The 72089-nt window shown below is 34.0% G+C and overlaps 3 protein-coding genes and 1 pseudogene across 5 annotated transcripts; 1 reads left to right on the top strand and 3 right to left on the bottom strand.

Moving 5' to 3' along the window:
• LOC110643160 (formin-like protein 2) overlaps window positions 1-2299 on the top strand; it is a 6093-nt pseudogene extending 3794 nt beyond the window's left edge.
• A 717-nt stretch (window positions 2300-3016) lies between these two features.
• On the bottom strand, window positions 3017-8465 carry LOC110643138 (acyl-coenzyme A thioesterase 4, mitochondrial). 3 transcript variants are annotated; one of them, XM_021795397.2, is made up of 5 exons: window positions 7417-8465; window positions 6789-6966; window positions 4288-4763; window positions 3801-3929; window positions 3017-3377 (listed from the first exon to the last, which is right to left on the bottom strand). In XM_021795397.2, exons 1-5 carry the CDS (start codon window positions 8059-8061, stop codon window positions 3225-3227), a joined length of 1581 nt encoding a protein of 526 aa, XP_021651089.2. In that variant the 5' UTR covers window positions 8062-8465; the 3' UTR covers window positions 3017-3224. The 3 variants fall into 3 exon arrangements, with proteins under 3 accessions (XP_021651089.2, XP_021651099.2, XP_021651110.2); XM_021795407.2 differs by having other exon boundaries at window positions 6789-6985; window positions 7417-7628; XM_021795418.2 differs by having other exon boundaries at window positions 6789-6982; window positions 7417-7628.
• A 27262-nt stretch (window positions 8466-35727) lies between these two features.
• On the bottom strand, window positions 35728-36900 carry LOC131182923 (G-type lectin S-receptor-like serine/threonine-protein kinase SD2-5). The gene has a single exon (XM_058152393.1). The coding sequence runs from the start codon at window positions 36898-36900 to the stop codon at window positions 35728-35730; it is 1173 nt and encodes a 390-aa protein (XP_058008376.1).
• Window positions 36901-37480: 580 nt separating this feature from the next.
• On the bottom strand, window positions 37481-65189 carry LOC110643276 (pathogenesis-related protein PR-4-like). The gene is made up of 2 exons (XM_021795610.1): window positions 64935-65189; window positions 37481-37651 (listed from the first exon to the last, which is right to left on the bottom strand). The coding sequence occupies exons 1-2, from the start codon at window positions 65187-65189 to the stop codon at window positions 37481-37483; spliced, it is 426 nt and encodes a 141-aa protein (XP_021651302.1).
• Window positions 65190-72089: the final 6900 nt, after the last annotated feature.

Raw genomic sequence — 72089 nt, 5'->3', positions numbered from 1 at the left:
AAATGTTAATTTGCTTTGACATTTGTTTATGTGTGCTTGATGCTTGCTGGCGGTGTCAAAGTTCAAATCCTTTCCTTTTCTAATAGAACACTATGCTGTGCTAACAAAGCATGTATATAAATAACCATGTACCTGCTAAACAGTTCTGTTTCATCACGGCTGAAACTCATTTATTACTAAAATCAATGTGACATTCATTTTCTGATGGTGATTGAAAGGGCTCTTGCTAATGCAAAAAAGCTCAAAAACAAGTTAATATTTTAACTGTGAGAAGAGCATTTGATTAGAACCTATGCTTTTAATTTTTTTATTTGTTTTTTTATTATTTTTGTGTGTGTGTGTGTGTGTGTGGCATTTTTCCACCACTAAGATTTAACCCTATCAGTTTTGATGCTATGGAAGCTTATGACGAATTTGGCCTAGTTACTCCAATGCTGTGTCATTTCTTTGTCCCTTTTCTGCCATTGATTGATATGTCAAATTCTCGCATTAGGAAAGTTAGGTGCAACCCACCTAATCCATGATTTTGATCTCTATGTTAAATACGATACATGTGGACATTCCACTAGAAATGTTTGCCTGAGTTTCAGTTGTGGTAGATTATAACCTGCTTCCTCTAAACCCCTTTATTCCTATTTTATCTAATTGCAATTGCATTTCCAAGTGTCTGACTTTCTTCATGTTCTTATTCTCAAAATTTCATCCTGAGCTGCAAGTAGCCCAAGGAAATGAGATTTGCCTGTATTGCATTTCCAAGTGTGCGATTCTCTTTATGTTCTTATTCTCAAAATTTCATCCTGAGCTGCAAGTAGCACAAGGAATAAGATTTGCCTGTTATTTATTAAACACAATGCTAACAAAACTTCAGCATCATTAACTCTGAAGAAATGGGCTATGAGGTCTGCTTGTGCTCCATTTGTCTAAAAGCTTGTATACTGGTATCATTCGGTCACTAGCAAATTAGGGTACATGTTTGGCTGGCTTCCACATATAGACTGGCTGGAATTGAGTTCATTATTTTCATACTATTTACTTTTGCTGTTGATAATTCTTCATCTGGATACAAGTTAAGATCATAGACTGCATCATCTCGTTCTCCTGGCTAATATATCTTTCTTCGCAGATTAATATCTCATCTGCTTGAGATATTTTTGCAAAGTAATGATAATCTTTGAGCTGCGGCTCACATTTGTTCCTTTTTCCACAGTCAGCTTGCGAAGAATTGAGAAACAGCAAAATGTTCCTGAAGCTTTTAGAAGCAGTGCTGAAGACTGGGAACCGCATGAATGTTGGCACCAATCGTGGCGATGCCCGTGCCTTCAAGCTTGACACACTCCTTAAGCTGGTTGATGTTAAGGGGACTGATGGGAAAACTACTCTCTTGCATTTTGTTGTACAGGAAATCATCAGATCTGAAGGTTCTCGTCTTTCCGGTATAAATAAGAATCTAACAGCTGAGAAGACTCAACAATCCACATTCCAGGACGATGTTGAATTTAGGAAGCTTGGCCTGCATGTTGTTTCAGGTTTGAGTGGAGAGCTCACAAGTGTAAAGAAAGCTGCAGCAATGGATTCAGATGTGCTTAGCAGTGAAGTTGCAAAACTGGCCATGGGAATTACAGAAGTCTGGGAAGTTATTAAATTAAATGAGGAAATTGCATTGAAGGAGAGCAGCAGGAAGTTCTCAGATTCAATGAATGGATTCTTGAAGATGGCTGAGAATGAAATTGTCAGGATTCAAGCACAAGAGAAACTTGCTCTCTCATTGGTGAAGGAAATAACTGAGTATTTCCATGGGAACTCAGCTAAAGAAGAAGCTCATCCGTTCCGTATATTTATGGTGGTAAGGGATTTTCTTTCCATTCTTGATCAGGTATGCAAAGAAGTTGGAAAGATCAACGAGAGAACTATATACAGTTCTGTCCGTTCAATGCCGATAAACTCAAACCTTCCACCAGTTTTTCCTGGATTCAATGGAAGACAACATGATGGAAGACAATGATGAAAATTCACTTAGTATTGATCTCCACCGCAGGTGAGAATGCACTTCTGCTGAAGCTCTCACTGAGATGCCTATCAGAAAATCAGTGGCACACTGAGATGCCTATCAGAAATCTTACAAGATTTTGGATTTTGTTTATTTTGTGTAATATACCAAAGGAATTATGTCAGGACATAATAAAGTAGTAATGCCAGAATAGGTAGAATCTGTCTTTGTAAATCTGTTGGAAGCTGAATTCAGGCCTTAATTGTTCCTGTAAATCTTTTAGAAGCTGAATTGAAGTCACATCTTGTTCAATTTCATTAGAATTAAATAGGGCCGTTGTTTTGTTTCTAGTCTCATCATCTCTGCTTGGAACAATCATTTTACTATTTGATCTGTAGATTTTAATTGATATTATAACTTGGTTCTTTTAGTTTGAAAATTGAAAAAATTGAATAATTTAATCGCTTATATTTTTGTTAAAATTAAATGTCATCCTTTTTAATGTTGAAGTTAGTTTAAGTGAAAAGATAAATATAAAGTAAAATTTAATATTTGGTAAACTCCTGATATTATAATTTGGTCTTTATGCAAATAGTAAATCTTTAAAACTTAAGAATCAAATAGTAAATCTTTTAATGATTGATATATTTGAATTTTCACTAAAAATAATGTCAACATTGAATAAATGATATCTGATTTTAACATAAGTATAAGCAAAGGATTAAATCGTTAATTTTGAAAATATAAGGATTAAATTATAATGTTAATCAAAATTCAAGGACCAAATAGTAAATTATCCAATTTTTTAAAATGAAATTATAGGCGAGTACACATTAGCTTGAAAGCATCCCAAGAGCATGCAACTTGACTATTTCCCCATAAGTTACCATAGGTGGTTTCCTGAAGTATGGGCATTTTCAAGTGCCAGAGCATTTAGATGGCTGTGGAATGGCACTGTTCCTACAAGAAAATGTATGCAATCAAATTAGTTTTTTTTGGTGCATCCCAGTTCTGAGGGAGAAAATTCACTTGACTGGAACTTGAGAGCTTACTATTCTGGAGATGACCCTATTAGCATTGAGTTAAAACTCATTGATGGAGAGATTCACTTTGGTGAAGTGAAGAAAAAATTTACAAGAGAAACATGATTGAGAAGTTTCTGTTAATTTAACCAAAGTGCTAAGCAATTCAATTGCACTTCTCAATTGTTGAAGCAACTGAGTGAGTGAATCTATTTTCATGATTTTGCAATCTGGGAGTTCTCAGCATCCATACGTTCAAGCACTCGACGTGCTTCTTCTTCTGTAGCTGGAACAACATTCCGGATCCTTAATCCATCTCTCATGGCCTCAGGACGGACAGTAAATGTTAAATAGAACTTGTTAGATACCTGTTCAAATTGCAATGGAACAAAATGGTGGTATGTAAGTAACCAAACTGACAATGGAAAGATGAAAGCAATTGGAGTTACAAATGACCTAGAAAACGAGATAAGTGAGAAAACCATTCCATTTTCGCTTAATTTTGAATTTTGCAAGAACTGAATTACTATGTTAATGGAATGAGAAAGCAGTTGACAGGTGAACTTTTCTGGATATTTATTTTCTGGAATCAATTGTACATTAAACTTTTGGTGTTCTATATCACATCTGTGAATTCACATGTTTTAACAGGTAAGCGGAATAGTTCAATTTTATTTTCATGCAATTTTATTTTCATGCAAAAACTACATAGATTACAAAGTACTGAACATTTAAAAGATGGTTCCTTTTGCAGTTCATTAGTTTCTGCCTATTTGAATTCATTTACTTACCTCACTGGACCTTAGTTCAGGCCTTGTAACATGAGCTACAACTTCCACATTGATCAAAGGTTTAGCTGGGTCCTCAAGCTCTGTGTACAAAATGCAAGACTTCAAACGAAGAAAATTTCCAACATCCACCTGCATCAGTGAAAAATATTGCGATCCTATCAGTATGCATTGTGAATATGAATATTGTAGCCAGCCCCAGAAATTACAAAATTTGAACCTACAATGACATTTGTATGCATCATTATGTAAAATAGTAGAACATCTAACTTCATTCTGCATAATTTATGCGATCGCTATTAACACAACTAAATTTATTCATACATTTGCAACTCCCTGACCATAAGAAAAGAACTATAATAAACTTACTAAGAAGCGCTCTGAAGGATATATGGGGTACTGAGTTCTAAGTCTTTTGAGGTTCATGCTTATTTGAAGTTAGGTCTTAAAATTTGAATGAAAATTAGTTAGTAGAAGGGTTTTGACTTACTGGTTTAAAGAAATCAACATGATCAACTTCAACAAAGCGTGGTGCTGCACCAGCAAATGCATAAGCATTAGAAAATGCCAGCTCAAATGCTTTGCGCATCAAAAATCCTCCAAAGATGCGACCATGAATATTCCTTTGCTGTGGTTGACAGATCAAAGAGTTCTGATGGCAAGTATCCTGTATAAGAATGCTATCTCTGTCTGCCAATGCTGGCATGTCACAGAAGACCCGTCCTTCAGCTAGCAATGCATCGAGTCTTTCCATGTATCTATTCTCAGACTCGGTATCTTTTTTATTTTCTGTTCTCTTCTTTTTCCTTGTTTTGTTTCTTTCTTCTGCTTCTTCCCAAAGCAATTTTTCTTGTAAAGTTTCAGGTGAGATTTGGTTAACAGGAGCTGATTTTCCTGTATTTGAGTCACGAGCCACAAATGTGAAATTTGCCATAAGAGCAAGAGAGTCTGAAGGATCGGAGGTCCCTGCAAAACAAATTTCCTCACTAAAAACATTGCTAAAGAGAAAAAAAAACGAGCTTGAAATTTTTAGGAAATGCAAGAGAAGAAAATACTAGGTTGATTAAAGATGTTTTATTGAGGCATAAACAGCAAACATGGCAAGAAATCACAACAGAACAAAACTTCTAGGAGGCTTAACCATCTGTTTTCATTATAACTAGCTCACAGGAAATTACTCTACACTAGAGCAGAATAGCAATGGAGAGATTGTTGCGGGAGTGCTGAAGTAATTTCAAAGATTAAATCAATTGCAAGTGTTTCCAAGACTCTGCTTTCTTGCAAGGTAGCAATTTCTAAGAATATATTAGGATCAATAAGCCACATAAACTAATGCTTTTATTAGAGAATTGAGATTTCTCTTGAAATATTGATAAGGTAATTAAATCTTAGTTTTCAAATATACTTCTAGCTTTTCAAGTTGCTCTTTAGTTTTTCTGAAAATAAATTATACTAGAACATCAATTATTTAGAAAATCTCAGAGTCTTTTAGTAATTTGAGAATGCATTTAGTACGAAAATTGTACTTAGTTGCATTTCCTCTCTTATATAAGGAGACTTATTTTCACCGAAATGATATTGGGATATTGAAGAAGAAAGTTCTATTCTAAGGGAGATTGAAGAAGAAAGTTCTATTCTAAGTTCTCTCAATTGTCTCTCTATTTCACATTTTCATTTCAAAATTTACAAGCCCAGATTTCACATTTCACATTTCAAAAGTGGCATCAAAGCAAAACATCAACAGTAGTATCAGAACTTAATTCTTGAGGAATAATGAGATTTTTTCCAAAGAGTTTAAGTGAGAATTTGGCAAGACTAGAGTGTTCTTTCTTCTCAAATTTAAGATGTTGATGTAGAACCACAAAGAACACTCAAAGGTGAGGAGAAACAATTCTCAAACTTTTACTCATTCAAAAAGTCAATTTCTAATAAAATACCAAGGTGACATAGGTATTTATTGTATTGTATAATATTAATTCTATTACTACTAGGATTAGGAATTCCAAAATAAGAACATACTAAACCAATCTAACTAGGAGTATAAAACCAACACTAACTTGGAAAATACTAAACCTAATAGAAATCTTTAAATATTCCTAAATAACAGAAATATAAACTTCTTAATTTTACAATGAAAAATTAAATCAAAATAATCCTTCAATCTCCTTGACTGCATCAGATGTCTAGAGCAATGTTTCAATTCCACCACCTCCTGTTTTTTCAGAAGAAAACTATGATTTTGCAGTCACTAGTGTGCAAACATTCTTGAATGCATATGATTAGTTGGATTCTGTAGAAAATGGTTATGTTCCGAACCACTTCCTGAGAATTCAACTTAGCAGAGTCAACTAAGAATTATAAAGCTCTCTCTTTCTTGCATTTAGCTGTTTCTGAAGCCATTTTTTCAAGGTTTATTGGTGCATAGACAACAAAAAAGGCTTGAAACAGGCTCAAAGACAAATTTGAAGAAAGTGAAGGAGTAAGGAGGTGTTAGATTGAGACATAAGACTGAGACAATCAAGGATTATTTTGCCGGGCTAAACGATGTGTAAAACATCTGTAGGATGGGATCCATTTCTGGATATCCTACATACTACAACAAAATATTACAGTTCTAATTGAATTTTTGTTTTATTTTTGTCTTACAGCAGCAACAACATACAACTTGGCCTCAATGACACGACTTCAATAAGAACAGAAATGAATGCTAATTATTTCCACTGTTAACCAGTCATCAGTCAAATGGACATCCTCAGTTTTTATGAAACTTTCTCCAAAACTCATTATTATTCAAACATGCACCCTTCTGTTAAAAAAAGAAGAAAAAAAAAACCTATACCCTTAATTTAGGTGCGGAACACATAACTACTATTTATAATAAACCAGATAACTAAACATTAAAAGATGGCTATGAAAAATCTGACCCAATCACAGTCTAGCTTGCAAGAGAGGGAGAGAGAAGAAAAAAAAGATCCATTGTTCATCAAGTACCTTCTGTTGACTGAATCACCTCCAACTGAATCTCCATGGATGACCGCCCAACCCATGTAACAGCACCAACTATTTTCAGATCGGCATCAACACGTATTGGTTTTTTCAGAACCATCCTGTCAACAGAAGCAGTGACCAACAAAAGAGGCCTTGTTGTGCCATCCTCATTGCAGCAGTGCTGGTCAACAAGTGAACTACTGATCAAAATAATGAGCATATAAGCACTCAATATTATGGTAATTTAGTGCAATAACCTAAGACAGAGAGTTCCATTACTAAATATTTGACATGTAATTATCTCATAGGAAGACTTTAATAGAACATACAAATAATGCCATTTCATTTGTATACCATTTAGCTTTAGCTGCCTGGTGGATACTCTCACAAGACTTTAGCATCTAAATCCTTCACCTTTTGAAGATATGCATAATGAAGCTTGGATATATCAGCCAACCAAATCAAGAGGAAAATTTATTATCATTTCAAAGTTCAAACAAATAATTAAATTCACAGTCGGTACTAATTAGAACCCAATTCACAGGAAGACCATGGTAATGACGCAACATACAACTTCAAAAGCCTTAACAAATATATATATATATATATATATATATATATACACACACACCTTGTAGGAAATGGTTCCAGCAAGAGCATCGAGATCTTCAACCAACTTCCCCATCCTGACCTCATTCCAAGGGTTCCTATACTGCTCCCTGAGTATATAATCAGAAGAAAAGTTATAGAGAATACTAGTCCTGCTCTTTGATGGAGTTTTTGTTATTAATTCACTGTGTGAAGTGCCATCAAGTGAATCAGCAGGCTTCTCAAATATGCTTGATCTTGCTTCCCATAAAGCGTTTGTTACTGGAGAATGGTACATTCCAGGCCATAAACTGATAGGTTTTCGAATCGAAGATCCTGCATCGATTGGATTTGAGGTCTCAAGGGGTGAACTAATGGGTATTCCATTTTGTGCGTTCGGATTTTCACTTGAAAAATATCTCGTTTGTGTGAAATAGCATGGGATTCGATCACGGAACGAGATTTTAAATGGAGGTTTTGGTTGTGTTGATAGCTTAGACAAGTGAAAACTGATGATGGGTTCATTGAGAAAGCGAGGCATTGTCGTTGAAACTGAAGTTGAATTTAAACAATACCCAGTTTGAGAATTAGAAAACAAAGAACATAAAGTGGGTTTCAATTTTTTCCATGAATTGGCACAGAGGGTATCATTGGATTCATAGCATACAGAAAATAATTTGGTCCCCATGACTCTGGACGAATTGAGATCAAGAAATGCTAAATTGGATTTGGGATTTTGATGCTTGAATGAATTGAAAAACAAGGAATCGACAGGCTCATTAATGTAGGGATGAAAACTGAGAGTCTTAGAGTGTGAAGAAAAGGGTTGGAGAGATGATAAGCTTATGTTGGATTTAAGGAGATGGGGGTGGGGGAAGTGATTTTCTGAGTCGCTTCATGATTCAGTCAAATGAAGATTCAGTTGCTCTCAACTCTCCAACTCTGAGGTTAGGTGTCCATGGATATGGAGATGAGATGGAGATTGGAGTGAGCGCGTCTTTCTCCTTTCTGGTTATGAAAAGGGAAGATCCTAAAGCTCTTCGCTTGATTTGTTGCTAAATATTAGGGTCCATCCTTTCTCTAATGGACTGTTATACACTAACCCTATTTTGAATGAGGGAAATGAAGGGAGATTAATGAAATGAAGGAAAAAAAAAATATTTACGGCATTTGAATAGATTATTAAAATATTAAAAAAAATAAAAAAAATAAAACTGTTGACGTGATGAGATTTATTACACGCATAAAAAGGAGTTCAAATTTAATTATTAAAAAATATTATTAAAAGAACAATCATAAATTTTAAAAAAATTTATTTTTTATTAATTATAAAAAAATATTAAGAGATCTAATAAATAAAAAAGAAAAAAAATATCTATTGCATCACATTGTATTTATATATTATTACATGTTATCAGTTGATATTGTAAAAATTACTTAACGCATAAGAATAAAATTGATAAAAGAAAATTAATAAAACACCATTTATTATATTTTAATTAAATGTATCATATTGTAATACAATTAATTTGTACGAGCTCGTTTATTATCTCTGCTTACAAGTTCAAATAAATTAAATTATTTTATGAATTAAAACGAATTACAAGTTCATTAAATTGGTATATCATATTGAAATTCATCATCTCTACTTGAAAGATATTCAACGATGTCACTCCACTTGAAGGTTAATAAACCTTTAAACATAAGAAATCTCCAATTATTGAACTAAACTTAGCTGCCTCATTTATAGTTGCCTCGTGTATTTGGAGGAACTTATTTTTGATACTTCATCGTAGACTCAATATACAAATTAACATGTAGGTCCTACCTATTTTAATTATGGACTCCACCATACATAATGTGTTTTGGATTCATGATAAATCAGGTTTAGATAAAAGTTTTCCATGTCATATAACTCATAAGCCTTATCTATAGTCATCCTTAATCCAAACAGACTATTCATGTCATAAGCTTATTAGGACTCCTAGTATTGACTGCACTAATGTGCATCATTTTGTGCTAAATATAATTTGAGTAAATCTTATTAGTAGATTTACCTCCCATATAATCTTAAAAAATCTACATAGACATGGATCTGTGAGAAAATGAAACAAAATTCTCATCAATTCGCCAAACATAGATGGTCTCTTCAAATAAGAATACATTATTTTTTTTATAAGCAATAAATTTATTGAAAGAACAAAAGCAAAAAGTATAACAGAGAAAACTTATACAAAACCAAGATTAAGCAACAAACCAAACAAAACAACAAATAATCCAAAAGAAAGCAAAGAAAATAGGGATGTAAAGAGCTAGCAAACAAAACTAATCAAGCCCAACTTCAGATGAAAACCAAAGGCTAGAACAGTGTCACGACTCGATTTCTAGGTCAGACCGACATTATAACTTGGGTCAGCATAAGGCCCTCGAAGCCTGTAATAAGCCTAACTATGTCTAACTCTACCATAAAGCCTAATAAGGTAACCTAATTTCAAGAAAATAAATGGACAGAGTTCAGCTATAAATTGAACTATCCAACGGGGAGCAATAACTTACTTGACCTGTAAATAAATAAAATCAATAATATGGGAAGCATAACTCACTTTCATAATCCTCAAACTACAAATATCGACATTTGGGAGCTTAGCTCCCTCTATCATCAATAATAATATATCATGCATCCAAGCAATTCCACATAATTAATTTTACGATTTCAGAACTAAGTTATTACAAACCAAATAAAAATACAACTATTAGTCCATGCGGAGTTTTAAATTTAAATAAAAGACAATAAAGGTCAATCAAAGCATCTTTTGCTTAAACCTACAGGGAAAGAAAGCAGGTTAATCTCAATAAAGCCACCGTCACCTGAGAAAAAATAGTTGAACAGGGGTGAGCATTCGACTCAGAGAATAAGATATTGATTTTAAGTATAATTTCTATAACTATCTAAAACTAATACATTCCTATGTATGAAATACAACACGTTCATGTAATTCAGAACAATTCAATCAATATTTGGACAAAAGATAATTTGAAGCACACATGCACCTATGTGTCACATCAATACATATATGGGAGCTAATCTCCTATATAGCTCTCTCAATCTAATACCTGCCATCGAGGTTAACTTAAGCCAGACTTTTGCTTAATAATCCAAGTGTGGGGCCAACGAGATCAACTCAAAACCGTGCTCACCCTAACTTATCTATATATAAGGATCGAGTCCCAGCGAGTCAAGCTCCAATCACGACTACCCATCCTACCCGCATCCATATCTACACTATACTCACGCTAATGCACACACACAGCTCTAAGTTATCTTAAGGCGACATTCATAAATAAATTCAACAATATATGCAATAAAGGGGTATGCCTGGCATTTAACTAATTATGTACATACATATAAGTGAATGCATGAGCATGCATTGAATATAAATTAATAATATTGAAATTATGAATAAATCAATATCAAACTCACAGATTATCTAAATGTCACTGGAGTGGTTGAGAAGGTAAGGAAGGTTGACTCGGATCACCTAAACAATCATATTCAAGAAATTTATCAATATTAACTCTAATTAAAGAACTAAAGTGTCTAAGACATCCTAGGTTTACGTTGAAAATTCGGTAGAATTTCTCTTGTACTTAGGACTTACTCAACCTACAAAACACTCAATTAACACTTCTTAATTTAAAAGGCCTCAGGCCCACAATACAATAACAGCACAATGTTCCTCCTAGGCCTGTCAAACTAGGCAATTCTCATATAACGACACAATTTAACTATTTAGCTTAAAACTAACATTTTGTAAAAACTATCCAATATCACCCAAAAATTCTATAATTATTCCTTGCAGTCCTTAACAATGCTATCCTATTATTGCAATTAGAATTATAATTTTCTAGCTACTCACGAATATTTTATGAATTTTATTCTGAGTTCAACATTAGGTAAAAAAAGGAAATTTGGAGTTCGGATTTACTTACGCCAATTCTGACACCTAGAACGCATCCGAGGCATTTAAAAATGGTGGGAAGCATTGTAATATTGACTCACTTCTGTAGTGGGCTCGAAAACCCGTGTATCTGGCTCGAAATTACAGTCACGGTCATTGGTGAAACTTCTTCGAAATGAAAATATCTACGCAAAGCCCACAACACTAGGAGTTAGAATATAATTTTTATTTAATTAAAAAGACTCATTAAAAACCCAAAAAATCACTGGCAAGATCGTGAGACCCACTAAATTTTTGGTGTCCAAAAATTTTCAAATTAATGTTTTTGCAAAGTTCTGGACATGTAGGACGCGCTGGTGGTCTCAGATTTTTCGTAGAATATACTATTTGGGAGAAATCTAGCCTGGAAGTCGAAAAGGGCTAAAACTTCTTGAGCTTGATTCACACAAACTGCTTGATAAAAATTCATAAAATTGGTGTCTATGGAAAGCTTATGAGTGTAGATCAAAAAGGGGACAAGGCCCAGTCTGATTGATGGCCAGAATCGTCAAAAATAGTGAGGAAAGGTGAAATGGCACACGCATGAAAAGGGAGAGTTACGACGCATTTTTAGGTTAGAAAAAGGGGTGGCAGTGGGGGGAAAGGGCATCGGTGGTGTGTCGACGGGGAAGGTGGTGGCCGGTGATGGGGAGAAGGGAGGAGAGAGTAAAGAAAGAGGGAAGGGAAAAGAAAAAGAAAAGGACCAGTTTAATTTGGCTGGTTCGATTCGGATTGATTTGATCTAACTGATCAATTTAGGACACTCAAAATTTGATTTTTGCTCTATCCTGGGACTGAAAACAAAGTCTAAAAATTTTTAAAAAATTATAGAAAACTAAAAAAAATTTATGGAGTCTAAAAATATTTTTAAACTTATCACGTGGTCACGTGGTCTTTAAATTAATTTTTAAAAATCATTGAAATTAATTACATTGAAAAATAAAAGCCCAATTTTTAAAACCCAGAAAATTCAAATTAAAATATCATAATATTTAATACATTAAAATATCAAAATTTACATGCAAAATAATTATTTAAAAATTCAGAATATTACAAACAGGGTGAATCGCAAATGAAGGCTAGACCACGAATAGGAACCCCATGTAAGACCCAAGGCTAAAAACAAGAAGGAAACCAGACCAAGCCTTAGACAAGAGGAGGCAACAACCACAATATCCAGGTAAGAACAACAAAAATCTAGGCATCTACAAATTAGAGGGAAAAAGTAAACTAATTTTGCAAAACAAAGCAAATGCCCTAAACAAGACAACTCCAAAGCATAAGAATCTAAATTAGAAGCCTCAATCATTAAAGGGAAAGCACTAGAAAGAGATCTACAATAGAATTCATTACCCCTGAAAGACAAAAAGGACTACCACTAACAAACTCCCAAGATAAAAAGGACTACACAGTTGAAGAAAAATCAAATTGAATCAATAAAAAGGCACCTATCATTTGAGATTTTCTTGGCTAAGAACTCAATAACTTCATCATCTTTGCCATCAAAAGTCAAGCTGAGATCTTTACCAAGTTGGAGCATCATGGTGGCTTCCTTGTGCAGTGAGAGAAGAGAAGAAGATTCAGGCTTAGCGAGAATTAGCTTATTCATTGGGCTAATCTCAATATCTATAGCAAAAAATACATGGATTCTTGCTTCTGATTTTGTTCTTGGTTCTGATCTTACTATCTATATCAAGAAGACATGGATTCTTGGTTGACTTCTTTGATTTCTTCTTAAGCTTGGCCTTTCTTTTAAAACCCTAGCTTAGGATTCAAGCCCCACAAATGGAAAAAGGTCAAATTCGCCCTTAAGTTTTAAGGCGATGGTCAAATTTGCCCAAAATAACCTATTGGACCAAATAAGTCAAAACTTTCAATTAAAGGCTAATTAAGGCCATCACCTATAAAAAATGAGGCATTTGTAAGACACGTTCGTGAATCTCAAGTTGTTTAGTACCTTTTAATATAACATTAATTTTTTTTATTTTCTATCTTTTTTTTTTCTATACATAAAAATTATTTATAATTTGTTTTTATATTAAAAATTATGAAAAATGGGCTCTTTATATATTCTTGATTTTATTAACGTAATTTTGTTTTTGTTTTTTTTTTTTTATGTTTGATGTAGGATTAAAATTGAGTTTCGATGGGATCTTCTTAAAAATAATATTTTATTCTTTTTTCTTCAAATGACATGAAAAAATAGCTAATTACTTAAAAAATTTTGGAAAAACTATTTGTAGGCATTTTCAATATTATTGATTTTTCTAACATGAAAATTTTCATATTTGATGCAAGGAAATTTTACAATATTATTATTGTTTTTAATTTTACACAATTAATTTTTCATTTTTAATTTCACACAATATTATTATTTCACATGTTGGAAATCTGATAAGAAAGGATTAATTTGACTTTAAAATAAAAGTTACGGGCTGATTTGTATTGAAACTTAAATTTAGGTTAATTTGACTCTTGCCTCAAAGTTTAGAGCCGAATTTGACCTTTTTCTATTTTTTAATTACTTCCATTGTGAGTCTATCTCACACTTTGAAGTTATAAAAATAGAGGGTTAATTCAGTCTTAAAATGAAAGTTGAAATAGACAGAAACTTCAATTTGGCAAATTTAGCCCTCGTCTTAAAGTTTAGGGGCGAATTTAACCCTTTTTTCCCCACAAATCCACAATAAGTCTTGATTTTTTTGCCGCTCTTAAGAACTCTATTTACCTTAAAATGAGAAAGGGGAATATTAGAATCTAGGCTCGCAACATGCTCTAAAGGTTCATGGATGGGCTCCAAGACCGAATTCAGAGGTGGGGGTCCCCATGACTTCATTTTGAGCAGGATCAAGCTGAGGCCTGTTATGTTAGAAGGCAAAATCTCTAGTTCTGCCAAGTCAAGCGGCCTACAATAGAGTTCATTCCAAAAGAAAATCAACTGATTGCATAAGTTATGCAAAATTTTGTTTCAAATGGAACGTAAATCGATTCTTAAATATGAGATTGACATGATATATATTAAATAAAAAATTAAAAAAAAAAAGCAAGAACATTAAGCCCAAACTTCAAATCTTCCATTATTCTATGAAACTGACTAAAGCCCCATCTAGACATGCTACCTACAAAAGAGGATTCAAATGCCAAGATATCCAATTCAAGATATACTTATGTGATATTGCCAAACAAAGTGAGCATGTATAAATCCAAATCCGCCCCACCCCAAAATAAATATATAAAATTAGAAGAAAAATCACCTTCCTCCCAGAACCTTTAGTTAAGGTTAAAATGAGAAAGAATGCACAGCAATGGACACATTCTTGCGGAAGAAACTCAGTGGGCTAATGCCCAGGACATAAGATCCAAGGTGAGAATTTGTTTGAAACTTCCAAGGATACACATACACAGGCACTTAGCCCAAGCTGTCTTGGGTGAGCATCCGGTTAATTGAATAGAACCGAAGTGAATTTTTATCTAACTAAATTATTAATCGACTTTAAAAATATTAATTAAACTAAATCAAAATTAAGAGAAAATCGAAATTAACCGAAACAAAAAATAGTCAGTCGGTTATCGGTTATAACCGAACTAACAAAAAAAAAAGTATATTTTATATTATTAATTATTTAATAAAATACTAATAAAAATATATTTATATTCTTTTTTATTTATAAAAATAATAAAAAATAATTTAATATTAATAAGATAATAATTATTAGTTAAATATTATTATAAAATCATAAAAATATTATAATATCAATAAAATTATAATTAATATATTAATTAATTTCAGTTAGTTCAATTAACAAATCAAAGGTAACTAAATCAATAATAAAAAATTAAAAATTTTTAGTGTTACTAAATGAGAACCGAACCAAACCAAATTTATTATTACTGAAATAACCGAATTTCATCGATTCAATTCGGTTATTCAGTTATAACCGAATTATACACACCTTAGCTGTCATTAGGTCTGGTGTTGAAAATAGTCTAAATAATAATATTAATAATAAAAAAAAATGGATATCTAATTTATGTCCTCTTTAATGGATTCCATATCATTCACCCCTTAAAAATATATAAATAACAATGGACCATTGTTTATGTAGATTGAATTTTTATCTATAGCTTGAGCTTGATATCAATTATTTATCATATATGAACCTGTACATCTCTATATTAAAGAGAAAGTGACGCTCTCTTTATTTACCATTCTATTTTTTTTTTTTAATTTTTACAAAATTTTGATTTTTTTTTATTTTTCTTCATTTTAGTTGGATCAATTGAGACTTTTTTAAACTTAAAAATTAATATTTATATATAATTAATTATGACATTGAAAATATAACTAGCTTAAATATTATATTCATTGTACGTTACTATATTTTTATTTTGTAATTTCTAATATTATTAATTAATTAATTAATTAATATTAATTAATATCTATATACCTATCTATATATTTATATCTATAAATAAATAATAAATAAATAAATAAACAATAAATAAATATATTTTAATATTGAAACGAAAAGAAACTCTTATATATGTACAAGAGCCTCTATTTAAATAGCCTTTTTATTTAATAATAATAATAATAATAATAATAATAATAATTCCATAAGATATTTTAATTTTATTTTATATAAAATAAAATATATAAAAATTTATAAATATTATGATAAAAAATATATATATTTTATATTTAATTAAACGTTTATATAGACGAGTTCGAGTAACAGATACCCAATATGAAAAATTCGAATTCAATCTGACACCGTCACAAGTATTAAATTTCAAATGTGAACTTATTTCAAAACTAATTATATACTATACAAAATCGTTCTATTAAGACTTAATTGGATCGAGTAATTGTAAAAATTTGATTTATTGCCATCCTACTTGGGATGGATTTTGCATTCTACAAGAAGTGGTCTAAATGCTGGGAATGCAATGAAGAGTTCATGCAAGTATAAATTGACCAAAGTATCTTTATGGATTATTCCAGGGGTGGTGGTTCCTTTAATGGATTAAATATAATAATTATATATTTTTATTTATAAGACTTTTAATAAATTAAATAATAATAAATGAACTATATAGTTTAAGTAAATCTAAAGTTATATTTTTCTTTGGTATTAAATTTAAAGTAAAATTATTAATTTACATCTTAAATTAAATATTTTAATAAAAATTATTATTTTAAATTATCATTTATGATTGTAATTCTTTTATTGGAGATTATTTTTATGAATATAAATTGTTTGATACAATATAAATTTATGATTTTATTTTTAAATATTGAATGCAAGGAATGAATTGCAATGCAATGTGTAGAAGGAAAAAGAGTACAATTTTAGTTTATATCAAAGCAGGTGTATTAATAAGAATAAACAAATAATAAAATGGAAAATAAAACTTTAAATATGCGAAAAGGTTAAATATGTAATTTTCTGATATTTCAAGGTAACGAGAGAGTTAGTAAAGTACGTAGTAAAACTACTAAATTTCCTATTTAATGGAAATATTGATATATTTTTTTTTTATGTTGAATTCCACTTTAAATTCAATTTTAACAATATAAATTTACTAAAATATATAATATAATTTTTTATTAAAATATTTTAAAAATAATTTATCAATACAATTTTGATACTTAACCGCACATAGTGCGGTAATTCGACTAATAAATATTATAAAGTTGAGTTTTAAAATAGATTAACAATGTCACATTATATTTATTTATTTATTTATTTTGCCAAATGACACCTTATATGAAAAGAATAAGATTTTGATTTCCATTTTAGCGTTACTTCTTCATTAAAAATAATTAATATGCATATACTAAATAATATTCATTAATCTTTTAATTATCACTAATTAATATTATGACTTTTATTTTCTTAATACTTAATAAAAAAATTTAAATCCTTTGAAAAAACTAAAAATGTAAATAAAATTGATATATATATACATTTTTATAATTATAATTCATGAATATATATATATATATATATATATATATATATATATATATATATATATATATATATATATTCATGAATTATAAAAATGTACATGGTTATTATTATTATTATTATTATTATTATTATTATTATTATTATTATTATTATTATTATTATTATTATTATTAATGAATTTTATTTAATTTAATATATACATATTAGAAATTAATTAATTTTAATGATAAAATTTATGTTTTTATCATTAATAATAATAATAATAATAATAATAATAATAATAATAATAATAATAATAATAATAATTAAATAAAATTTATTTGTCTTATTAATTATTCCCACTATGTGACTTTTTAGTTTTTAATACTTAGCATGAAAAATTTAAATAAAATTAATATACATACATATTTATGAATTATAATTGGAAAAAGGTGCATTTTTATCATTAATAGTAATTAATATGTATGTATTAAATAAAATTCATTAGTCTTATTATTATCACTAATTAATACGTTACTTTTATTTTCATAATGGTCAATATAAAAATTTAAATAAAATTAATATAAATCTATATTTATGAATTATAATTGCAAAAAATTCTTAATTTGGAACAAATAAGAATAAATAATTAAACTACAATCAAATACCTAAGTGATTACCCATAATTTTAATATGTCTTATTTTCTATCTTTTTTAGCTACATTTTATCTTTAATTTTTAATAACTAATATGCATATATTAAAAAAAATTTATTAGTCTTACTAAATTTATGGTCATATTATTATCACTAATGACTCATTAGTGTGACTTTTCGATTTTATAATTCTTAATAAGTAACATGACATTTATATAAATCTATATCTATATAAATATTATAAAACCAAAAAAAGCCACAACATAGACTTGAGTTACGAAATAACACTCAATTACAGATAAATAGGCTAATGATAAATAAAATAAAAATTAATTACTGAACATAACTATGGCATATAAAAGGTCATAGTTACAAGTATATAATTATGGATGAATACCAAGCTTTACTATACTAAATTTTAATAGCAAAGAAAAAAAAAGCTTATATAATTTTTGAATTACTATAAATCTCCATCGTTAGTTCTTGAAAGTTATCTTAAAAAAAAAAAAAGTACTCTGCAAAAAAAAGTATTCTAATGCAGAGTGTAGTGCACGATCAAACCCTATTTTATCTAATCCAAGATACTAAAAGAAACAAGATTCAATTCAAAATCTAAAGCAAACCGGCTTTACTAAGAACAAAACTCCATTAAATAAATATGAGAACTTGTACATAATGAAAATACAGTGGGTATTTATAGAATTCTAAATCCTAATTTAAGTAGGAATAAATTAAAAATTTTTAATTTAAATAAAAAACATATTAAATGTAACGTCCTCACTTTACATAGTCCGTATGTTCAACTGTTTCGGCGGTTGATATTTGCCCGGACTGTTAGAATGTCTGGAACAATATTTTGATGATAGTGAGGAGACATAAAATGATGGAATACAAGGTAAAAAAAAATACAAGAAAAATTAAGAGAAAATAAAAGAGATGAAATGCAATTAGGTTAAACGAGCCGGAATTGTAGCAATGGTGACCGCACTGGGAAATTACGGCGAAGACTATTGCCGACTCCTGGACTACGGGAAACCCTAGAAAATATTTTTGGGACATAATAAAATATCTATTGAGGTACAATTGACATAGAAAATGTCAAAGAAAAATTAATAAGTCAGTATAAACGAAAACGAAAATTTAAGAAATCGACGGGACAAGGATTAAATCGGTAGTACCAAAAAATTCGAAATACAACCTGAAGAGGGGCATTTTGATCAATTGACACCTAGAGTTGACTTTTGACCTAAATGTCCATTAAAAATATATAGTATTAAATTTTGAAAATTACATGAAAAATAAAATTATACATGAAATGCAATTAAGGAAAAATGAGTAGTATAATTTGGAATAATTAAAAGTGGACTATTAAACTAATTAACCTAAGGTTATTGGAGCATAATATATATTATTTAACCTAAAGATAATGGGGTATAAAAGGGCCATAGTGGACAGATTTCTCCATGATCAAGCCACAATTCCTTCAAGTGTTCTTCATTAAACTTAGTCTACACACCATGGGAAAGCTTTAGGCAGCAAGAAAAAGAAGAAATTTCAAGGTTTAGCAAGCTCCAAACAAAAGGTTAGTGCTAGTTTTCCTTATCTCACTTCATTAAAGTTTGTATTAAGGTTGAGATGAGTTGAATGGTGAAGAAATTTGAAGATTTTAATGAGTTATTGATGTATACAATTTTTGGCAGCCATGGAAGTGGAAGGTAATTGAGTTGTTCTTACATGTATTTGATGGGAATTAAGGTTAATTAAGGCAATTTAATGTACTATAGAATTAATTTCATGTGTATGTATGATTGAACATGTGAATTGGGGATTTGAAAGACATGTTGAAGACCTTGAGAATTTGTTCAATTCGGCAGCCATGAAGAACTAAGAAGATTGAAAATTTCATGAATTAACTTGGTAAATTATGGTATTGATGATTGATGGAAGTGTATAGTAAAAATTCTAGATGAAATTTCATGTATTAGTTAGGTGATTCCATGTGTAAATTATGTTGATATTGATTTTGTGAATTAGGATTGTGTTTGGGGTATCGAGGATTTGTATATACTACTCCAATTGACCATAATGAGATGTGATGAATGATGTTAGTATGTTACCAATCCAGAATTTAGGTATAGGGAGTTAAGGTATAAAAATTTGAATGTGTAGTTGATTGGTATTTGAGAATGGTATAAGGGCAGTATGCATTGGAGCCTGTAACCCTAATTGTGTGACCCCAATTGGCATGAGACCAATTGGAGGTAAAACTAGGTATAAAATGTGCCAACTTTCATGTAGAAATATTGCTAAAATTCTATCCGAAAAATGACCTAAAAATTTACCAAATCCGAAATTTATAAATTGAAACCTAGAATTTTGACCATATGAACAGTAATCAATCAATTGGCCACAACTCAATGAAAATAGGTCTAAATGACCTGAAATTTATACCGTTGGAAAGCTTAGACATAAGGCTACAACTTTGGTAGAGACAACCAAGCCCAGAAATGCCAATAAGCAAGTCAATTTGCTTACCTAATTTGGGGTATCAAATCTGCTAGAATTGAAATTGACCTAAAAATGACCTAAAGTTGTAATAAGAATGCAATCTGTCTAGTTTTAGTAAAATGACCATATCTTGGTCTATACAACTCTGAATGACATGAAATCAATGCCAAAATTTCAATAAGACATAGACCTTCAAAATTGGTAATTTGAGCAAAACCCAGAAATTAAAGGAACTAAGTCAATTAATTAGGTCAATCCAGCATACCAAATCTGAAAATTGGCATAATTGACCAATGAATCCAGAATATTGTTTTAAGCTTACCTACCACTAGAAAACTTCAATTGAAAAGTGCCATACCAATTTGGAAAGCTAAGAAATAGACCTTAAACTTTGTTTTGGACATCGTTCTCAAATTATGAATGTATGAGTCTAAATTTAAGGTCAAAGCTATTGACCTCAATGGGAAGCATGTTAATATAGGATATTTGAATTCAAGCCAATAATGTGACTATAAATAATTCTATAAAGTTCGAAAATTGCAATAAAATTTCTAAATGACTATAAGACATAGGGCAACAAATCCTATGAAGCACACTAGGCCTAAATGTCATTATAAGCAGTCCAAATAAATTAGTAAAATCCAGAATCAAAATGACTACTAAGGGAACCAAAATTCAGATTTGACCTAGTTATGGTTAATTGACCATAACTTGAGTTATACAACTCCAAATGGAGTAATTCAAAAAGGAAATTAAAGAAGACACAATAAGAAATAATTTGATGAAGAGAATTTTGCTAATTTCCCACTATAGCCTAGCCCAATAGAACAGTAACCATTAGCCATGAAATTTGAAAATTTGGAATCACATATAATTAGCCTTGAATTAAGTTTGGAAATCAATGCCAACAAGTGTAAACTCAATATGAAAAATCATAGTGCAACTAGAACTAATATATCTATTAAGTGTGAAAAAGTCAACATTTATTGTAACACCCCTATGTTCGGTAGTGCGTTCTACTGTTCCGGTGATCAGTGTCGGTCCGGACAGCTAGGATGCCTAGAACTATATTTAAATATTAGTGAGGAGACATAGAATAATGAAATACAAGAAAAGAAAAGACAAGAAAAACAAAGGAAAAATAATAGCAATGAAATGTAACCAAGTTAAACGAGCCGAGAACCCTAGCGATGGGTGATCGCACCGAGAAGTCGCGGCGTAGACCGTTGACTAGCCCTGGACCACGAGGAACCCTGAAAAATATTTTTAGGACTTAAATAAATGTCTATTAAAGTATAAATATTATTAGAAATATCAAAGAAAAATAAATTAATTAGTACAAAGAAAAAGTGAGAAATCGAAAAACGGACAAAATCGGTGTTACCGAAAAATCGGGAATGCAACCCGAACAGGGGCATTTTGGTAAATTGACACCCGAGTTGTCTTTTGACCTAAATGTCCATTAAAAATACATGATATTACACTTGGAAAATGTCATGAAAATTAAATTGGTGGTACATAGTTTAAATAGCAAAAATTGGGAGTTAAATGTGGGAAAATGAAACTTTAAGATTAAATTAACATATATTTCCACTTAGTGGTCCACTAACACCTAAAGTGGACTATTAATCTGATTTTTGGACAGCAGAAAGTCACTTTCTTCTACATCTCAAAATCCAGCCGAGACCAAGGAGGAAGAAAACCTCCATGGCCATTTGTTACAAGCTTCATGCAAGCTTCATCCCTTCATCTCCAAGCCAATTTTCTTACCTTTTCCTTCACTAAAATTGTTCTACACCACTTAGGCAGTAGATAGGCAGCAAGAAGATCAAGTTTCAGTGAGGTTTTGAAGAGTTTCAAAAGTGGTAAGTATGTGTTTTTGATTATTGCTTCATTAAAGTTTGTGAGGATGTTATGGGTACTTGAATTGTGGAAAGAATTTTGGAGTTTGATGTTCTAAGGGAGATGTTTATTTTTGGCAGCCATGGAAACTCCTTAAGGGCAGTTTATTCTTGCTTGTAAATGGTAGATTAAAGGGTTGATTAAGTGTTTATGTGTGTAGGAATAAATTGGGTGATGTATATTAGATGTATATGTGAATGTATACTTGAATTTGGAAGCATGGAAATTAATGGAGAGAGGTGTATGAATCGGCAGCTTGAATGGTGAACCATAAAAATGTTATTTCATGTTTGGTTTATGGAATATTAATGTTGAATTATGGTACTTATTATGGTAGCTTGTGTATGTGTATAAGGGTTTGAGTTTGAACATGTAAATGAGCTAGGTTATGTGATTGAATTGTGAGTAATTTAAACTTGGAAAATTATGGACTATAATGTGCATATTGAGTGTGGTTATAAGCTGCCAAAGTGACCAAAAATATGTTGTGAAATGTGTTTAGGTTATGGTACAAAACAGAAATGGCATGAATGTGTAATTTGGTAAGTGTTAAATGTATCCTTGATGAGTGATGGACAATGTGCAATAGGGCAGTGTGTATTTTGACCTAGAACCTTAAGTATGTGGCTCTAATTGGTATGAGACCAATTGGAGGTGAAACTAGGCACAAAAAGTGCCAACTTTCATGAAGGAAGCTTACCAAAATTCTGCTTGGAAGGTAACTTGAAAAATGACCAAATCCAGATTAGTGCAATTAAGGCCTGAAAATTGACCATTTGGGCAGCAGTTAGTATTTTGGCCATATCTCACTCAAAACAGGTCCAATTAACCTGAAATTTTTACCATGAATAGTTAAGACATATATCTACAAGTCTTATGAAGATACCAAAGCCCAGAAATGACCATAAGCAAGTCAAATAGCTTGCACAAGTTCGGGTCCAAAAACTAGCGAACCTAAAATGACCTAAAATGACCTAAAATAACCTAAAGTGACCAATTTTGGTACATTCTGACCAGCAATAGTAAAATGACCATAACTTGGTCTAGTAAACTCAGAATGACCTGAAATTTTGCCCCACGTGCAATAAGATATAGATCTACAAGTTTGTAGTTTTGACCGAAACCTGAAAACCGAGGGAACTAGGTCATCCGGTTAGGTCAAATTGGTATACCGGAATCCGGCAAATTGCAATAAAATGCAACATACATGAGAATGAATTAGGTAACATGTACCAACACTAAAAGGCTATCAAATGTGACATATTGGTAACATTAAGACCTAATTCACCTAGACTGCATCGAGGGTCAACATCTTAGGTTGACTAAGGAAATAATAGTATTCAATAAATTAATTATTAAGCATTATCGTTAGAGACAGTTTAAATGAGTACTGAAACACTTCAAATTCTGTGTTTTAGTTAGCAAAGACTCAAGGAAAGGGAAGGAAACACTGAGTCAGAGCCAAGAGGCATATATCAGAGGTTTGTGCACAATAGTTATTTCTTTTGAATTTTTCAATTGAAATAAATTATGATTATTTGTATGTTATTGTTTTAAATTGTGTTTGTGCACAATAAGTTTGACTTCTCATTTTCTACTTAAAAATTTAATTGAACATTATAGTTTTAAATTGTGTCCGTGCACAATACTTTTATATTCACTGCTTTTACTAGCAAATTATTTGGAGAAATGAGTTATGAATAATTTTTTATTGTTTTGATTTTGAGAATATTATTTGAAAATTATTGTGTTGCCAACTTTGCAAATGGAAATTTTGAGATAAAATGTGATTTGTGGTTTGTATGAAATATTGTGATTTGAAATTGTTTTGATTCACACTTGGCATGACACTGTTACTATGTTCCTCCTCCATTTATGGGGTGAGTGTGATTATATTCCTCCCTCTTTGACTTATCAGTCTGGAGTGAGTGTGATTATGTTCCTCCCTCTTTGACTTGCCAGTCTGAGGTGAGTGTGGATGAGTACTCATTATATAGCTAGCTTCCTCCCTCATTGATTTCGATTATTGGGGTGAGTGTGTCTTGTCGTGGTGTACAACACGGCATGTGTGGAAAAATTGTGTCATGGCCTAAATTATGTTATCAATTGGCAACACTGTGTTATTCAGTTATTTGATCAAATTGTGTTATTGATAGGCAACACTGTATTCTTCAGTTATTTGATCAAATGGTGTTATTGATTGACAAAACTGTATTATTCAGTTATTTGATCAAATTGTGTTATTAATTTGCAAAACTGTATTATTCAGTTATTTGATCAAATTGTGTTATTGATTGGCAAAACTGTATTGTTCAGTTATTTGATCAAATTGTGTTATTGATTGGCAAAATTGTTACTCAGTTATTTGATCAAATTTGTGTTATATGAACTTTATAAATTGTGAAATAGAATTGTGAATTATTTGATTTGTGAATTGTCAATAAAAGATTTATATATCGCATTTCAAATTGTTATTGTGCACCACTGAGTAAATTTTACTCAGCGATAGCTTTTCATTGCTGTCGCAGGTAGACAGACTGACAGGGCAGCAGACTAGGCTGCTAGTACTACACTGAGAGATCATCGGGTATATTGAGTATACCATAGTTTGCATTTTATATTGTAATGTATGTTCACTGTATGTATATAGTGTTTTTGGTTTTGAGCAGTTGTAAATTAAAATTGTACATTGAAGTTGTAAAATAAATTGTAAATTATTTTGGTTTGTAAATATTGTGTTATATTTCTTTTATCTTAGCTTTTGAGAATATCTAAAAAAATTATTGTGGATTTGAGTTGAGAAATTTATTGTGTTGAACAAAATGTTGGAGTTTGAGATTCAGAAATATATTTGAAGTGCTTTTTACAGGTTTTTGAAGAACTGTTTTATTCAAAATATAGATGGCACTCCGCCAAAATTTTTACAGAAATTGTTAATTCTTCAAATGTGTTAGCTGTTTCACTTCAGTTCAAAATTTTTTTTTAACACCTGTAAATAGTGCTCACCACTGTAAAAAGAAGTAAGAAAAGTTTTAAAATCCCTTGTAGTGTATTTAATGGGTTATCAGTAGACGAAGTTGGTAATTCATTAGGTATACTACGGGATCATGTTATGCCTTACAGAGGGGTAGGGTGTGACATTTATGTTTGACTAGTGATGTGAAGAGTAAACATAATGACTCAATGAAAATATGAATGTGTGAATAGGACATTAGTCCTCATAATCAGAGAAAGAAAATCTGCTTTGAGTACAATGGTACTTCAGAACTATTGATGTGAAATGTGATTTGTCTGATGATATACTGAATAATTGTGACTTAGAAATCTATGTTCCCACTAGGAACATAATCAAGTGTGACAACCTGTAATTGAAACTTATAATTAAATAATGACACTGTAATACCTATTAATGTTTAATTGTACTTATGTGCCCATGTATTGCCTAGACACGTGTGTCAGATTGGATAGGTTGGCATGCCAATAGGTAATGTTTGAGCAGTACTGCGTAACGCTTTATGCGTAGGGCTTTATGCCTGTATTTCACGCTTTAAGCATAGGGCTTTATGCCTGTATCTCTGGGGCTTGTATGCCCGATTATCTGATAGACTGTTTGATGGCTTTTTAGCTGTACTGGTTGTATCTGTAAGTATTGAATGTAACGAGAAAAAGATTAGCAATAGAAATACAATTGAATTAAATATTGAATCGTAGAAACCTAAAATACAATACTCTTAGAATATATTGAATATTGAATATTAGTACTGGAAAGTTATAAACTCGTCACTTCTAAAGGGGTACAAATTAGCATATAAGATAGTTAATACTAGAAACATCATAGTAAATCAAATTGATTCCTGAATATTTAAATTATGCTCTATCCTTTCTTTATTTGTATATATATTTCTTGGATGTATTATTGCATCACTAAGCAACAATGCTTAGCGTGATGGATTTGTTTCCTCGCGCAGGTACTTTGACTGAGATTTGTTGGAGTCCAGATCTGCAGACGTATCAGAAGGGTACAAGATTGTCACCTTCTCAGTAATGCATGTAGATAGGGCTCATATTAAACATATGCATTTCGTCTATTTTAATTATTTCTTATGTTGTAATTCAAATTAAGAAATTGTATTGAGTACGTATATGATGTAATCAATTTGTATAATATGTAGACTCTGAACTTATGTAATTAGTTGACAAATTATGTTACTTAATGGAATTGAACATTTTGATATATGAGTTAATTCTGAATATGAATGAGATTGAAATTGTGAATATGGAGAATATGTGATATTGACTACACTAGTCAGATTTTAATAAACAACGTTAGTGCCTAAACCATACCTAGAAATTTTTAAATAAATATATTAAGAACTGAAGTGAAATAAGATAAGATCAGGTGCTTCGGCACTCCGTGTGACACGCCTTGCTCGACTACACTGTAGATGGGTGAGGGGTTTTACAGTAAAGGACCTAAATAAAATAGAATTAGTATTTTAGAGTCCTAAATATAATAGGAAATATAAATAAAACTTATCTAAGAAAAATAAAGAATCCATCTAAAACTAGAAGTCCTTGTGAAATATGGAAAATGCAAGTATTTGGGTCTGATATGGTTTTGCGCACCGCATTATTGACCTACATTTTATAGAAATTTCGACCTTGAATTTTAAAATGTTGAAGAATAAAAACTCAATTGAAAGATCACACCATGTCTTCTTCTTGAATGATATCGATAAGATTGGTTTGAACAAAATTGATTTGAGCAATTTTACATCTTCCTTGGCATGCTTGGACTCACCTGGACAAATAAAATCAACAAAAACACTAGGAAAATTGTTAGAGAAAATTTCAAATTTCATTGAAATCTCCTTGGCTTGGTGTTCTTCTTTCCATATGACACTCTCTTTAAACTCTTCATCATCTACTATAGTAAAAGGCATTGTAAGAGTGTTAAATTCAAATTTAAGATGATCCCTTTGTTTTACAAAATCTTTTAATGATTTGTCTTCAATCTTTGTATGAACATTGACCTGCTCATCAAGCACGTCGATTAATCTTGTTCACAATCTTCCTCTTCATCCTCTCTATCAGATCCACAATAGATTTCACCATTATCATCATCATGTTTTTATTGATATTGATAGATTTCCTCTTTGGACATTCATTAGGCTTATGTCCTTCCTCATAGCACCTATAGCATTTGATAGGAGCAGGTTTTGCATATGGATTATTGATTTTGGAAGGAATCAACGTTGTACCTTTATTGCTTCCACCCATTGGATTTTTATTGCTCACTTTCTCCATGTTAACAATACTTAAGCTTGATTCACCTTGTGCAACTTCCTTTACTTTTTCAAATCCACCATGGTTGTCATCTCCACCATATTGTTGCTTTTGATAAAGGTCATGGTAAATTCTTTCTTTCATCACCATCTCAGCTTTTAATGCCAAGTTCCTTACTTCTTGCATGCTCATAACCATTTGGATTCCAATTTAATCATGAATTAAAGGTTTTAATCCTCTCAAATATCGTGCTGCTTGTTGATTATCACTTTTGAACAAGTGATTTCTTGCTGCCAACTTCAGTTGATAGGCCACTAGTTTGACCTTTCATTCCTCTGAAATTTTAGCATATTTGAAAAAATGATCTACTTCGATTAACCAATTAAGAAAACCTTCAATATCAAAATCTCCATTAAAGGTAGGGATATCCATCTTCAATTTCAACTCATCATGCCTCCTATGGTGTTGTTAGAAATTTTGGCCACCTCTTCCTTGTCCTTGGCGTTTAACATACCCAAAGTCCATCTCCTCATCGTTGCTTGTATTATCATCCATCATGGCTATTCTTCATGGATTGATAAGAACAGAATCAAGTTTAACTTTACCAAGGTTAACTCCACTAGCTTGGATAGGTACTTGATTCCTATTTCCACCATCATTTATTTTGGTTTGCAATTACTCTTGTATCGCGTACAATTATCGCATAATTTCTGTTAGAGAATTTCGATGCCCTTTGATTGCTCTCTAAGCAGCTGGTAACTCTTAATCACCATCATGAGGTTGATTGCCACCACCACCACTAATATTGGCCATTGTAATAAGGGTGAAATCCCTGTTCTGATACGATCTGACACAGTGTGTAGTGTGAAAAAAGATCGACACATGATCAAACCCTTAAAATTAAAGAAGATCTAATCCAAGATCTTAAAATAAACAAGATTCAATCTAGAATCTAAAGTAAACTAGCTTTATTAAGAATAAAACTCCACTAAATAAATATGAAAACTTTTACATAATTAAAATACAGTGAGTTTTTATAGAATTCTAAATTCTAATTTAAGTAGGAATAAATTAAAAAGTTTTAATCTAAACAGAAAACATATTAAAAGACCTAAATTAATAAAATAGAAGTAGTATTTTAGAGTTCTAAATACACTAGGAAATATAAATAAAACTTATCTAACAAAAATAAAGAATCCATCCAAAACTAGAAGTCCTTGTGAAAAAAGGAAAATACAAGTCTTCGAGTTTGATATGGATTTGTGCACTGCGTCATATTTAGAGATGATAACCAAGAGTTGCATAAATATTTACAAGCCATGTTCTTAAAATTAATTTTTTTTTTACATTTTAATACTTTTTTTTTTCTAAATTTCAAATATTATATTTTTATTATTTATTCTATTAATAGTTTTAAGAAATTAAAAATATATGCACTAAATAGACAAATTATTGAACATTGAATGCTTGAGATGGGCCATCTATAAATCCTGCTATTTTGTTTCAAAGGCTAAATTGAATTCTACAACAATTAGAGCAACGTTGGTAGAACTATGGCTGATCATAGTTCTGGTTTCACGGTCCGTCAGCATCTCCAATGCTACCTGGGACTTAGCTTGTTACACCTTTATTTTCGCCTCCAGTAAGCCTACTAAAGACTACAATGATGAAGCAAATATTAAGAGAATTAAAGACTTGAAACAAAATAAATAGATAATACCAACAAGTGGTTAGGTGAGTGGCGTTGAGTTGATCCTAAGTGAATTTTACCTTCAAGGTCATTGGTTCAAATCTAAGAGTCATACTTGTAAAGAGAGTTTTACCTGAATACCACTTCTGGCTTGAATGTGAGATATCATGTGCTTAAAAAAAAATTACTATATAATCAAAGGGAGAAGTTTCACCTTAAGATAAAAGGCCTTTCACAAGGAGAGGTTGGCTTTGTTGCTAGGGAAAATTTTGTGAGGTAGAGCTAGAGATCATGCAATATATAGAAGAGCCATTCTTTGGAGTAGAAGAAGGAAAATAAGAAGGTTAAGTAGCCTAACACTCCTTAATTAGCCATAATGGCAATCGACTTCTTGCTCTTAAAGGCCTGCACCACCTTGGTGATGTTTTCCTTAGTCATGGGAAAATTCTTTTGGTAATTCATGGTTATGCTAAATTTCTCTCCTTAAACTATCAATATAAAATAAAATGAGATCAGTACATGAAATATCCATTGAGAAAAATGGTACAGATTGCAAAAGGAAGTTGGAATCAAATGATTTTCATTCACCAAGATAATAATTATATATACAACTGAGTTGAACTACTTGACTTGCTTTTACAGGATTCTAGAAATTTCTAGAAAAATCTAGCTAACAAATAAAAGAAACTAGCTTACAAATTTGTTACAATTAACTACATGTTATTGTACTTTTTTCTAATATTTATTATAGAGGATGTTGGGCATTCTTAATTTGTTTCTTCGAGTGTTTTTGTTGGCTAGTGCTACACGTTGTTTCATTAAAGGTGCTCTATGCTTTGTTTAAGGCTTTCAAATATTTGTGATTGCTTGCTTTTGTGACCCAATGCACCATTTTGTCAAATACTCTTTAGCACCCCTTGCCTCGCGTAAGGTGGAGATGGGTCGAAGCCACGGGTTCTTATCTTAGTGAGAAGTGTTTGAAAACTAGAAACACTAAAGGTTTGGTAAACAAATCTATAAGTTGGAGGTGAGATAGAACATGAAAGAGCTAAATAAAACCTTGATTGAGTTTATACCTTACCACATGACAATCAATGTCAATATGTTTGGTGTGTTCATGGAAAAAAGGGTTAATAGCGATATGTTACGTATCCTTATCATCACAATGAAGCAAGATGGGCAAAGAAGGAGTGATTCAATATATAGGGAATCCATTATAACTCACATACTGTAGAGGCATATTACGATACTCTACCTTGGCAGTGGATTGACTAACAGTGTTTTACTTCTTTGATTTCTAGGAAATGGGTGATTAAGGAAAATGCAGAAACCCATTTAAGATTTAAAAAACATTGGGCAGGAGGCCCAATCTGCTTCACAAAAAGCTATGAGCTTCAAGTCATTATGCACAGGGAAGAACACACCCTTCGAAGGGCAACCTTTTATGTATTATAATACATGTAAAGCTGCTTGTAAATGTGTGTATCTTGGGTTCTGCATGACCTGACTTAATTGTTACATAGAATAGGTTATATTAGGTTTGGTAAGACTGAGATAAAGAAGTCATCCCACCAAACGTCTGTACTTATCTGGGTCAGGCAGTAAATCACTTTTATCATTATTCAATTTCATGCATTTAGAGAAAGGAAAGGCACCAGGCTTGGCATCTGTCATATCAACATCATGTAAAATATCCACAACATATTTCTTTGGTTGAGAAACATACCATCCATTGACCCGGCCTCCTAAATATCTAGAAAATATTTCACATGCCCTAAATCTTTGATGGTGAACTGCTGGTCTAAGAATTGCTTAACAAGAATAATATCTATTTCCTTATCCCTAGTAATGAGGACATCTTCCACATAAACAATTAATGCTAGGAAATGAGCCTTTGATATGTTAGTGAACAAGCAGTGATCAAAGGCAGATTGTGAGTAGCAATAAGACAGAAGCTTAGCAGTCAACTCTTTATTCCATTGCCTTTCGGCCTGTTTAAGTCCATATAAACTTTTGATAAGCTTACATACCTCTTCTGGCTTAGCCTTATAGTAACCCTGTGGAGGAAGCATATAAATGTCCTTATTAATATGCCAATGAAGATAGGCATTAATTGATGGATGGCCCAACATCTTGCTGTGGCTATTGCAAGAAAAATTCTAATAGTAATTAGTTTAGCAATAGGGGAAAAAATATCATGATAGTCAATGCCAGGCAATAGATTAAACCCACTGGCAACTAATCTTGCCTTGTACCTATCAATGGTACCATCAAGTTTGAATTTAATTCTGTATGCCCATTTTGTTGCTATTGGCTTTTTCCTTATAGGTAGATTTGTCAAATACCAAGTATTATTGAGCTCTAAGGAATCCAATTGAACATGCATTACCCTCACCTAATTGCTGTTCTCTTTGGCTTAGAAGTAAAACTTTGGTTCTCTAGTAGTAGATAAATTAGCTATGAAATTGTTATAAGGATGAAAGAAGGGTGGAGAAATGAATGTGGGTGTGATAGGTCGACTAATTGCATTTGCAGTACCTAATTAAAGGACTTTAGTATGATTATAAAAATGAGTAGTAGTTTGTGTAGTTGATACAAAAGACATAAAATTTGTGAGCCATTGTGGTTCGTAACTTATTTTAGTGCTTTTCCTCAATGGAGGCATTTGTTGTGATGGAGATTAAGTTAAAGGGTTGATTCAAATGTCATGACTATGTGGTGATGGAGTACATGAAAAAATAGGACATGATGTAGGAGAAAAATTTGAACTTAGGTTAAGGGAAATTGGTTTTGGTGTTGGAGAAATAATTATGGAAGGGGATGGTCTATAAGAATCATTTTCTAATTGAAAAAATAAGTAAATGAAGCATTGATCACTTAGTGAAGTATCATTTGTTTTTTGGTAAGAAAAAAAAATTTAATAAAACACAACATCCCTTGAAACACATATTTTCCTATCACATAGATCGTAAAGTTTGTAAGCTTTAACACTTGGAACATATCTAAGAAAAATGCATGAGAAAGCTCTTTATCAAATTTGTTCTTATTAGGCGTAGTATTTGTAGCAAAGCATAAACTTCCAAAAACCTTTATTAAGAATAATTAGGAATTGTACCAAATAGAATTTCACGTGGTGTTTTCCATGCAAGAACAGTAGTCGGAAGTCTATTAATGATATGTGTTGCTGTCAAAATAGATTCTCCCCAAAATTGCTTACAAAGATTGGATTGAAACATGAGTGCTTTTGTAACTTACAAGAGATGTTCACGCTTTCTTTCCACAATGCCATTTTGCTATGATGTGTATGGACATGTCTTTTGATGAATGATGCCATGCATTTTAAAAAAATTTGTGCAAGATGCATTGACAAATTTAGTGCCATTATCATATTTGATTATTTTTATGGATTTATGACATTGATTTTTGATCATAGTGAGAAAACCTTTTAGAACGACAAAAATGCCTATTTTATCATGCAATAAAAATGTCCAAGTAGCTCTTGAGAAGTCATCAACCACTGTGAAAACATATTTAGCTCTAGAAATAGCTTGTGTGGAGTAAGGACCCTACAAATCCATATGCAGTAATTCAAAAAATTCAGTGGAAGAAATTTTACTTTCAGAAAAAGACATTTTTTGCTTTGTTGCCAAATGACAAATGCTATAAATTTTGTGATCAAATTCCTTTACATAGGACAACCCACCACCCTAAGGTGCTAAATGCTGTCGTTGACATTCTCTAGCATATGATAGACTTTATTTACTAAGGGGCCAACTAGTTTTGGTATACTAGTGTTGGAAATAGATTTGCTATTGTGACTGATAGGTATCATGTCTAACTTGTAAAGTCCTCCATGCACACTTCCAGTGGCAAACACCTATTAGTCATTAGGTCCAATAAAGTGCAACCATTATGAAAGAATTTGATAGTAATATGTGTGTTTTGGGTGAGTTTGCTTACTGATAGTAGGTTATATTTGAAACTAGGTGTACATAAAACTTCTGTTAAGATTAGGTTGGGTTTTAGATTGATAGATCCTATATGTGTAACATTCTATTGTTTACCATTTAGAAAAGAAATAATACTAGTATGCTTGAGTTTGGCAGTATCAAAAAGAAGGGTTAGGTCAGGACACATATGTGATGATGCACCTGTATCTACTATCCAAGTACCTCTATCATTACCTTTAGAACCAGTAGAGTAGCTACTGAATGAGTTACCTGCAAAGTCATTATAAGCCACATAGCCTGCTTCACTTACATTTAGTGCCTATTTGTAATTCTTCATATATTTGACTATTTCTTGCTGCATATGCATCATGTTATTCCAAGCCTTAAGTTTGGTCATTTTGGCATTGTAAATATCCAATGGGCTCTCAGATGGTTGTGTTACAGCACAACTATTGCCATGCCTTCAAATTTCTTTTGCCTATATCCAAATAACCATTTAGGATAGCCATGAAGTTTAAAACAAGTATTTCTGACGTGGCCACCAGTATTGCAATTGGTACGCATTCTATCATCCTTTTTTCTAGACTTCTTCTTAGATTGAAACTTTCCACCGTTTGTATCATTTTGATTTCTCAAAGCATTCATAGCAAGGGCATCATAAAGTCTTCATTCATAGTATTAACTCCTTTATGTTTTTCTACACTCAGTATCATGGAATAGGCCTTGTTAACACTAGGCAAAGGCTCTATTATAAGTATTTGATTCCTGACATGATCATAACTATCATTCAGGCCTATTAGAAATTGAATTAACTTGTCACTGCAGAAATTTCACTCATGTATTTAGATGCACCACATTTGCACATAGGTAAAAAGCGCAAACACAGTAATTCATCCTAGCATTTGTTAAGCCTTGTAAAATATGCCATGAGGGATTAGTCATATTGAGTAAGTGCTTTTATTTCTCTTTTAATCTGGTAAAGCATTGGACCATTGCTTTCACTAAATCTCTTTTTAATCTCCTCCCATAGGACCTTAGCAGATGATGCATATAGAAAGGCTCCTGCTAAATCTTTATACAAGGTGTTCAAGATCTATGAAATGACCACATTGTCTACCTTTTGTCATTTTTCATACAATCTGAACCTTCGTCAGGTACTTCAAATTTGCCATTAATGAAACAAACCTTATCTTGGCTTTTAATGTTATGCTCATTGATCTGCTCCATCTTAGGTAATTTTTACTAGTTAATGGAGCATTGACAAGCACCATGCTAGGATGATCAGAGTTTCGCATATTCAACATACTTTCTTCAACCTTGTTGATTGCTTCCTGGCTCTTGTTACCAAGATTCAACACAATTCATCATTACCAGCTTCGTCAGCCATTAACAATTGTCTCAACGACAAAAGAAGCAAAGTGACAGAACAAATCTGAGATTTGTAGATCTCAAAATTAAGAAACCCTTGATAATTACCAAGCCATAGATTGGAGCTTTGATACCATGAGAAAAATGGTACAGATTGCAAAAGGAAGCTAGAATGAAATTAATTTCATTCATTGAGATGATAATTATATATACAATTGAGCTGAGCTATTTGACTTGCTTTTACAAGATTTTTGAAAGTTCTAGAAAAGTCTAGCTAATAAACTAAAAAACTTGCTTACACGTTTGTTACAGCTAACTACATGCTATTAAACATTGTGTAGATAATTTCAAAGTAGCGAAGGAAGGGATAATTTCAAAGCAGTGTAGGAAGAGGATAAAAGCAAGGACTGTCATGCGAGGAGCAAGATGGAAAGAGGCAAAAATATCAACAAAAAAAATCAGAGCATGGTACCTAAACTCCAACGTTTAAGGAAGATGACCCAACCCCTCAATACTTTGGCCATCCCTTAGACCCTCTCTGTGAATATCTAGAAAGAAAGCTATCCTCTCATTCGTTTTAGGAATTCTAACTTGAAAAAGTTTGTTGTTTGCTTGGTCCAATGAAAGAAAACGATTGAAGAGAGAAGGGGCGATAAAAGACCTAATACTTTCTATAGTGGGACATACTAAAGAAGCCATGGAAAGAAAAGAAAGCTACCTTACCTTGTTTAAAGTCACTAAAGAAGGAGGTGGGCATGATGCATCAGCGAAAATAAGGGGAGGAGCAATGTAAAATCAAGGATGACAATTGGTAGGACACTTAGAAAATTTTTAAAGCAAAAGATAGAAGGCATAAAAGAGAAGTAATGGCCTTATATAGAGGGGAGATGACTTTATAACATCTAGAGACAATCAAATATGTAGCAGTGAGTTAATTACATTTTTCTTGACATGACTTTAGAAATGTTGAAAGAATAAACCTTTCTTGCTACAACAATATAGACATTCCAAATAATGATTACCTATTTATCTTTGTTACTTCATCTTGGTCCTGACAAAATTGATGCTGATTGTGGTACTGAATGTACCATAACGACTTTAACTGGAGCTTCCACCATAGTAGATGTCAAAAAGCCATAGTTAGAAACTGGTTCCATGGTTTTCACACCCTCTAAAACCTTCACTATAATAGACATCGAAGGCCTTTTGGTGGGATCATTATGTAAGCACCAAATGGCAACACTGATCATCTCCATTGCTTCATCTATGTAGTGTTGCATGTTAGTGCACTTATCAACCAAATCAATTAATTGATTCTCCTCTGCCTTTTGTTTCACAATGGGTAGAAGTAAATAATCATCTTCTTCTGACTGAGAGAGGTCCAAATTTTTCCTCCCACAAATAATTTCCAAGATGACAATACCAAAGCTATATACATCAACCTTTTCTGTGATTTTTCTGCTCAGCCATTCAGGAGCCATATACCCTCGCGTTCCTCGCATTTGAGTTATTACATGGCTTTGGTTCCTATCAATCAGCCTTGCCAATCCAAAATCAGATAGTTTAGCATCAAATTTGTCATCAAGAAGAATATTTTGAGGTTTGATATCTAAATGGGCTATTTTCAATTTACAATCTTCATGAAGATAGGCTAGCTCTTTGGCAATATTTAGGATGATCTTCTTCCTGATTTTCCATTTAAGAGTGCCTTCTGGATTTCTGTTGAAGATCCATTTATCTAAAGATCCATTGCTCATATGCTCATAGACTAAAAGCTTGTGTGAATTTTCTGCACAGAATCCTATAAGCCTCGCAAGGTTGACATGGTGTATGCTACCTATTGTCTTTACTTCTGCTAAAAATTCTTTTCTTCCTTGGCCAAAATCATCTAAGCGCTTCACTGCAACTTTGGTACCATCACTCAAACTACCTTCAAAAACTGATCCAAATCCTCCTCCCCCGAGCTTTTTACGGAAGTCATCTGTTGCAGACTTCAAATCTTGGTAAGTGAATCTTTTGGGCAAGTTTGTTACTTGAAACAATGAATTCTCCCAATCTTTGTCTACATTGTTCTCTCTTCCTTCCTCTGTTGATCTTCGTTTAATATATCGCATGCATAAGCATATGAGGAAAGCTACAATTATCGTAGCAAAAAACACTGATGCCAAAATTATCATGGCGATTCTTGATTTTTTATGTGGAGGATCAGGCATGGAATCATATGGGCTTGGTGCAATAGATACTGGAATTTGTGCAACCGATGTTCTTGATTTATCTGAAGGATCGAATCAATGAATCACTATGTTAATCAATAAATCATAAAAGAATTAATAATTAAATATTACATCCATCATATAAAAAAATTTTAATTTTAATTTTGTAAAATTAAAACTTTAATATTTTTATTAAATTACATGTACATATATTTCAATAGTGATTTTAATATATAAAAATGGATTTTATTAAATTTTATATGTAAATTAATATATAATATAAAAATTAAATAAAATATATTTATTTTTATAAATTATTTAAATATTTTATTAAAATATTATATAATATAAGAAATAGTTAGTGAATTTTATTTATCATAGAAATAAAAAAAAATTAATATATTTTTTTATGTAACTTTGGTGTAATGGTAAAATTACTCTATACAGAAACTGTTTCTTTGCAAAATAAAGATAAAATTGCATACATTAATCCTTTATAAAAAAAAAATAGACGGGATAATTATTCTAGAAGAAATTTATTTTCACTCAAGAATTTGAGATTAAAAATCAGTTCGTTAATTCAATTACCACAATCCACAAGTTGGTAGTTCACAATAAGGTGGCCTTGAAAAATGCCTTTTCCATCGGTGTCTATTTGCCGGAAAACTCCTTCGTCTAACAACAACCCCCCATTGCCGCATTTATCAACAATTCTCACCGTCACATTAGCTCCTGTTCCAGTATTGGTCACCTGAACACACCACGGGCAAACAAGAATTTAAATAAACGTAGCAAGATTTTATAAATTAACGAATAACGGATAAAACTATCCTCAATTTTTTATATTATTCACAATTAGGAGTGAGCATTATTCGGTTCAAACTGAATAAATTGAATCGAACCGCCTATTTGGTAATTCGGTTTAGTTTTTAAAATAATTCGGTTCGGTTCGGTTCGGTTCGGCTCGGTTTTATATTATAAAAATTTCTGTTATTTCGGTTCAGTTTGGTTTTTAAGAGAAAAAAATTAGTTAAATCGAACCGAACCGAATAGTAATTTTATATATACAAATCAAATCAAATCAAACCGAATCGATTTTTGAATTAATTTACTTTTATGGGGAATTAATGAATTATATGTAATTATATACATATAAATTATTTAATTTTATTGATTAATGGTTATTAGGTTCAAACCAAAGTAAAAAATAGACCAAATAACTTAAAAATCAAGTTTAAATTAAAAAATAATCAAAAATCAAAACCAATTGATTTGAACCGAACCGAATCGAAATAGAGTGGTTTGATTCGATTATGTTTTTCATCAATTTTAGTTCGGTTCGATTACTAAAATATGTAATTTAATTTTTATAATTTAATTCGATTCAATTCGATTTAATTCAATTTGAACTAAATACTCACCTCTATTCACAATATCAAATTAAATTGATGTTACTTGCTCACAGTGGGCTCTCGCCGGCCCGAGCGACCCAAGAGTTCGATGGGCCCCTACGCCTAGTGTCACAGGACGAGAGTTCTAGCCCCGTGCGGCACCCAGGTCCCCCTTGGCCAGGCCCCCCAGGTCAGCCTCCCCCTATCTGGCAAGCTCGCATAAGCCCAAATAATAAGCATCTTCGAGGTTTCTGGCACGTACCTGTACAGATTCACACTAGTTAGCTCCATAGGGCAAGAGACAGCTTGTGACGGCCTTGCTAACTGCCAAGAATAGGAGTGGGGAACTTCCGAACCGTTACATTCTCCCCCACCCAATCCCGCAAACGCCCTCGTTTGCGTGCATTTGCGTCGCTTCCCTGAACAACTTGATCACACTCCCTCGCTCATAGGAGTCCAAGTTCGTGGTGAAGACAGATAATGTGGCCACTAGTTACTTCTTGACTCAGAAGAAGTTGTCTCCTAAGCAGGCCCGATGGCAGGTTTTCTTGGCAGATTTTGACTTCACTATGGAGTACAAGCCAGGGCGTGCTAATCTTGTGGCTGATGCTTTGAGTCGCAAAGCAGAGTTGGCAGCCACGTCCCAGCCTAATCTAGCACTTCTTGATCGCATCAGAGAGGGGATGCAGCAAGACCCTCAAGCTAAATGTCTCATGGAGATGATCAGCCAGGGGAAGACTCGGAGATTCTGGCTGGATAATGGTCTGATATGCACTAAGAGAGGAAGTGTGTACATCCCTAAATGGGGAAGCTTGAGGAGGGAGGTCTTGAAGGAGTGCCATGATTCACTATGGGCTGGACATCCTGGTGCTAGGCGCACTATGGCACTAGTGGAACGTGCCTATTATTGGCCGCGGATGGTGGACGACATTGAGCTGTATGTGAAGACTTGTCTTGTCTGCCAGCAGGACAAGGGAGAGCAGCGGAAGCCTGGAGGGTTGCTTGAACCATTGCCCACTCCAGAGAGGCCATGGGAGAGTGTGTCTATGGACTTCATTATTGGCCTACCTACTGTGGAAGGGTGCGGCAATATCATGGTGATTGTTGATCGGTTCAGCAAATATGGGGTCTTTGTCCCAGTACCAAAGAGGTTTGACACAAGGGACGCAGCCAGGCTATTCTTCAAGAATGTGGTCAAGTACTGGGAGGTGCCTTGCTCCATAGTCAGTGATCGAGACACCAGGTTTGTTGGGAGATTCTGGACTGAACTCTTTAAAATGCTTGGCACTGAGCTCCAGTTTTCTACTAGCTTCCATCCGCAGACTGATGGCCAGACAGAGAGAATTAATGCGCTGTTGGAGCTATACTTGAGGCATTATGTGACAGCTAACCAGCGGAACTGGGTTGAATTGCTGGATGCAGCGCAGTTCTCTTATAATTTGCAGAGGAGTGAAGCCACGGGAGCTACACCATTTGAGTTAGCCACTGGACAGCAGCCATTGGCTCCCCACACTATTGGGACGCCTTATCAAGGTAAGAGTCCAGGAGCCTTCAGATTTGCTAAGGGCTGGAAGGAGAAACTTGACGAGGCACGGGCATCTTTGGCTAAAGCAGCAAAGAAAATGAAGAAATGGGCTGATGTGAAGAGGCGGCATGTGGAGTTCCAAGAGGGAGATCTTGTGATGGTCAAGATCATTGCTCACACGGTTCGCAACTATCACAAGGTGCATAAGGGCTTGCTTCGCAAGTATGAGGGACCATTCCCTATTGAGAAGAGGGTTGGCAAGCAGGCCTATAGAGTAAAGCTGCCTGCTCACTTGGAGGTGCATCCAGTATTCCACGTGAGTCTGCTAAAGCCCTACCATCAGGATGAGGAGGACCCGAGCCGTAACCAGTCGAAGAGGGCCCCTACAGCAGTCACTACCACCTTTGAGCGGGACGTGGAGGAGATACTTGCTCATAGGGAGGTACCGCAGAGAGGCATTCATCCTGGGTATAAGGAGTATTTAGTGAAGTGGAAAGATGCCTCAGATGATGAAGCTAGCTGGGAGCATGAGCTGTCCCTTTGGCAACATGAAGACAAGGTGCTAGCTTACTGGCAAGACGCGACGAGGGCGTCGCGGGGATGAGTGGGGGAGAATGTGACACCCTCACAGTTGAGCTCCCAAAAGTCCAATTTTTTTCTCGCGAGGTTATCTGTAGAGTGAGGTTCGACAGATGTAAATCCTTGTGGGGGCAAGAGGGAGGTACGTGTTGATGGCAGGCAACACGGGCGGAAATGGAATTTTTAGCCAAACAGGCCTACCGGGCGAGCTGGGGAGCAACTGGGTGCTGTTGGAGCAAATGAGGTTAAGTTTGCGAGCCAGGGCCCAAAATGAGGTTCACTGCAGGCATTGGGCATGCTGGGCCGTGGAGTGCCCCAAAACGAGGTTCAGGAGGCCTAGCCAGGCCCGAAGGCCAATCGAGCGTGTGGGAGCAACCTGCGGGCGAGACAGGCCCAAAATGAGGTTCAGCGTGCGAGGTGGGAGCTCGAGGCCCAGACGGGTGCGCGGGAGCAGCGGGCAGACAGTGCGCGCGGGAAAACGAGGTTCAAACTGGCGAACGGGAAATCCAGGCGCGAGCGGGACAGGCAAACGAGGTTCAAATCAGCGCGGGAGCTGCTGGGCGCCAAGCGCACCTGCACGGGCCGCCAGCCCGCCCAAACGAGGTTCACCCTCGCTGGCAGCCCTCCAAAACGAGGTTCACCCGTCAGAAATCTGCAGCTCGCCACTTTTTGAATTTTGGCCGCCAAGGGGAGTTCCAGCTCGTCCAAAACACTATAAATAGGGGTCCTAAGGCTCATTTTCATGCATAGAGAGTTCCACAAAGCTCCTTGTACACTTAGCCATTTTCTAGCTCACTTGTGAAGTTTTAGGCTTGTAAAGCTACTCTTCTTGAGTTATAAAATTACTTCCCTTTTGCCAAATACTCCCAAGTGTGTTTTCTACTTTACTTTCACTTTCTCACCATCTTTTACACTTATCACCCATCTTAGTCTATCTTGTATAGACTACTTGAGTTGAGAGGCTGACTTAGTCTTGCCAATTGACTAAGTGCCGCACGGTTTAAGCCCAGTTTGAGGTGAGCAAACACTTACTCCGTGACACTAGACGTTCAATATGAGATCTATCCCCTTTTCTGGATAGGATTACGAGATATTCATGTGAACAATTAGAATCATAGCCAAGGGGAGATTTCAAGATCGAGTAGATATCAAAGATATTAGGAGACCAACACTTATCACAACTCATGCTTTTAATTTTAGTAGAAGTCTAACTAATGTCACTATATATATATATGGAGACTAAGTATGTATAATTTTTCTTATTTTGCCGACTTAAAGAGCTTGCCCAAACTAATCACCCAGTGTTCTTTATTGTTTTACAAATCGATATCTGTGAAAATTTATAAAGTAGTATCATAAATATTATAATATAACATTATAAATCAACTTCTATTTTCTTTAGGATTTGGACTCTTTTTCTCAAAAACAATAAAACCCATTAAAATTCAAATTCTTATTATTATTTAAGTAGTTTTATGTTTAATTAAAATCAAAGATATAAATATAAAGAAAACTTTTACAGTTAAAAATTTAATAAAGAGATAAAAAAAAAATTGCGATGAAAAAAAAAAAATCTTATTGCGTGGTTTGCTTGTAAGATCTAAGGAATTCAAGACATGATTTTTCAAATATAATTAACATTTTAAAAAGAAAATATTAAATAATGAAATAATAAGTAGGGTGAATTAAATAGGGCGAATTTATGAACGATAAATTTACTCTTAATTTTTAAGAATATTTAAACTAAATAATCCACTATAATTTTATTCTAACTCATTGAATAATTATAAACTAAATAAAGCTTATAAGTAAAATTTATCTATTCAATATATTTTGTATTTAAATTGATGTGTTTTATCTTATAATTATTTTTTATTTATGTTTTTAATTTTACTTTTAAACTTTATTTTAAATTGCTGATTTTATATATTTCAACCAATAATTAGCGTATTTTTTTATTTATTAATGAGAAATTTTTGCAACGAAGATATATAAAAATAGATAGAGAGATAGAAGGGGAAAGAGAGAGAGATGGATATGATGAGAAAGAAAAGAGAGAGAAAGAGAGACGAAAAGGAGAGCATAGAGATGAAGAGAAGAGAGGGGCATGATATTTAAATTATTTTTATTTTTTTTTCATAGCAATGTCAGTTTCGTATGATAAAAAAAATCTTTAAAATATTAAATTAATAAGATTTTATTATTTATAAATCAATGTATAATGAGTTTTATATTACAAATTAAATTTTATGGATAATATCATTATAAAAGCTAAAATTGAAAAATAGTGAGTGAAATTTATGCAAAAAAAATTTACAAATTCATTTAGTTTTCTAATGCAATTGAAATAACGTAATTTATGCAACCATGCATGCATTACATTCATATATAATGTATATAAACTCAAATTTAATTATTTCACTTTGATTATCAATTTGTGATTATATTAATACATTATTTCTCTTGTAACAACCCAATTTTTTTTTAAAATAGAATAAATAAATTAAAAAATTAAAAATTAAAATTTTCCAAGAATGAATATGGACAACATGTCTGTCCAGGTTCATTTCCAGAAATTCAAAAAAAAAAAAAAAAAACAGCAGCCCTCCCCCCTCCCCTTAAAAACTCTCTCTCTTGTCACTCTCCCTACCCCTCCCTTTTTCTTTCGATCGGCCAGCCTCCAGCCACTATGGCTGCTCAGCGAGAGGTCTCTCCACCCTGGACGTCGCTGGTGCACCACCAGCTGGCCGGAGAAGCACCAGAAGCGGCGGCAAGTGATGGAGGAGAGAGAAAAATGCGCGCACAGTGGGTAGAAACTTCCAAGCGTGATTCCGGCTTCATTCGACTTCCGATCGAGGCGATTTAGGTGGTGTTCGAAAGCTTGTTCTGATAGCTTTCTTTAAATACCTATTTTGCAACATTTGGTGGTAGGATGAGTAAGATATGGAGGAGAGAAGTTTCGGGTTTTTCAAGTTTTTTTGTCAAATCTAGGACGATCCGACTGTTGGATCGACGATCCAATACCACCTATGGACTGAGGAAGAGGAGAGGAACATTATGATATGATCAGATCCGGCAGATGTCACCAATGATCGGTGGCCAGCCACCGTGTACGGTGGTTCCGACAGTGGCTCCGACAAGCTTTAGGGATGATTCAACTTCCAGAGGCTTTCTTATAAATTTTTGAAATTTTTGAGACACAGATAAGTTTTAGGTAAGATTATTTTTATTATTTCTCAGTCTGCAGTGCATAAATGCAGTATTTCTTAAACAGGAAAATTAAGAGAAAAATTCTAAGAAAAATATATGATGAAAGTAAAATTATTTGGAGATGCTTTATGGTATTTGTTGAATTTTTAAGTGATTGTGGAATATTTTTGAAAAATATATGTGGGTTTTAGTTAGATTTTTAGCATCTGAGCATATAAGATCATCTAAATTTATGGTATTTAAATTTTATATGATTGGTTGAAGCTTGAGGATGGAGGTTTAAATATGTGAATATTGAATTGGGTTGAATTAAGAATATGTTAGCTGCTGGAAACTGTAACACCCTCCCTGTAGCAACTTCGTACATTCTACTGTTCCGGTGACCAGTGTTAGTCCGGACAGCTAGAACGTCCGGAAAAATATTTAAACTAAAGTGAGGAACCATAATTAACTCAAATATTAATAAGAAAAATTTAGAAAAAAAATTTTAGAAATAAAATACAACCAAGTTAAACGAGCCGGTGCCCTAACGATGGGTAACCTAGTGAAAAGTTGCGATTCTAGCAACTAGGAGCCCTAGACCCAGGGAAAAAATCATAAAATAATTTTTGGGACTCCAGATAAGGGTCATTGAGGTTCTTATGGCATTAAAATGCCAAGAAAATATTTAGAAAAATTTTTCAATCGGTACAGACAATTTTGGCCCGTTAAGTCAAACGGAGGGCATTTTGGTCATTTCGTCTTCAGAGATGATTTTTGGCCGACTTGTCCAATTAAGTACATAAATTATATGACATAAAATATGAATTAATATTGATGAAAAATAATTTGAAGTTAGTAAAAAAGAAAAGAATAGAAAATGAAATATAATGCAAATTATGACATCATTATGGTGTCATTTAAAAATTCCACCAATTACATTTAAACAACCACTTAATTGACTAATAAAAAGAGATAATTGAGACCAAAAAAATCAAAACACCATCTGCCTTCTTCTCCCTCAAACCAGCCGAATTCCTTCTCTTAACCCAAACCTCCATTAAAACTTCATCAAGCTTCACACCCACTTAATCTCACCTTAAATCCACTTAATCACTTCACAAAAACTCTTCCTTGCACCTTAAACTCTCTCTAACCAGCAAGAAGAAGAAGGAAAAGAAAGTTTTTGCAAGCTTGGGAGTTAGCTCCAACAAGGTTAGTGACCTAAACCTTAAATTTCATTTCAATTTCATGTTTAAGAACTATATAGGTGATTAAATGACAAAGAAATTTGATGAAAGACATTGGTATGCTAACCCTAAATTTTGGCAGCCATGGTTAAGGTAATATGGTGAAAATTTTTGGGAAGCTAATATGCAAGTATGGCTGCCCTTAAAGTGTAACTTATAGGTGAATTGATAAATTCAATGATTATGCATGGTTTTGAATTGTTGAGTTAGGGTTTAGGTTGAAGAATGAGATTTGATCTTGTGATGATGGAAGTAGGTTTTAATGGTCAATTAGTCACCATTTGGTTTGGTTTCAATAAAAAATGAAGTGAATTGGGTTGTGGGATTTGAGGTTGATATGGCTGCCTTGTGTGACCTGCAGGTGTGGCTGTGAGTCCAGCCTGTTTGGACAGCCATAACTTAGGCTGTGTAGGTTTAATTGGTGTTTGGCCAATTGGACATGAAACTAGACACATAATGGCACAACTTTGGTGAAGAAACCATGCCCATAAGACCAAATCAAGTGTACCAAAAACTTGCCCCAATCCAGGTGTCCTGCAACTAGTTTCTGCAGAATGACCAAATGAACAGTGATTGTTCATTTGCCATAACTCAGTGTAGAATGGCCCAATTGACCTGAAATTTTACCAGCAACAAGCTAAGATATAGACCAACAACTTTCATGAAGAAACCCACCCCAAATTATGACCAGAACCTATCCAACAAGGCAGTTGTAGTCACTGTTCACTGCACTGTAGATATGGTCAGTCCAGAAAAATTCCAATCCGGCCAGTTGTGGTTTTTGGACCATAACTTGAGCTACAAAACTCCAAATGGAGTGATTCAAAAAAAGAAATTCAACTAGACAAAATAAGGAACAACTTTCATGTTTATCATTTTCCCAAATCCCACTGCAACAGCAACAAATGGAACAGTAAATATTGGGTATGAAAACTGAAAATTCTACTCCATTAATTTTAAGCTTAGAAATGGTATTGTTAACCAATACCAACAAATTTTGAATGCAAAATGTGGCATGTTGGGAGTGTTAAAACCAATGTACCTATTTTCTATGCAAAAGTCAACATTTTTGTTGACTAATAAAGGAAATAGTAACACCAAAACTTGAAATTCAAAAAATTGTAAAATTCAAAAGTATCAAATGCCCTAGTATACCTAACAAGATTGGTTTGGATAGTTTGGCATGCCAATAGGGTTCAGTTAGTAGTACTGCACATGGCATTATACCATTATGTGATTTCATGGCTTTTAGCCATTCTGACATTATGTTGAGATTTGGCCTTGTGCCTGATGTTATTACAGCTTGTTAGCTGTTCGGTTGCACACCGGGAGATACATATGTGATCGATGGTGTGACGGCCCAAGGTACTTGATACCCAGTGCTAGTTTACCCATTTATCCAGCCCAGTCGTCCAGTATAGGTTACTTGGGCAACAAAAAAAAAATGAAAGTGGATAAATGTAATGAAATAATGAATATAACCAGTACAAAATAAGTACGACTACAAATACTCAAAGAAAATTTATTTACAATGAGACATTAATACATTCACTACATATTTATTTTCTGTTATTTCTTTTTATTATATTATTGGCACCACTAAGCATTATTGCTTAGCGCGTTGCTTTTGCCACGCGTAGGTTCTGGAGATCTTGATCGAGAGCCCGGTAGACCACAGACTGGGTGAGACCTCCTGCAGCTCTGCATAGTGTCCGTGTCACCTCACCATCTTCAGTGCATTGGTAGGACACTAGGTTTCATTTTGGTATTTTGTAACTAACTTTTATTTTCTTTTGTGTAAATGAAACTTATGTAATGTATTTTGATGTTCATGTAAATAATGAAAATTGTGGTTATGAATGGAAAAATTTGAGTATTTACTTATTGCTTATATATGAGTACCATGAGAAATGAATGATTGAGAAATGGAGATATTGTTGAAAATAAAAATTATATTGAGATTTTGATATTGGAGTTTGAGAATGATTGAATATGATTATTGGAAGTGTTTTTCACAAGTTCCGAAGAACTGTTTTCTCCATTTTTAGCCGGTACTCTGCCGGATTTTTTGTAAAATTTTCGGAACCTCAAATAAATTATAATTTCAATAAATGACTTAAATGAATTATATTTCACAAGTTATATTCAAAACTATGATAAAAATTAATTAAGGAAGAATAAAAATCATTAAGATAAAATGGAGTGTTTCGGTACACCGTGTGACATAGCTTACTCGGATATACTGTAGACGGGTAAGGGGTGTCACATTTAGTGGTATCAGAGCACAGTTTAGGCGTTTCTGGGCCTAGATTGAGTCCATACCATGCATTGCATTTGTAAGAATCGAGGTGACACTAATGCAGATCTGTTTATCTTTGTTATTTTGAATAGGATATGGACCCTACATCTCATAGGGCAGTTGAGGAGGAAGTGGAGAGTCATGCTCCACCTGCAGCAGCTGAGACTGGGGGTAGGGGAGAACCTGCTCCGCCAGCTCAAGCAGAGTCTGCTCAGCCTCCACAGGCCGTGTTCCAACAAATGGCCGAGTTCTTCAAACAAATGGCTGGGGTAATGCCACCACCACCACCTCCACAACCGAAATCACACCTGGAAAAATTGAGAAAATTTGGAGCAGTGGACTTCTTTGGCAAGAGCGAAGATGATTCTGTTGTAGCCGAAAATTGGTTGAATAGAACAGGCAGAGTTTTAAAACAACTCCACTGCACTCCAGAACAAAATCTAGAAGCTGCTGTATCTCTGTTGCAAGATGATGCATATGAATGGTGGGATACGGTGTCCAGTGAAGTATAGCCAGAAGTAATAACTTGGGACTTCTTCCTCTCCGAATTCAAGAAGAAATATGTGGATAGTGTATACCTGGAAGAGAGAAGATGAGAGTTCATTAACCTGAGGCAGAGACAGCTGACAGTGGCCAAGTATGAAAAGGAATTTGTCAGATTAAGCCGCTATGGAAGGGAGATAGTCCCTAATGAGGCCGAGAGGTGTAAGAGATTTGAAGAGGGATTAAATGACAACATAAAGATCATGATCACTGCCTTGGGAATCACCGACTTCACCAAGTTAGTGGAAGTTGTAATAAAGGTTGAAAAGGTTAGAATAAATGAGCAGACCAGAAGAGAGAGACAGCAAAAGAGGGGCCCAAGTCAGTCTAGTTCATCTCCTGCACCTGGGAAAAAGTTCAAAGGTCCACCTGCATAGAGTTCAGGTCAACCACAAGGTCAGGGTCAGTCTTAGGAGCCCAGGCCACAGTTTACCCCTAGGAGAGGTCAGTCCACACCATCAGTGGGCAGCTCTCCAGGGATGGGGTTCAGGGGACCAGCCCCAGCATCTTCTGCATGTCCACATTGCCTGAAGTGGCATAAGGGGGAGTGTTGGAGAGTGACTGGTGCCTGCTTAAGGTGTGGGTCAACAGAGCATCAGTTGAGGAACTGTCCACATAGAACTACTACAGCGGCTCCAACACAAGCATACAGACCTACTCCTGTACCACAAAGGGGTAGGAAATCTGGCAAATCTGAGGCAGTGGGACCATCACAGAGGCCTGCATCTGAGCCAGCAGAGAGGCCTGATAACAGACCACCTGCCAGAGCTTATGCCATGAGAGCTCAGGAGGAGCAAGATGCCCCGGATGTCATCAGGGGTACGTTCTCCCTCTACAATACATCTGTGCATGCATTAGTGGATCCAGGATCCACTCATTCATACATCTACATCAACTTACCCGTAGAAAGGGGGATACTGGTAGGGGAGAGTGACTAAGATATTCTGGTCACTAATCCATTGGGCCACAGTGTGGTCGTGAACAAAGTGTTCAAGGGTTGCCTGTTAAGGATTCAGGGGTATGAATTCTTGGCAGATTTGATTAAGTTGCCTTTCCATGAGTTTGACGTGATTTTGGGAATGGACTGGTTGTCACGTCATCAGGCAATGGTTGATTGTAAACTGAAGAGGATTTCTTTGAAAACTCCTAGGGGTAATGAGATCACAGTTGTGGGGGAAAGGACAGATTTCTTGTCCAATGTCATCTCAGCCACAGTTGCAAGAAGAATGATGAGAAAAGGCTGTGAAGCCTACCTAGCACACGTGGTGGATACTAAGCAGGCTAAGCCAGATCTGTGTGACATATCCACAGTAAAGGACTTCTCAGATGTGTTTCCTGAAGAATTACCTGGTTTGCCACTAGAAAGGGAAGTTGAATTTGCTATTGAGACACTGCCGGGTATAGCACCCATTTCCATTGCTCCTTATAGGATGGCACCCACTGAATTGAGGGAGTTGAAAACTCAGTTGCAAGAGTTGCTTGATAAGGGGTTCATACGCCCCAGTGTGTCACCATGGGGAGCTCCAGTGCTGGTTGTGAAAAAGAAGGATGGGACTTTGAGGTTATGCATCGATTCTGTGATTGAATAAAGTATTGTGAAGAAGAACAAATATCCGTTGCCTAGAATTGATGATTTGTTTGATCAGTTGAAGGGAGTAGGAGTATTTTCTAAGATTCATCTTAGATCAGGGTATCATCAGTTGAGGGTGAAGGATGTAGATGTGCCAAAGACTGCATTCAAGACCCGGTATGGGCATTATGAGTTTCTGGTGATGCCCTTTGGCCTAACGAATGCACCAGCAGCATTCATAGACCTTATGAACCGTATCTTCCATCTATACTTAGATCGGTTCGTAGTGGTCTTTATTGATGATATTTTGGTGTATTCCAAGACCAGGGAAGAACATGATGAACATTTGAGGATTGTTCTGCAAACCCTGAGAGAAAAGAAGCTGTATGCTAAGTTGTCCAAGTGTGACTTCTGGTTAAATGAAATTGCATTCCGTGGACACATAGTGTCAGCTGATGGGATTAGAGTGGATCCCAAGAAAATAGAAGTAGTGATGGAATGGAAGCCTCCCAGAAATACAACTGAGGTCAGAAGCTTCTTGGGGTTAGCTGGGTATTACAGGAGATTTGTGAAGGAATTTTCCTTAATAGCTGCTCCAATGACCAAGTTGTTACACAAGAATGTCAGATTTGACTGGAATGACAAGTGTCAGACCAGTTTTGAGAAGTTGAAGGCTATGTTGACAGAGGCACCAGTTTTAACACAGCCAATGTCAGGAAAGGACTTTGTGGTCTACAGTGATGCCTCTCATAATGGGTTAGGGTGTGTATTGATGCAAGAGGGGAAGCTGATCGCTTATGCTTCCAGGCAGCTAAGGCCACATGAACAGAATTACCCTACCCATGATCTAGAGCTTGCAGCAATTATCTTCGCACTGAAGATATGGAGGCATTACTTATATGGTGAAAAGTGCTACATTTACAAGGACCACAAAAGCCTGAAATACTTGCCAACCCAGAAGGAGCTCAACCTTGACAGAGACGATGGATTGAGTTCCTGAAGGACTATGATTGTGTAATTGACTACCATCCTGGGAAGGCAAATGTAGCTGCTGATGCTTTGAGCAGAAAATTCATCACAGCTTTGAGATCATTGAATGCCCGTCTATCTTTGGTTCGAGATGGAGCTATTTTGGCTGAGTTGCAAGTAAGGCCAAACCTGCTACAGCAAGATTTTAGATGGGCAAAAGGCAGATGAAAAGTTAATGGCTATTATGAGCAAAATCTCAGAAGGAAAAGCAACTGACTATGAGGTGAAAGCAGATGGGTGTCTCTACTACAAAGGAAGAGTATGTGTACCAGATAATGGGGAATTGAAGGCCAGTATTCTAAATGAGGCACATACCAGTGTTTATGCTATGCACCCAGGAAGTACAAAAATGTATCATGATTTGAAGCTTCAGTATTGGTGGCCTGGTATGAAGAAGGACATAGCTGACTATGTGACTAAATGCTTGACATGTCAGCAAGTCAAGGCAGAACATCAAAGTTCCATCAGGTTTGCTACAACCTATACGCATACCTGAATGGAAATGGGATTGGGTCACCATGGATTTTGTAAGTGGTCTACCTCTCACCCGGAAGAAACATGATGCAGTGTGGGTGATAGTAGATAGATTGACGAAGTCAGCACACTTTCTGCCAATTAGGACTGACTACTCACTGGAGAAGTTAGCAGAATTGTATATCAGTGAGATAGTTAGACTGCATGGAATTCCACTTTCCATCATATCTGATCGAGACCCAAGGTTTACATCGAGATTTTGGAAGAAGTTGCATGAGTCCTTGGGTACACAACTCCACTTCAGCACAGCTTTCCATCCTCAGACGGATGGGCAATCAGAAAGAGTAATCCAGGTAAACAATTGAATCAATTGAATTAATACAAATATTGAATTAAAATGATAATAATAACAAGAAATATATGTCAGGTCCTTGAGGATATGCTAAGGGGTTGTGTCATTGAGTTTGAGGGAAGTTGGGATAGATACCTCCCACTAGCAGAATTTGCATACAACAATAGCTACCAAGATAGTATCCAAATGGCCCCGTATGAAGCACTGTATGGGAGAAAATGTAGAACTCCAGTGTGCTGGACTGAATTGGGCGAAGACAAACTAGTAGGCCCAGACTTGGTGAAACAGACTGAAGAGAAAGTAAAACTAATCAAAGCCAATCTAAAGGTTGCCTCAGATAGAAAGAAATCTTATGCCGACCTGAAGAGAAAAGAAATAGAATATGTGGTTGGCGACAAAGTGTTCCTCAAGGTGTCACCGTGGAAAAATGTATTGAGGTTTGGAAGAAAAGGTAAGTTAAGCCCTAGGTTCATTGGCCCATATGAAGTCATTGAACGTGTGGGTCCAGTGGCCTATAGGCTAGCTTTACCACCAGAGCTGGACAAGATCCACAATGTGTTCCACGTGTCTATGCTAAGAAGATACCGCTCAGATCCTTCACATGTCATCTCCATGGAAGAAATTGAAGTACAACCGGATTTGACATATGAAGAAGAACCCATACGGATCCTGGCTCAGGAAGTGAAAGAGTTGAGGAATAAGCAGATTCCACTGGTGAAAGTACTTTGGAGGCACCACAATACTGAAGAGGCAACATGGGAAAATGAAGAGACGATGAGGCAGCAGTTCCCTCAACTATTTGCATCAGGTAAATTTCGAGGGCGAAATTTAAATTAGAGGGGAAGAGTTGTAACAGCCTCCCTGTAGCAAATCCGTACATTCTACTGTTCCGGTGACCAGTGTCGGTCCGGACAGCTAGAACGTCCAGAAAAATATTTAAACTAAAGTGAGGAACCATAATTAACTCAAATATTAATAAGAAAAATTTAGAAAACAAATTTTAGAAATAAAATACAACCAAGTTAAACGAGCCGGTGCCCTAATGATGGGTAACCTAGTGAAAAGTTGCGGTTCTCGCAACTAGGAGCCCTAGACCCAGGGGAAAAATCATAAAATAATTTTTGGGACTCCAGAGAAGAGTCATTGAGGCTCCTATGGCATTAAAATGCCAAGAAAATATTTAGAAAAATTTTTCAATCGGTACAGACAATTTTGGCCCGTTAAGCCAAACGGAGGGCATTTTAGTCATTTCGTCTTCAGAAATGATTTTTAGCCGACTTATCCAATTAAGTACATAAATTATATGACATAAAATATGAATTAATGTTGATGAAAAATTAATTTGAAGTTAGTAAAAAAGAAAAGAATAGAAAATAAAATATAATGCAAATTATGACATCATTATGGTGTCATTTAAAAATTCCACCAATTACATTTAAACAACCACTTAATTGAATAATAAAAAGAGATAATTGAGACCAAAAAAATCAAAACACCATCTGCCTTCTTCTCCCTCAAACCAGCCGAATTCCTTCTCTTAACCCAAACCTCCATTAAAACTTCATCAAGCTTCACACCCACTTAATCTCACCATAAATCCACTTAATCACTTCACAAAAACTCTTCCTTGCACCTTAAACTCTCTCTAACCAGCAAGAAGAAGAAGGAAAAGAAAGTTTTTGCAAGCTTGGGAGTTAGCTCCAACAAGGTTAGTGACCTAAACCTTAAATTTCATTTCAATTTCATGTTTAAGAACTATATAGGTGATTAAATGACAAAGAAATTTGATGAAAGACATTGGTATGCTAACCCTAAATTTTGGCAGCCATGGTTAAGGTAATATGGTGAAAATTTTTGGGAAGCTAATATGTAAGTATGGCTGCCCTTAAAGTGTAACTTATAGGTGAATTGATAAATTCAATGATTATGCATGGTTTTGAATTGTTGAGTTAGGGTTTAGGTTGAAGAATGAGATTTGATCTTGTGATGATGGAAGTAGGTTTTAATGGTCAATTAATGACCATTTGGTTTGGTTTGAATAAAAAATGAAGTGAATTGGGTTGTGAGATTTAAGGTTGATATGGCTGCCTTGTGTGACTTGCAGGTGTGGCTGTGAGTCCAGCCTGTTTGGACAGCCATAACTTGGGCTGTGTAGGTTCAATTGGTGTTTGACCAATTGGACATGAAACTAGACACATAATGGCACAACTTTGGTGAAGAAACCATGCCCATAAGACCAAACCAAGTGTACAAAAAACTTGCCCCAATCCGGGTGTCCTGCAACCAGTTTCTGCAGAATAACCAAATGAACAGTGATTATTCATTTGGCCATAACTCAGTGTAGAATGGCCCAATTGACCTGAAATTTTACCAGCAACAAGCTAAGATATAGACCAACAACTTTCATGAAGAACCCCAAATTATGACCAGAACCTATCCAACAAGGCAGTTGCAGTCACTGTTCACTGCACTATAGATATGGTCAGTCCAGAAAAATTCTAATCCGGCCAGTTGTGGTTTTTGGACCATAACTTGAGCTACAAAACTCCAAATGGAGTGATTCAAGAAAAGAAATTCAACTAGACAAAATAAGAAACAACTTTCATGTTTATCATTTTCCCAAATTCCCACTGCAACAGCAACTAATGGAACAGTAAAGATTGGGTATGAAAACTGAAAATTCTGCTCCATTGATTTTAAGCTTAGAAATGGTATTGTTAACCAATACCAACAAATTTTGAATGCAAAATGTGGTATGTTGGGAGTGTTAAAACCAATGTACCTATTTTCTATGTAAAAGTCAACATTTTTGTTGACTAACGAAGGGAATAGTAACACCAAAACTTGAAATTCAAAAAATTGTAAAATTCAAAAGTATCAAATGCCCTAGTATACCTAACAAGATTGGTTTGGATAGTTTGGCATGCCAATAGGGTTCAGTTAGCAGTACTACACATGGCATTATACCATTATGTGATTTCATGGCTTTTAGCCATTCTGACATTGTATTGAGATTTGGCCTTGTGCCTGATGTTATTACAGCTTGTTAGCTGTTCTGTTGCACACCGGGAGATACATATGTGACCGATGGTGTGACGGCCTGAGGTACTTGATACCCAGTGCCAGTTTACCCATTTATCGATCGATCGTCCAAAGATAGGTTACTTGGGCAACAAAAAAAAATGAAAGTGGATAAATGTAATGAAATAATGAATATAACCAGTACAAAATAAGTACAACTACAAATACTCAAAGAAAATTTATTTACAATGAGACATTAATACATTCACTACATATTTATTTTCTGTTATTTCTTTTTATTATATTATTGGCACCACTAAGCATTATTGCTTAGCGCGTTGCTTTTGCCACGCGTAGGTTCTGGAGATCCTGACCGAGAGCCCGGTAGACCACAGACTGGGTGAGACCTCCTGCAGCTCTGCATAGTGTCTGTGTCACCTCACCATCTTCAGTGCATTGGTAGGACACTAGGTTTCATTTTGGTATTTTGTAACTAACTTTTATTTTCTTTTGTGTAAATGAAACTTATGTAATGTATTTTGATGTTCATGTAAATAATGAAAATTGTGGTTATGAATGGAAAAATTTGAGTATTTACTTATTGCTTATATATGAGTACCATGAGAAATGAATGATTGAGAAATGGAGATGTTGTTGAAAATAAAAATTATATTGAGATTTTGATATTGGAGTTTGAGAATGATTGAATATGATTATTGGAAGTGTTTTTCACAGGTTCCGAAGAACTGTTTTCTCCATTTTTAGCCGGTACTCTACCGGATTTTCTATAAAATTTTCGGAACCTCAAATAAATTATAATTTCAATAAATGACTTAAATGAATTATATTTCACAAGTTATATTCAAAACTATGATAAAAATTAATTAAGGAAGAATAAAAATCATTAAGATAAAATGGAGTGTTCCGGTACACCGTGTGACATAGCTTACTCGGATATACTATAGACAGGTAAGGGGTGTCACAGAAACTTATGGAATTAAGTAATATTCTTGAATAAAATATTCATGGGTGATTAGAAAAATTACAATTCCTTTTGCAATAGCTTTATAAATTTATTAAGGACCGCAGGCAAAATTTTAAAATTTTTAGAGCTTGTTTGAGTGGATTTTTACAAAATGTCAATTATAGGGACTAAAACATAATTTTTCAAGTTTATGACTATTGTCTGATTTGGAGGGCCCAAGAGGGGCCATATGATGTTAATGAGATGTGATTGTGGAAATTGAGAATTTAGAAGTGTTATTTGAATTTTTTTGCAGGTTGGGTATGTCCTAGGTATAGGGGAAACTCTGCCGAATTTTCGGCATAAATTATGATTGCCTCTTTAGATTTATTTTTATTTGAATTAGCACTAATAAATTCACAATAAAATTATGTAGGTGATCAGGGTGAACTATCTTTCTTCACCCAACCTCTACAGTCGTCTCTGGTGTACTGTGTATAAAATATTAATTTTAATTATAATTTCAATATTATTATATGTTCAAGCATGCCCATGCATCACTTATAAATATGTATCTATGTAGTTAAACCCTAGGCACGTTTTATATTGCATTCTTAATTGATGAAGTGCCATGGATGTTGCTTATGGTAATTTGGAGCTGTAACACCCTAGGCAAATCCCACATCGACAAAACAAATGTAATGGCCCAGCCCACTAGTGATATTGTCCGCTCTGGATTGAAGCCCTCACGGTTTTAAAACGCGTTAATAGGGGTTACGAACTGTCAACTTATGAACCCAGCATCTCTCCCATGTTTTGTCGATGTGGGATTTGCCTATGGTGTTACAATCCACCCCCCTTATGGGACTCAGCGTCCTCGCTGAGGTTTGCCCCACCATCGTTCAAGGTTGCACGCGGAGTGACTCTGATACCACAAATGTAATAGCCCGGCCCACTAGTGATATTGTCTGCTCTGGGCCAAAGCCCTCACGGTTTTAAAACGCGTCACTAAGAGTTACGAACCACCAACTTATAAACCCAGCATCTCTCCCGTGTTTTGTCGATGTGGGATTTGCCTAGGGTGTTACAATCCACCCCCCTTATGGGACTCAGCGTCCTCGCTGAGGTTTGCCCCACCATCGTTCAAGGTTGCACGCGGAGCGGCTCTGATACCACAAATGTAATGGTCCGGCCCACTAGTGATATTGTCCGCTCTAGGCCGAAACCCTCACGGTTTTAAAACGCGTTAATAGGGGTTACGAACTGTCAACTTATGAACCCAGCATCTCTCCAGTGTTTTGTCGATGTGGGATTTGCCTAGGGTGTTACAGGAGCAGTGTGCATGCATTGGTGTGCGTGTGGTGTGTGGTATTGTATATGGATAGGACGAGTAAACACTGCTTGAGAGACATTCGTTGGGACTCGGTCCTCTTATGGATAAGTCGAGGTAGGCACGGCTTGATAGATACTCGCTGGCTCCCGCATTTGATCCATTAAGTGAAAGTCCAGCTCGAGAGACACTCACTGGCAGAGGTTGGATTAAGAGAGCTGTATAGGGGATCAGCTCCCGTATATGTACTGTTTGAATATTATTGGGTGTGTGTGCTCCAAATTACCTTTTTGTTACTATGATGTGACTTGTATGGATATGTATGATGGTGTTGCATTTCACTATTAGGACGCATTAGTTTTAGATAGCTATAGAAATTGTACTTAAAATTGGTATTTTACTCTCTGAGTCGAACGTTTACTCCTGTTCACCCTATTTTTTTCAGGCTACAGGAGGAGACCTTTTAAAAAATAACCTACTTCCTTTCTCGCAGGTTATCGATAATTACTTAATTGTATTATTATTCTCTAAATTTGTAAATTTAAAACTCCGCATATACTAGTAGTAGCATTGATCTTGTCAGGGACTATATGAATTTAAGTTTTTGTATTAATAAATGAAAAATTTTTATGATTTTTAAATATTTTGTGAATGATGTAACAGGGTTGAGCTGGGCTCCCCTAATTTTAATTTCTGATAATTATTGGGTTAAGTTGGCCTAAAATAAAATTATAATAGTTCAATTTAAATTATTTTATATGCACGTTGGGCCTAAATTGTGGGCTTGGTCATGGGTTTGAAAACAGTAAGGCTTACTATGGGCCTCGGGGGCTTTATGTCGGCCCAGTTCCTAGTGCCGATCTGGCCCATAGTTTGGACTATGACAAAGTTGGTATCAGAGCTTAAGCTCTAGATTCATGGGAAATGGGTGTCTAGGGCTTTAAAAAGAGTCTGATTAGGAGTCACATGTGGAGTATAGGATTCTGTTTCGTCTTCTTCTGTAATTCCTTGCTTCTAGATTCTGCATTATTCCTTGGGTAGTATAAGAGTGCTTCAGTTTAGCACCTCAATTTTGTAAAGTTTATGGTGACATGAAATAGATTTAGCAGACGTGTTGAGGTTTGGCATGGAAATATATACTCCAAGAAATACTATGTTTATATTAGTATGGGTCCAAGTAGTGTGCCTATCTAGTACAAGGCATGAGGACTTAAAGGTGATTTTTGGCAATATAGTTGCCCTAAATGGGAGCGAGGATATCATTGCTGGCAGTCGTCAATGGATAGCCTAATTGGACAAAGTTATAGTATCAGTAAATAGCCAGTCAGAGCAAGTTCATGGTATCAGTAGAGTCATGATAGATAAAAGAGTAGGAAATCTAGTCTGTTGGGACGTACTTTGATAACTATGCAATATTCTTGATGTTGTATTGTAAGCTGCAGATTACAGTACCGACATGGGATTATTGTGTAGAGCTGCATGCCTCCCTGTAGTGCTCATGATGAGGATGTTTGCAGACAGTCTCTACTTTGGTACAGTTATGCCAGAACAGGGTTCTATTACTGCAAAAGAGTTTGGAAATCCTAGGTAGAGATTTAAAACCTTAGAGCTAGAATATCGAAGGGTCACAGTTGTAAGGTAGCTAGAGTCAGTGACTCAATTACCCTAGCATGAGCTACAATTACATCAGGAATTGCTGAAAGACTAGAGGTTTCAGTATAGTCATAAATTAAAGGTAACACCTATAGGATAAGGCCATTTGGTCTTTGATATGGGGTCTTAGATGGTTTTGGCATTGTTATGGGCCTTTTGGCTAAAGTTTAGTGAAAAACAGTATCTTCTTTATGTAGCAGTAGGGCGCAGGATATGATTTTTTTTTTCTCTCCTAAAGGAGACAGGATGCTATGGATGATGTTCATAGCCCGTGAAATGATGCTTTAAGGGGTTTACAGTATGAAAAGAGAGCAGATTGCCTGACATGTTTGTGGCAAGGTGGTAGATGTAGTATCTTTTTCATAATCAATTATGATGTAAAGCGGTCTTATTCTTTCAAAAGAGATAGGGGTTTATTACTAATGATGGTGACCAACAAAATAGTGCCCCAGATAGGACTATAGAGTGTGGTAGAGAGTAGTTGGCTTGGGTATCCTAGAGAGGATACAAGTTTCATTATAGGAACCATAAATGATCAGATCATGATGGATGTAAGGCCTTTGAATTGAATAACGGGTTTAGGTGCCCAGTATCTTAAGTTTTGGCTAATTGATTAAACAAAAAAAAATAAAAAAAAAAAAAAATAAAAAAAAAAAATAAAATTGATGCAGAATCAGTTCTCTAGATAGTAAAGGTATTATATAAGCTAAAGGATAAGAATAGAGATCACACAATAAATGTATGATTGCAATTTCCTGAGTTCCTTTCTAACTTCATATTGTTCAAAACAATAGTATGATCTAATTATAATAGCGTTAAGAGTAATAAATTAGCGAAGATAAATCACAGAAAGCCAGTGGATAGAGAAAGTGCAAAATGAAAGTTTGGACAATGGATTATAGATGCAACATAATCTAAATTCCAGTGGAAGTACTAGCTAGAGTGGTCAAGGGACCAAATCTGAGTGGTGCAGACATGTGATAACCTGGTAAAGACTCTGAAAAATACAATTAGCAAGTACAGCTGTCATGTTCGGAAGAAGAATGGAACCAGGGATAGAATATTCAAGTTCTATTTTGAGTAAGATAAAAGGAATAAATGAAAGGACAACCTGAAGGCCGCAGAATAAAAAAAAAACAAAGTTAAGATATAGGGTAGGCTAAGTGTTATTCTTAGAAAGGTGAATGACAAGGATGGAAGTATGGATTCTAGTAATGTTATACTCATAGCATGATGTAGTTGAGGTAGTGCCAAGGGCTAGAATATAGAGCTTGGAGTTGCATGATTGGATCATACTCTATCTATTCCCTATTCCTAAAGTGAAGTGGATAGCAATGGGGCAAGATTCCTTTAACTTGTTAACAGTATCAAGAAGATTAGGCGAGGAATACAATAATAATGAGCAAAAGTTAGAAGGTGTGCAATGGTATTATGAACTATCTAATCAGGCAGAGAAAAGAAGTTAGTAAGTAGTAAGTTGAATAAAAGTCAATTTAATGGATCAAATAGGTATGATGAGAGGAAAGATTTATAGATAATGACACATAGGCTTTAGGTTAGACTTTTGAGATAGTGAGAAGGTAGTTAGAGGTTCGTTATGATTGTTAGGCAAACGTCTTTAGTGTGATCAACAGAATCACTTTGTAGTGAAGCAATAATGATAGAACAATAGTATAGGTAGAACGAAAAGCGACAAATATAGGTAGTTATAAATCACTAGAAAGTTCAAGGATCAAATTAATGACCATAGGTAAAGGTGGAATTAGTGCTGGAAGAATCTATGAGTGAGAGAAATCTTTTAGGATTCAATAAAAGTTAAGGGCACAATATAGATGATGATAGGTATGAATCATAGATCGAGAATAAGTAAAGTTAATAAATTATAAAATATTATGTCAGGAAGGACAATGGTACGGTAAAGGGTTCATGAAATTGATACCTTATAGGTAGAGCACAATTGTGCTAGGAGATGATGAAGTTTGAAGAGAAAGACCAAGAAACATAGATTAAACGTTATTATATGGACAATCGGCCATAGTTGACTGTAAAAGAATATTTTTCTTTCTCTTCAAGTTTAGCTCGTGCTTTTAGTTCTAGAGGATTATATAAGGATAGAGACTAAGTCAAGGAGACCTAGTTATTTGTGAATTTGGTAGGCACCAATTCATACACAATCTCCTAATATGAGAATGACGGTAAGTGCATACCTAATGTTAAATATGAAAGAACAATCAGAGTAGTGATAGGAGTTAAATTGAGTTAACTACCAAGGCTTGCAACCATTTTAAACTATGAGCTGGAGGAAGTACTATTTATGGATGAGTTTCAATAGATGAAATTGTTGTTGATGGGTAAGTTTGAGGCTGAAGTTTGGAAAGTTGTGGGCAGTATATGCAGTTATATTAGGGAGAATGAATGCGTGGAGTATCTTGTCTGTAATTAAGGCATAACATATAATTCCCACAGCTATGTTAGTTCAGGTGGAACTTATAGTTTCAAGAGCTCCTATCTAACCATGATGAGTAATTTCCTACAAAGGGTAATAAAGAATAATAATATTGGGTGATCAAGTTGGGAAAGGAGACATAAGAAGAATTTTCCATGGTCAATTACATGTGTTACATAATATGAAAAATGTGTTAGTAGAAGTCAATTGTAAGGTTAGAATTCTAGGAGTAATGGAACTAGTAATTAAGATAGGACTATGAAATAAAAAGAAGGATAAAGTTGATGATGGGATGGACATCCTTGAAAGAAAAAGTATAAGAATGAGAGAGGACAAAGGTTAAAGAATAGGTACAGTAGGTTAAAAGGATATCAACAATAGCAAAAAAAAAAAATAAAGGAAGTGGATAAGATCCAAAGGACAGTAGAAGAGCTCAATAGATTTAGTTACAATGATGAGAATAAGAAGGAATAAGTCTGCTATGGACACACCAATGGATGTTTAAAACAAGTTATATTGAGGTAATAGATTGAAGGAGTAGTGGAACCTCAACCTAAGTGTCAATGTGTCAAGAAATACGTCACATAATAAGAAGCTTTAGGAAAAAGTCAGGATATTCCCATTCCAGAGGAGGAGTAGAAATGATAAAGTCACATGGACTGGTTTGTCAGGGAATATAAACACTTTTGTCATATAAAAAAAAAAAAAGAGAGACCCAGTTCACTTTTCAATGTTGATAAATGGTACACTTAGCCCTTGGAGGGAACTCTACCTAACTAGTTACATAAGATGGACAAAGGTTGGTCCAAGTACCTTAGTAATGACACAAATAGATAGAAAATTTGAAGTATCATGAAAATAATAAGATGCATAGGTGCTAACCGTTGAGGTCAAAGGACAAGTAAGGATTTAGAATAAGATGCCTATGATAGGTGCTACAGAAAACATCTTATAGAACATTATAGGATAAGGAACATAAGTCATGTCCTTGGGAAGTAGAAGGTTGAGGGGTAAGCGCCAAGGTTGATTGAAGTTATGAGACATCAAGTCAAGTACAGAGAGATATAGTGAATGCTTGAGATGTCAGAAAAATGGTCAATGAATAGTTAAGAGATAAGAGCTTCTCTAGTAAAAGATAATGACAGTTAGGGCACTATGGTAAAATCAGAGAGCAAAGGAATGCGATTTATACTACATGAAAAGTTTAGAGAATAGAGCGTTTTAACCATCTTTGCTTAGCTGGAGGAGTAAATGCTCGCACCTATCCCAATAGCCCTCTTTCCTTATCCCTTATTTATTTGAAAATTCGAGGACGAATTTTTCTTAAGGGGGGAAGAATGTGACAACACAAATTTTTTAAAATTAGAATAAATAAATTAAAAAATTAAAAATTAAATTAAAAATTAAAAATTAAAAATTAAAATTTTCCAGGAATGAATCTGGACAACATATCTGTCCAGGTTCATTCCCAGAAATTCAAACAAAAAAAAAGAAGGAAAAAAAAAAAACAGCAGCCCCCCCCCTCCCCCACCCCTTAAAAACTCTCTCTCTCCTGTCACTCTCCCTTCCACTCCATTTTTCTTTCGATCGGCTAGCCTCTAGCCACCATGGCCGCCCGAAGAGAGGTCCCCCAACCCTGGACATCGCCGGCGCACCACCAGCTAGCTGGAGAAGCACCAGAAGTGGCGGCAAGTGATGGAGGATAGAGAAAAATGCGCGCACAGTGGGCAGAAACTTCCAGGCGGGATTTCGGCTTCATCCGACGTCCGATCGAGGCGATTCAGGTGGTGTTGGAAAGCTTGTTCTGAGAGCTTTCTTTTGATACCTATTTTGCAACATTTTGTGGTCAGATGAGTGAGATATGGAGAAGAGAAGTTTCAGGTTTTTCAAGCTTTTTTGTCAGATCTAGGACGATCCGACTGTTGGATCGATGATCCGAGACCACCTATGGACTGAGAAAGAGGAGAGGAACATTATGATATGATCAGATCTGACAGATGTCACCGGTGACCGGCGGCCGGCCACCGTGTGCTATGATTCCGGCGGTGGCTCCGACGACCTTTGGGGATGATTCAACTTCCAGAGGCTTTCTCATAAATTTTTGAAATTTTTGAGACACATATAAGCTTTGGGTAAGATTATTTTCATTATTTTTCAGTCTGTGGTGCTTAAATGCAATGTTTTTTAAATAGGAAAAATTAGAGAAAAATTCTAAGAAAAATATATAATGAAAGTAAAATTATTTAGAGATGTTTTATGGTATTTGTTGAATTTTTAAGTGATTGTGGAATATTTTTAAGAAATATATGTGCATTTTAGTTAGATTTTTAGCATCTGAGCATATAAGATCATCTAAATTTATGGTATTTAAATTTTATATGATTGGTTGAAGCTTGAGGATGGAGGTTTAAAAATGTGAATATTGAATTGGATTGAATTAAGAATATGTTAGCTATTGGAAACTTATAGAATTGAGCAATATTCTTGAATAAAATATTCATGGGTGATTAGAAAAATTACAATTCCTTTTGCGATAGCTTTATAAATTTATTAAGGATCGAGGGGCAAAATTTTAGAATTTTTAGAGTTTGTTTGAGTAGAATTTTTACAAAATGTCAATTATAGGGACTAAAACATAATTTTTTAAGTTTATGACTATTGTCTAATTTGGAGAGCCCAGGAGGGGCCATAGATGTTAATGAGATGCGATTGTAGAAATTGAGAATTTAGAAGTGCTATTTGAATCTTTTGCAACTTAGGTAGGTCCTAGGTATAGGGAAAACTCTGCTGAATTTTTTGCATAAATTATGATTGCCTCTTTAGATTTTTTTATTTATTTGAATTAGCACTAATAAATTCACAATAAAATTATGTAGGTGACCAGAGTCAACCATCTTTCTTCACCCAACCTTTACAGTCGTCTCTGGTATACTGTGAGTAAAATATTAATTTTAATTATAATTTTAATATTATTATATATTCAAGCATGCCCATGCATCACTTATAAATATGTATCTATGTAGTTAAACCCTAGACACGTTTTATATTACATTCTTAATTGATGAAGTGCCATGGATGTTGCTTATGGTAATTTGGAGTAATGTGCGTGCATTGACATGCGTGTGGTGTGTGGTATTGGATATGGATAGGACAGGTAGACGCGGCTTGAGAGACACTCGCTGGGACCCGGTCCTCTTATGGATAAGTCGGGGTAGGTACGGCTCGAGAGACACTCGCTGGCCCCCGCATTTGATTCATTAAGCGAAAGTCTAGCTTGAGAGACACTCGCTGGCCCCCGCATTTGGTTCATTAAGCGAAAGTCTGGCTTGAGAGACACTCGCTAGCAGATGTTGGATTAAGAGAGCTGTATAGGGGATCAGCTCCAATATATGTACTATTTGAATATTATTGGGTGTGTGTGCTCCAAATTACCTTTTTGCTATTATGATGTAACTTGTATGGATATGTATGATGGTGTTGCATTTCACTGTTAGGACGCATTAGTTTTAGATAGCTATAGAAATTATATTTAAAATTGGTATTTTACTCTCTGAGTCGAACGTTCACTCCTGTTCACCCTATTTTTTTTTGGCTACATGCTGGAGGAGACCTTTTTCAGAATAACCTGCTTCTTTTCTCGTAGGTTGTCAATAATTACTTAATTGTATTATTATTTTCTAAATTTATAAATTTAGAACTCCGCATATACTAGCAGTAGTATTGATCTTGTCAGAGATTGTATGAATTTAAGTTTTTATATTAATAAATGAAACATTTTTATGATTTTTAAATAGTTTATGAATGATGTAACAGGGTTGAGCTGAGCTCCCCTAATTTTAATTTTTGATAATTATTGGGTTAAGTTGGCCCGAAATAAAATTATAATAGTTTAATTTAAATTATTTTATATGCATGTTGGGCCTAAATTGTGGGCTTGGTCATGGGTTTGGGAACAGTAAGGCTTACTATAAGCCTTCGAGGCTTTATACCGGCCCAGGTCCTAGTGCCGGTCCGGCCCATAGTTTGGGCCGTGACATCTCTTATCTTTATTATATATCATTACTATATGAATATATATTTTAATAAAGTTATAAAAAAAAGATGTAATTAAATTATTTAATACTAACTATAATAATATAAATGGAAATTTAAATTAATATTCAAAATTTATAATTTTCAAAGAAAATAAAATTATCGTATTTTAAAAATTTTATTTAACAATTTTACTATAAATGTGGAAAATTTTTCTAATAATAATAAATATGAAAATATGTCAAATATATATTATATTGTACTAATTAAATTATAATATTAATTATTGTAAAAACTTACTATTTTAACTTAAGTAATTAAATTATATATATATATATATATATATATATATATATATATATATATATATATATTCATATTTCTTACATTTAAGCATTTGCCACAAGCAGCTTGTCCTTGAGGTCCGACGGGTCCGCAGAAGGCCGTCCATCCATACTTCTGGCGCCACTCGAGCGGCTTGCTTGCATCCCATGTTGAGCAGTAATTTCTTAACTCCCATCCATTTTGTTCAGGATGGTAGGGAATATAGGATGCTGTCACATTGAAAGCACTTTGGGAATTGGCTTTAGCCATGAGAAAGACTAGGAACACTATGCTCAGGGTTACACTTGCTTTCCCCATCGTTATGTGCTTTTGGTTTTGTGAAGACTGTCTGTGCAAGAATGGCTGAATATATAATTATAAGAAAATTCCAGGTGGAAAAAACTTGGAAAATGATGGCAATTGAACTTGGACCGAGGATCTCAGGAGTCAATTGAATTAGAAGAAAATTATTTTTATCTGTCTTTGTTTTTATCTATTAAGCTCTTCTTCTTTGTAAAATAATTTTATCCCATGCCTTTGTTTTGCATCCTTGTCTTTTGCTCGTGGCTTTAGCATTATCATTCAGGTTAATTTCTTAGCTAGTCGTTTGCCCGCGTATTACGCAGATTTTTTTTATTTTATTTTAATTATAATTTAATATATATTTATTATGTTTTAAAATTTAAAATTATAATAAAATTTTCTTAATATTAATTAAAAATTTCAATTAATTATATTAAATGCATATTAAATTTTATTAAAAATTTTGAACATTAATATCATTAGCGTGCTCGCTGGATGACAAAAGACATGAATGGAAATGAGCGTTGCATTGGATTATTATGCTTTTATTACCTTATTTTTAGGCAAATGTGTGCTTTTTTTTAATTTAATAGCAATAATTGTTAAAATAAAATTATTAAATAAAACATTATCTAATAATTAAATTTATAATTAAAAAAAATAAGTTAAAATGAAATTTCACACTCATTTAAGTTTTATCTAATAAAATTAATTTGATTTTTAAAATGAAATTTCAAATATTTTATATTTTTAAATTTCAAATATTTTATATTTTTAAATAAAATTTTAATTTATGTAAGTATTAATTAATGGTGGGCACAATTATCAAATTTTGGTTTCAAGTGATTTCTAAATTTCAGATACATATGTTTATAATTAAAAAATATAATTTAAAAAGAAATTTCAAATTCAATGAAGTATTATCTTTACACACAAAAGATAAGCTCTTGTACATATTTAATATTAAAAAAAAAATTATGAAACGGAACCGGACATTTGATTGCCAATCTTCATTACCAACTTTTTGAGTATTGCTACATATAGACAGCCTTTCTCCTTCTAAAACATCAAGCATCTCTTTTTTTCTCACAAGCATATGAGAAAAATTAGAGCACATAAAAAAGTGGATGATGGCAATAAGTTTTTAGAGTTTGTGAAACAAATTAAATTAAGAAAATTATGAATAAATTGCATATACCCAAGCAGGTAAAAAATAGATCATGTAAGATGTCAAGTTCTATTAGAAACTTTCAGTTTCTTATCAAAAAGATACCACAACTCAAATGCATAAATATTATGGCTAAAAAAAAAAATTATTGCATAAGAGAAGAGAGTGCAAGCATTCTCAAATGCTCAAAAACGAAAGCTTCCCATGTAAGAAAAAGAAAAAAGAAAGTTGAGTGTAGATCTTTTCAATGAAAAATTATATGAATATGCTTGTATATGTAGATGATTGAAAGCTTACATTTGTGAAGTGTTAAGCAATGGTTTGCCCCCTTCTCATTCTATTCATTCTTATTTCTTTCAAGTGTGAAGCTATTTCTTGAATGAATTACAGTCCCACCTGTTTTTGATTGAGTTGAAGCTATGCTCAAATCAAATGTTTTATGAATTACTTATGACAATCACCAAAATATCTAAAACTAAAATTCAATTATAATATTACTAAAACCTTCAAATTATATGCCTATCAAATTAACTATTAATTATCCTTTAAAATTTAATTAAAATTTGAAATAAGTTGATTAGTAGATTATTTTAATTACTTTTTAAATTACATTAATTAATACTTTAAAATGTAATATGTCAATTTTTTAATAAGCCAAATGGTTTATTTTTTGTAAGCTATATATATATATATATATATATATATATATATATATATATATATATATATATATATTAGTAGTATGCCCTAGAGCATATCATTTTGTATGTATCTTGTATATAATTTTATTAATAAAAGGACATTTTCACTTTTCTGTTTACATAAACTATTTATGTGTAATTGAAAAGGTCCATTGATATTTTGTTAGAAATTCTACTCTTAAATTGTTAAGAATATGAGTGAGAGTATTTCTAGCACAAAGGATCATAAACCGGTTCACAATCGAGGATACTGCACCAAGGACATGACTTATCCAGAAAGATTGTAATCATGTTTGTTTCCAAAGTATTAATATGAGATATTAATAAGTTGGAATGGTGAGTCTCATGCCACATAACAAATATGATAGGCACTTATACACGATAAATAGGCCGAACCAGTGACGCATATGACAAGCACATGGAGTTTACTCTTGTCAATGCATTATCATATATCATATCAGTGCATATAATCTTTAGACCTGAGATAACACAGTTATCTTGTATATAGGTGGTTTGAGTTTGATACTGCTTTCATACTTGTACTGTGTATGGGTATATGGGCATGTGTTGGCTCCTACTAGTTATATATGGAGATAGGTGTTGATCAAGAAGGAATCTGTTACCCTAAGTAAATAGGGATAAAATCCTATGTTTATTTAATTATTCTTGATGTTTCAAGTTTCTGGCCAGGACAGACAGATTTAGTCAGAAAAGAGTTTCTGATAAGAAAATCTAATTAATCAAGAACTGGAATTAAAAGAGAATATAATGTTCATAGCAAATGGGGTTTGACATTAACCATGACTCCAGCTCGAATTGGGATTTTGTAACGGAGAGATTCTAGTGCATGATAACATATGATTAAAGGTTCATTTAAGGTATTCCTTATTACTGATTGGGTGGCCATGGCATACTATGCTAGGTGTCAACCATGGTCTATGAGATGCCTGAAATGATTTAGAGAAATCATTTATGGTAAGAAAGAGTTCTAATGATATTAAGAGTTAATATCATTTCTCATTGTCAATAAGTAATGAGCTTAGTAAGTCACATATCTACACAAGCTAATCATCATTTAAAATGTGATTTAATTGATTAATTAAAGAGTTTAATTAATTAATTAAAGAGGTCTGGTTTGCAATAAGATTACAAAGTCCCTAGCATGACTTTAAACCAAATATAGGTTATTAGATGTATAGTATAAATTAAATTTATATTTAATTTGATTAAATATGAATTTAATTATGAGAAATTAATTAATTAAGATTAATTAATTTATATTTGATATAAATTGATTTAAAGAGGAGAAATTATAATTTTGGATTGAGAACTCAAATTAAAAAGTAAGGGCAAATTAGTCTTTTCGCATGGTGACATGTGGCACCATGAGATGGTGACACATGGCACCATATGATCTTGCCACTTGTCTTCCTATGATGGAAGACCACATGTCATGATTTAAATGGAGCTTGACACTTGGCTTCATAGGATTAAATCAAACAATAACAAGATGGGATCTTGTGATGACATGTGGCAAGGGAGTTAATGAGGGTTTGACCTAAGTATATAAAGAAAAGTAATAAAGAAAAAACCTAACCCTCTCTCTTTTCTCTCAAGATGGATGGCAACATGGTGTCTCCCTCTCCTCTTCAATTTCTCAATTGATTCAAAGGAAAAACTTTGATTTCCCCTTGAATTAAAATTATTAGAAAGTGTTTCTAACTCCCAATGCATTCATACAACCTTCACAAAGCATAAACCACATCTCAAAATTGGTTGACAAGGCTTGAGAAGCCAATCTAGGGGGCTACAATTGCAACTTTGGTGTGTACTTGTGGTGGACAAACTAGAGGGACAACATTTGGGGTCCTAAGAACATCCTAAGAGTTGGAATTGCATCAATTGTGCATCAAGAGGTTAGTACCTAAAAATCCCTCTTTTAGTTAGGGTTTAATTGAATTAAATGTTAATTCACAATCTTTAATGGCAAATGAAATTTTAATGCATGCTAAAATGTGTTTTGGTATGCAATTGGGCATTGGAAATTGATTAGGATCATAAGACACTTGGTATGGTGCATGTAACCCTATAAATAATTTTTGAAATTCAAGATTCTAATGCCCTTTAATCCACGCTTCCACTCCTTCAATTGGTATCAAAGCCACTATATTTGCCATTAAGATTGTTTATGAGGCTTAATTGTATGATTGGATCAAATTTTGATTGATTTGAAGCTGTTTGGGTGCTCAAGAGGGGCTGCTTGGGCAAGATACATGCCCAAGGGTGTGTTTAGTTTTTAGGCCTTTTATGCAATTATTGTATATCTTAAGGCCCATAATTAAGCCCATACCTAATTAAATTATTTAATTGGAAATTTTAATCACACAATTAATTTTTTGAAAATTGTTTTCAAGATATTAAATTTGGTAAAAGGTTTCTAAATTTAAAATTATTTAAATGAGATTCAAATTTAATTTTGGTTGAATATGTGATATTCAATTTAATTTTTAATATGTATATTTTATTTAATTGTTAAATTTTAATATGCATGATGGATGATCATGAACAATAAAATACCAATGTGATTGAATTTATTTCTTTTATTTTTCTTTGGAATGTAAAATAATTAATTTTATTTTAGTGGCATGCATTATAAATATTGTAATAATTTATGTTGTAATTTCATTTATTTGAGGACTTTAAAGTCCATATTCTTGTAAACTCACCTTGGTATACCAAGGATTATAATCTAATTGGATTGCAAGAAGAACAAGGAGGTCAAGAGCATTGGTGGGACCAGTGGGAGGAAATCAAGATCAATAGTTGATTATGTACTCCTTCAGCAACTCTTGTAAAATGAATGAATGAAATACACCTAGGAATGCCCTAATTCAATTCTTGGTGGCTTAGAATTGAATCCCTTAGAAAGTCCATGATCATACCATATTATTTGTTTATCCATGTATGCATGAGATGTGTATGAATGTATGCAAGTAAATGATCTATGCATGCCAATTGGATGATGTGCAAAGTGAGACCATAATAGTAATTAAGTCGACCACAAAATCTTCCAAACAAATGATTAAGTTGGAAATGGTATAATTAAAGTAATTATATCATGACCTCCATTGAGGCAATTATTTTAAGAAATTTTAAATACTTGCATGTGATGCATTTATTTAAGAGATTTTCTTAAGAATAATTGTTAAGCATAAGATGTTGTAAACATGTAAATAGTTGGTGGCCAATAATGGATGTGCCTGAGGACATTAAAATTATTTGCTTGTTTACTGACTCAATGGGATCAACTTAACTAATGCAAGATAAATCAATAATGGACGTGCCTGAGATTTTGAGCATTAGGGGCTAAATAAATGATTGAACCTCACATGAGATGTGATGGGCAAGGAGTTGCTCACTTATAGTTTATTGTAATTCCAATAATGAATGTGCCTGAGGATGATCAATAAGACTATAAGAATTCAATCACCCACTAGAAATCCATCCAACTAGGATTTCTGTTTCCTACTTTGGAAGTGTAGAATTCGCCAAGTTAGTGGGAGGATCAATTTGATTAAAAAATCATAATCATTTTGGTTAATTACTTGATACATTTACTAATTAATCTAGTTATTTTTTGCAGTTAATTTTTTTGATAATAATGAGCACACAACAACTACCATCATCCAATATCCTTGCGAGCATACTTGATCACAATAGGTTGAAGGGACCTAATCTTTCTGATTGGCTCAGAAATTTAAAACTTATTCTGAACCTATAACGTATTGGATATGTTTTAGACTCAAAGGTTCTTGGTCCCTTACCTCCAGAGGCCACTCAAGAGGAACTAGACACTTTGGACAAGTGGAAGGAGCATGATATGAGAGCCAAATGTTACATGCTTGCTTCTATGACTAATGAGTTACAGAAGCAACATGAAAATATGCAGAGTGCAAGTGAGATCCTCCTTCACCTGCAAGAGTTGTATGGTAAGCACATCAGGAATGCTAGGTATGAGATATCTAGACAGCTATTTCGCATAAGGATGTCTGAGGGACAGAATGTAAGAGATCATATCCATAAGATGATTCGGCTTATTGAGCAGCTGGAACATCTTAATTTTCACATGGATTTCCAACTGCAGACGGATTTGATCCTTCAGTCCCTGCCTAAGTCATTTGAGAATTTTTTGACAAATTTCCATATGACAAAGCAAGAGTGTACGTTGGCTGGGTTGCTTAACATGCTGGTTATTGCCCAAAAGAATATGCTGGGCAATAAAGGAAAAGAGGTGGCTTTGATTGCATCTTCTTCTTCTGCTGGAAAGTCGAAAAAGAAGAAGGCCAATAAAAATAAGAAACCTCAAATTCCTGGACCTTTCAAGAAGATAGCCAAACAGAAGGGCAAGACCGAAGCTGACAAAGACAAGAGAAAGTGTTTCCATTGCTAGAAGGATGGGCACTGGAAAAGGAACTGCCCAGAGTATCTTGCTTCTCTGAAGGACAAGAAGGATAGACCTTCAGAAGGTATGTTTGTGTTTTGTTATTTAGATTCTGATGATACTCATAGTTCATCTACAGCTTGGGTTTTAGATACTGATGCTAGTTCTCACATTACTTATGATATGCAGGAACTAGCAAGTAGTAGCAGCTTGCAGTCATGAGATATTAGACTCCGGGTTAGCAATGGCTCAACTGTTGAAGCTTTAGCCATAGGATCTAAATCTTTATACATGTATGGACATGTTTTGTATTTAAATAATGTTTTGTATGTACCTGATGCTTTTAAGAACATTATTCCTGTATCTAGTTTGACTAGAAATGGCTATGAATTTCATTTCACAAATGATGTTTGTAATATTTATTTTGGAAATAAATATGTTGGCTCTAGTTATATGCATGATGGACTTTATTATTTAGATAATAATGTTAAATACAAATCTAATGAAAGCAATCTAAATGAATGTAATGCCATGATGAAAATCAACTCAAGTTCAAAATATATTTGGTACTTAAGATTAGGTCATGTTGCAAAAGATAGGATTGC

This window comes from Hevea brasiliensis, chromosome 9, assembly GCF_030052815.1.
Source record: "Hevea brasiliensis isolate MT/VB/25A 57/8 chromosome 9, ASM3005281v1, whole genome shotgun sequence".
Lineage (NCBI taxonomy): Eukaryota > Viridiplantae > Streptophyta > Magnoliopsida > Malpighiales > Euphorbiaceae > Hevea > Hevea brasiliensis.
Note: the sequence above shows the minus strand (reverse complement) of the source record. Positions and strands in the feature narration are given on the sequence as shown.

What these genes read in the sequence shown, in the direction of transcription:
- LOC110643138 (XM_021795397.2), bottom strand. Translation starts at nt 8,061, where the DNA reads ATGGGGACCAAATTATTTTCTGTATGCTATGAATCCAATGATACCCTC. An exon ending in CTGGAACCATTTCCTACAAG is followed by an intron (nt 6,967 to 7,416) that starts GTGTGTGTGTAT and finishes CTTGTTGACCAG; the next exon opens with CACTGCTGCAATGAGGATGG. An exon ending in CTGAACTAAGGTCCAGTGAG is followed by an intron (nt 3,378 to 3,800) that starts GTAAGTAAATGA and finishes CAATTTGAACAG; the next exon opens with GTATCTAACAAGTTCTATTT.
- LOC131182923 (XM_058152393.1), bottom strand. Translation starts at nt 36,900, where the DNA reads ATGCCTGATCCTCCACATAAAAAATCAAGAATCGCCATGATAATTTTG.
- LOC110643276 (XM_021795610.1), bottom strand. Translation starts at nt 65,189, where the DNA reads ATGGGGAAAGCAAGTGTAACCCTGAGCATAGTGTTCCTAGTCTTTCTC. An exon ending in CTTGTGGCAAATGCTTAAAT is followed by an intron (nt 37,652 to 64,934) that starts GTAAGAAATATG and finishes TGGTGTGTTCAG; the next exon opens with GTGACCAATACTGGAACAGG.